The sequence below is a fragment of the Phascolarctos cinereus genome, unplaced genomic scaffold (genome assembly GCF_003287225.1).
Source record: "Phascolarctos cinereus isolate Bilbo 61053 unplaced genomic scaffold, phaCin_HiC Scaffold_9;HRSCAF=440, whole genome shotgun sequence".
NCBI lineage: Eukaryota > Metazoa > Chordata > Mammalia > Diprotodontia > Phascolarctidae > Phascolarctos > Phascolarctos cinereus.
In genome coordinates this window covers 259,909,669-259,978,175 of record NW_027556402.1, presented here as the reverse complement: position 1 = coordinate 259,978,175, position 68,507 = coordinate 259,909,669, and the positions used below count along the sequence as shown (strand labels likewise).

General features: G+C 54.1%; 3 protein-coding genes across 8 annotated transcripts; 2 read left to right on the top strand and 1 right to left on the bottom strand.

The window, feature by feature from the left end:
• Positions 1–2,040: 2,040 nt before the first annotated feature.
• FGF19 (fibroblast growth factor 19) lies at positions 2,041–8,093 on the top strand. The gene is made up of 3 exons (XM_020970733.1): positions 2,041–2,269; positions 2,782–2,885; positions 7,745–8,093. The coding sequence occupies exons 1-3, from the start codon at positions 2,041–2,043 to the stop codon at positions 8,066–8,068; spliced, it is 657 nt and encodes a 218-aa protein (XP_020826392.1). The 3' UTR covers positions 8,069–8,093.
• A 13,999-nt stretch (positions 8,094–22,092) lies between these two features.
• On the top strand, positions 22,093–44,997 carry LTO1 (LTO1 maturation factor of ABCE1). 6 transcript variants are annotated; one of them, XR_013484217.1, is made up of 6 exons: positions 22,101–22,250; positions 25,310–25,415; positions 25,935–26,005; positions 28,065–28,182; positions 33,241–33,386; positions 43,524–43,611. XR_013484217.1 is itself a non-coding variant. In XM_078149020.1 (5 exons), exons 1-5 carry the CDS (start codon positions 22,201–22,203, stop codon positions 44,425–44,427), a joined length of 744 nt encoding a protein of 247 aa, XP_078005146.1. In that variant the 5' UTR covers positions 22,093–22,200; the 3' UTR covers positions 44,428–44,997. The 6 variants fall into 6 exon arrangements, 4 of the variants coding, with proteins under 4 accessions (XP_078005146.1, XP_078005147.1, XP_078005148.1 ...); XR_013484216.1 differs by lacking the exon at positions 43,524–43,611 and adding an exon at positions 39,105–42,079; XM_078149020.1 differs by lacking the exons at positions 28,065–28,182; positions 33,241–33,386 and adding an exon at positions 44,146–44,997 and having other exon boundaries at positions 22,093–22,250; positions 43,524–43,758.
• Positions 44,962–57,102, bottom strand: CCND1 (cyclin D1). Its single transcript, XM_020970847.2, has 5 exons — positions 56,557–57,102; positions 55,073–55,288; positions 54,222–54,381; positions 49,055–49,203; positions 44,962–45,453 (listed from the first exon to the last, which is right to left on the bottom strand). Exons 1-5 carry the CDS (start codon positions 56,752–56,754, stop codon positions 45,298–45,300), a joined length of 879 nt encoding a protein of 292 aa, XP_020826506.1. The 5' UTR covers positions 56,755–57,102; the 3' UTR covers positions 44,962–45,297.
• Between the last annotated feature and the right edge of the window lie 11,405 nt (positions 57,103–68,507).

The window sequence follows — 68,507 nt, the reverse complement described above, 5'->3', positions numbered from 1 at the left end:
CTGGGGACAGAGCAGCCCCAATTTGAGTTCGACGCGCCATCTAGTGGCTACCATTGTTCCAGGAGGATTAGGCTGGAACTAGGGTTTGGAGGGAGGAAAAGGGGAGAGTAGTCTCTCCTCAGACATCCAAAGAGGCTACACTGTGAGCCAAAGAAAAGGCAAGACAGGAGAGAGGGAGAAAGATACCCAGGAAGCTTCTTAGGAGGAAAGCGGTCTGGGAGGGCAGCCTGCCAAGCATGGGAATGGGAAGGGACTCCCTAGCTTCCCTCAGTCAACTTTTTATCAGCCTCCTAGATGGGGGTGGGTCAGAGCTTAGCTTGTGCCTGGGGGGAGGAGGGGGGGGGCTGCCAGGCCGGGGAGGGAGACACTATAGTCGGAGAAGGTCCTATTACCAATAACGGCTATCCTTTGGCAAGTTTTGGACACAGAGTAAGTGCTTAATAAACGCTTTCCAAATATGGCTGCTCACAAGGTCTTCACAGGGCAGGTATCATTGATCCTATTTTGTAGAGGGATAGTTGGGGCTCAGAGATATTGTGTGACTTGTCCAAGGTGGCACCTACTACTAGTAAGTGCTGAGATTCCAAGACAGGACTGTCCAGTCTGGCACTGACTTTTTTTTTTTTTTAGGATAGGCAAAGGGGTTAAGTGACTTGCCCAGGGTCACACAGCTAGTAAGTGTTATGTGTCTGAGTCCAGATTTGAACTGAGGTCCTCCTGAATCCAGGGCTGGTGCTCTATCCACTGTGCCACCTAGCTGCCCCTTGGCATTGAGGTTTCCTATTCTTCCCTGACTCTCTCCCCTTTTCTGCCTCTCCTTGGTTTCAAGGAGTCCCCCTCAGCTTAACTGAGTCGTTGGGGGAAACTCTGCAAAAGCAGGTTGCCAGGAGAAGCCCAAGACTCTATGAAGCTGGAGGCTAGAAAGTCAGCAATGGGAGGCCCCTTGGAGACCTTCAGTGTACAGATGGGTGGATGGCCAGAGGGAAAGGCCCTTGCTCAAGATGCAAAGCCAGACCATTCCTCTCAGTCCTAGCTCCTTGGGATTGGCAGCAAGGTCAGCCCCATCTCCTCTAGCCGACTTGCGCCTGGCCAGCTTTCCTTTGTTGTGGTCCACCAGGGGGGTAGAGAAAAGGCGCTGCATGAGTTAGGAGGTGTGGGGGGAAGGAGGGACTGAGGAGAGGGCAGAGTCCCTTCTTTCTCTGGATTTCAGCTCCCCAACCGGTGGGGACTGAACTGGCAGCCTGCTTCCTCTCCATGTCTGTGCACCCACTCTTCCCACAAAGTTCTCTTCTCCCTGCACGCAGACTCTTTGTTACCCAGAACTGGGCCTCCAGGGGCCAGCTACCCAACCAGCCTTCCTTCTTTCTCTCCTTTTCTCCCTCTCTCCTTCTTTCTCTCCTTTGCCTTCTCCCTCCCTTCCCCCCTCCTTTCTCCTTCCTTTCCTCCTTCCCTCATTTCTTTTCTTCCTTCTCTCCTTCCCTTAGCCATTCCTTAGCTCCTTTATCTCCTTTCCTCCTTTTCTTTCTCTCCTTACCTCCCGTTCCCTCTCTTCCGCAGCTCTCCCTCCTTCCTTCCTAGCTTCCTCTCCGCCCCTCCCCAATCCTAGTGCCGTCTAGGGGCGGGGCCCAAAGGACTTGGAGGGGGGCAGAAGGGAGGAAGGACAGTACCCGCGCGTGGGCGGTGGGGTGGGGGGCGGGGCGGTTGTGTGTGTGAGAATTCGCCCGTGGGTTTGGGTGTGGACTGACCCCCAGAGATTTGACCCTGGTATAAAATACTCCAGCTATCTGCAGAAACCTCATCAGAGGGCAGATAAGGAGCCCTATAAAAGGCTTGGGCACCTGCAGCCACTGGGTCCTCTCCTTCCTCCCCATCCCAGCGCCTTGGCTCCCTAGTGCTTCGTCAGCCCGTCGGGAATCGCCTGGCCACTTGACTGCCAGTGCCCTTTTGGCTGCCTCTGCGCCTTCTTGCCCACCACTCCGTGTGCAAGAGCGGCCGCTTGGAGAGAAGCAGCTCTAGGACAGACCAACGGCCGGCTGCGCCATGGCCCTGCTGATGACCCCTCTGCTGACCCTGGCCGCGCTCTGTCTGGCCCCGACGGTGCGTGCCCGGCCGCTGTTGGACGCGGGCCCGCACGTCTACTACGGCTGGGGAGAGCCCATTCGCCTGCGGCACCTCTACACCGCCAACAGGCATGGGCTGGCCGGCTTCTTATTCCTTCGGATCCACCGCGACGGCCGCGTGGATGGCAGCCGGAGTCAGAGCGCACTGAGTAAGTTGGTGAAGGGTAGAAATGAACCCAACAGGGTGTATATGCGTGTATGTGCCTGCGTGTGGGCTTGTACATCTGTGTACACGCTGTAATGTTCTTGCCAGCTCTCCTCTGGAACTACACACCCTCCCTCCCTCCCCACCCCTCCAGACGAAAGGCCCCCGGGGTGCCTCTGTCGCCCGGCGCTGGTCCAGGCTCACCCCAGCAGACTGGCGGGCTTTCTGCCCCGGATCCTCTGGCTGGACAGGCAGCACCTAGCAGCGGACAGAAAAGGGCTGCTCCCAGTCCTGCTGCACGTTCCTCAGTCCCTCTGGGCGAGGGTAACCCTGCCTTCTAGCCATTTTCGCGGAGTCACTCCGCGCCACCACGCAAATACTTTGACCCTTGGGAGCCCAAAGTTGAGGTTGCTCGGAGGTGCAGCGCAGGGGCTTAGCCTCACTCTGCTTCTGAGCGATGTTCGGGCTCGCCGTCGAGGCACCTCTTCGCTCCTCACCTGTCTCCTTTTCACTCAGGTTTGCTGGAGATCAAGGCTGTAGCTCTTCGGACCGTGGCTATCAAGGGTGTCCACAGCTCTCGGTACCTGTGTATGGGAGACGCGGGGAAGCTCCAGGGATCGGTAAATCAATTTTCCAGCCCAATTACGGGGGATAGGGCTATTCGCTCACCTCTGCTAGTTTTCCGGGCTTAAAAAAAGTATCGATGTTTACCTCTGTGTGACCCTGGGCTCCAAATTACTAAACCACTCTGAGCCTCAGTTTCTCGGCTGCAAAATGGTGATACCTACCTGGAGACTCTGGGAGGCTCTAATGGGATTAAGGATGTCAAATTCTTGGCTAGCTTTGGAACTCAGCTGGAGGAGGAGTGTGGCTTCTTTGTGTTAAGAAGCCGGAGCCTGGCACTTCTGGAGATACTCGAGGGGCTGGGGAGCCCCGGGGTCCCAGACTGCAGCCTGGAGGGCTCCAGGGGGAGGGGACTGCTGGCTGCTAGTGTGGAAAAAGAGAAAGCTCTCAGACGCTACTTCCCAGGGTACTGAGAAGCTGAGGAGTCGAGACCTGAGAAAGCAGTAGCTCCTGTTCCTTTGACTGACCCGCGCCTAACCAGCCAAGGGCTGAGCTTCAGCTCCCTATCCAGGGCAGAAAAGCGAGGAAAGATCTAGAGCCCGGCGAGATTCGCTTTGTGCAGGCGCTTTGACATTTGGACCGGGAAGCGAGAAGTGACTGTGTGCGCAAGCTGCCAGAAAGGAACCTTTACAAATAATAATAAAAGAGGTGCTTTTATTTTCTGGGCAAGCCACAGAAATGCCCTGAAAAGGTTCTTCTGCTGCTTTAAATCTTCTTGAAAATTGGCTAAGTGCTTCCTCTAAGCATACCTGGGAAGTCCCACTGGAGAACCTTGGGGGTCAATGCTGGAGCCCAACTTTTCTGCATTTTTTAATAAAAGCAGAAGTAGAAGACCTGTCCCGACACCTCTGAGCCTATTCCTAGCTGGTTGGTTTTCAAGTCACTCTCCCTTTCCGAGCTTCCATTTCTTTGCCTATAAAATGGGGTGATGGATGCTAGCACCTACCTCTCAGCACTGTTTAGGGTGTCAATGAGCTTATTGGTAGAAGCCGCAAGACCGAGGAAGCCAGAGTGCTGGAGCTGTCCGTTGGCCCACCACCTTTATTAAGAGGCTTGCTCTGCCCCAGACATTGTTCTGAGAGCTGAGGGGACCCACAGAAATCCAACCCTGCCCTGCCCCGGAGGGGCTCACGTGCTAGTTGGAGAGTGACTACTGGGAAATGGGGGATAGCTGTGTGACCCCAGACTAGTCTCAGTCTCTCAGGGTTTCTGTTTCCTCTTGGGTAAAATGGGGGTGGGGGAGTGGAGAATAGCACCTTCTTTATTGAATTGCTGTGAGTCCCCAAGATCACTGTAAAGTGATTTTAAGACTTCAAAGAAGTGGCCTGAATGTTAGCTATTATTATGTAAAGCACTTCCCCATCTTTACTGCAAAAAGGGAGGGTTAATTATGTCACCATTGCTCTATATTCACCCAGTTCCCCTATTTTAAATCCTGCCTCTTGCAAATTGTCAGGATAGTTTTTCAAAGATTTAGTCATTTCTTATGTCCCGAGAAGCCTGGGCTTCCAGAGGTTGGCCCCCAGTCTCACCAAGCTGGTCTCTTCATCTTAGAATAATAAACACTCCAGGCCTGTCAGCCAGACATCCTACTGCTCCCCTATTACTGTTCAGCTCAGGCCTAGTGGGAGAGCTTGCCCCCACCGAAAAGGAGCTAGGCCCATGGAAAATCAGAGCTTGCTGCTTTCCTAATTAGCTGCCAACAAAGGCAAGGAGTTCAAAGGGACCCACCATAAACCCCTCTGTCTTTCTGGGGTCATCGATGGCTGTTGGCTGTGGGAGGTCTGAGAAGGGTGGTCCAAGGAGGACTGGTCAGGGGCCCCGGTACCCTCCGGCCCTGCTGTGAATGCCCACCCCCACCCCTTGTGCTTCCAAAGACCTGGGAATAGCCCAGATCCATTGCCTGCTAGGATGATGCAGGGAGAGCCCAGCTTTGATTAGCTTCTACCCAGGATGCTTCATGACCCCAGCTCAGGCCTTTTGATGTGGGTCCCCAGCTTGTTTTGTGGATGTGAGCCATTGATGTCAAAGCCCTTTGTGACCTTTATTAGTTAAATACTTGAAGGGGAGGGGAGGGCTAGTAGAGAGTGAAGAAAGGAGGAGGGGGCCCCAAGGAAAGATTTGGCACCTGGGGGGTGGGGGCCCTAAAGGCATTGTGGCTATTTTTCCTATTGGGGCACTTACTTAAAGTGGCAGATCCAAGGGCCCTGCTGGTCTTTCTGGTCATCTGTGCCCCAACCATGCATCAGGTGATCATCATGAAAAGCCTTTTCCCACTCTGCCTAATATGAAGGAGGAGGCCAAGGAGGGTAGACATCTGCCCTAATGGATCTGGAGGGGCATTCCAGAAGAGGGATTAGCCTTCCTCGGTTTGGCTTCCAGGGCAAGGCCAGGAGCCTGGAGAGGGAGAGCAGTGGGGCCCAGAGGGGGATTTCAGCTCCATGGAAGGCAGGGCTTCCTACCCAGCCAAGGCCACAGTGGGAGCCAGACTACCTGGTGGTCTTCAAGGCAAGGTTGGCTGACGCCTGCCCAGGAAATGAGATTCCTGACCAGATATGGGCTGGACTTGGCTCCTCTGTGAGACCCCTTCCATCTTCGAGGCTGACGTTCTAGAGTGGCCAACGGGGCTTAGCAAGAAACTCCCTTTCCTGGAGAATGTGATGGGCACGATGGGGCCAGCTGGCTGTTCTCTGTAGATAGCATTCTACATCCCAACATTTCCAATTGAAACCATTGATTTTAAAACCATTAAATGGTTGTTAAACTCAGTTATATTAGTTGAAGTGAATGGGGTTTATTTTGAGAATTAATTTCCCACTAATCTTCCAGACAGTTAGTTTTTTTTTGAAATGCTAGATGTGGGAAGATAAATAAGATTGAAAAGCCCCTTCCCAGTCCCCAATCACTTGGAATCCTGAGCCAGATAACCATTTGATGACTGCTGCTGACAGACGGAACCAGGGCCATCAGAGCCCTTCCTAACGTGCCTTCCTGCCTATGGCTCTGGAGAGAAGAGCCCAAAGGGGGCTCCCAGGGAACTGAGACACTGAGGTAATCGTTCAAGCCATTCAGAAAGAACCAGCTGCCCTGGGAGGGCTCAGTCAGCAGAGGCTTGTCAGGGATGGCAGGGAGGCATGGCAAGCGCAGAGGCCTCCCAAGTCCCCTCCACCCCAGCTTCGGAGATTGGCTGAGTTTGAGGCTTCACTTCCAAGTTTCTCTCTGGTTTTCCATTTTAGAAATGATTGACTATAGGATGGAATAACCGGCCGGTCCACTTAGCTAGCGTTTGCATTTGACCAAGAGCTGTCAAGCATCTCCGGGTAGCTTTATTACAGGTTAGAAGAGTTCACCAGGAGCCATCACCCATAGTGCATTGACCCCTGAGCTGGAGTCATCGAGAGCCCTGAGCTTCGGGGCCCTGGTGGCCCCTGAGCTCTGAACACCAGGTTGTTGAGCCCAGCACCTTAGTTATGAACATTGTCGGGGGGGGGGGCTCTTTCACGGAGATGGGAAATGTTTGGACTCGTGGGCAGAATCATGAGGACTGAGACTACCAGATCCTTGCAGATAACCCGACTAATTAACATCGGAAATGTAAATGAAGCACGGGCAGCAAACATCTATCTCTAGAAAGGAATCCCGGATGTGGTGGTCTATAGTGATATTGTTTAAAAACCTCACCAGCTTAGAAATAGAAGTCTTGAATTCAAATCCTGCCTTGCCCCCTCCCTTCCTAGCTGGGTAAATTCGGGCCAATCCCTTTCTCCCTCTGGTCTTGGGTTTCCCGTGTGTGTGTGTGTGTGTGTGTGTGTGTGTGTGTGTGTGTGTGTGTGTTATTGCAAGCGCACACACAAGCTCAGTATCCTCAGCACTTAGTAAGTGCTTGCTATATTCTTATTGACTAAAATGAGGGTCTGGACTCAATGGACAGTAAGGTTCCTTTCCCGTCTGCCTTTGAGGGATTCTCCACCACCTTCTTTCTCAGTCTCTGAGCTGGAAGGAGCCTCAGAGCCCACCTTGTCTCACTCCCCTGGACCTGGATGAGGACCCTCCACTCCCAGTGAGAGGGCTAACATGCAAACACTATCCTCAGCTTGGAGATCCTCAGGACCGAGGAAGGAAGCCATTTCCTGGGGCGGCCCAGGCCCCTTTAGGGAAGCAAGCTCTTCCTTGCCTAGATTAACTTGGCCTCTTGGTTGTTGTACCCACCATTCCTTGTCTTGAGTTCTGGCTTCCTGGACCAAGCATATAGATCATCAAAGCCAATTGGAAGGCCTCCCTGAGGCAGACATTCGTTCCACTATTATCTTCTCGAGACTCTATACCCTTAGTTTCAAGGAGGGGAAGATGGATAGAGCTAATAAATGCCAGACACCGTGCTAAGCGCTTTATGCATGTTGTCTCCATCGACTCTCACAACAATGCTGGGGGGTAGATGCTATTATGATCCTCTTTCTACAGTTGAAGAAACTGAGGCAGACAACAGTTAAGTGACTTGTCCAGAGCCACACAGCTAAGTAAGTGTCTGAGACAGGATTTGAACTCAGTCCTATACCTACAGGGAGACACCCTCCCACACCCTCCACCTAGTAAGGAGCAGAAGTAAGATTTGAACCCAGATCCTCTGGCATTGACAAATCTGTATGACTCTGGACAAATGTCTTCCCCCCCCCCAGTTTCCTCATTTGCTAAATTCGGATAATTAGACCTGAAGTGCCTACCTCGAGTGGGTTCATGGGAGTCTCCAGTCAGCTTTTGCCGATGGTGATGGTCCTCACTGTCCTAGGTTCCCTTGCCTGCTCTGAGGTCACCAGTATAACAGAGGAGGTTCTAATAGGTTTGTATCTCTGTCTAGGTGAGGTTCTCTGCTGAAGACTGTACCTTTGAGGAGCAGATTCGCCCTGATGGCTACAATGTGTACCAGTCCCAGAAATACGGCCTCCCTGTCTCCCTCTGCAGCGACAGGCAGAGGCAGCTGTTCCAAGGCAAGGACTTCCTGCCTCTGTCTCATTTCTTGCCCATGATCAGCTCCGTACCTCTGGAGGCTGAGGAGTCTGGGGGCCACAGAGATGCCTTTGACCCTGAGATGTTTTCCTCGCCCCTAGAAATGGACAGCATGGACCCCTTTGGCCTCGCCTCCAAACTCTCACCTATAAAGAGCCCCAGCTTCCAGAAATAAGTGAAGCCCCTGCCAGGATTTGGAAACCAAGCCCACCATCCCTTTCTCTTGTCCACATGGAGCAGATGGGCTGCAGGGGTGTCTTGAAGGATGAAGACATCCCCGGAGAGAGTGACATAGCTTTGTAAATACGTAAAGCATCTCGAGATGGTACATGTGTAAGATATTGAGCATCTGCCGAGCCCCATGCCCACAGGACCTCTTATTTGGGCAGGGTCACCTTCCATGGGGTGCAGGAAAGACTCTTTTCTGCTGTGAATCAGTGATTCTGGGAGCTGGAAGGGTGGACGTGACCAACCTCAGATACATTTTGGAATGGAGCCAAGGCTTAGAGTCACCCCTAGAACCAAGCCTTCAGGCTCCTTCAGCTGGGGGTGACCTAGGACGGGGCTGCTGCAGACTGGAAGAGTCCCCACCCCCACCTCCTCGGGTCCTCGTCCTCTGTTTCCTCCTCTTCCTCCTCCTCACACCAGGACCTGGGTGAATGACCTCTCTCTCCAGCCTACTGAGCATCAGATTGCCCCAGAGATAAGGCTGTTAGCCCCTCCCTGCCCCCTGCTAATTCCCTCTTTCAACCTGGCTTACCTCACTTGATAGGAAGAAATGAAATGACCTTGTCACCCCCAGCTTGATGACTGCCTGTCTTTTCAGTGTAAACACAGCTTGAAACAGAAAGAGATAGGAGGGAGCACAAGGGCAGCTTGTTGGCCCAAGTCGTCCGGGGGACTCTCAGACACATGTCTGGAGGGAGGTCCCAAGAAGCAGCAAACAGCAGGCCCCGAGGTGGAGCCCCCAGAGGTCTCTCCCCTCCCATGGCAGTATGCTTTGGGCTCCCTTCATGCAGGCTGGCTGCTCCCCCTCCTCTTCCTCCTTTTCTTCCTTTTCCTCCTCCTCCTCTTCTTCCTCTTGTTCCTCCTCTTCTTCTTCTGTCGGTGGTAGAGGGGGGACAGGAGCTGTGAACAATCCAAGGCCAGCTTGGGGATGCCTTCCGTGGGTACCCTGTCCCCTCCCCAGAGCAGACTGCCACTCCTTGTGATTGGGTCCTCCTGGGCAATCTCACGCCTCCTCTGCCCAGCACTTAGCTGCCCCATGTGCTATTTATAAGTAAGTTATTGTCCCAGGCTCAGCCCTTTGTTTTTCTTACTTTATTTATGCCCTGTCATATTTATGCGCCAATAGGAGCTTTGTTTTTTACATTAAAGTGGCATTGGTTTATATCAAAGCCTGTCTCATTTCTGAAGAGATTTATGTGGAAGGGAGGACAGAACTGGGTCCAAATGGAGCGCTCAGAGGCCCGGCCTCTTCCCAGAGGTCTCTTGGTAGAGGCTCCAGGCCCGATCAATTGACAGGCAGGTTTTAAGTACATGCTGTTTGCCAGGTGCCAGGCCCTTTGTGGGGGAGGGTGTGGGTGAAGGGAGAAGGTTCTCATTCAGGCACTAGTACAAGTGATCAGCTCTCAGGGTTGTGTCCCTGCATCAAGAGTTTACTGGAAATTCTTCTCTCAGGGGAGACTGTTGAACAAGGAAAAGGTGGGTGGGTGCTGGACAGGGAGAGAAAGAGGGCCGAAGCTCTTCCTGCTCCAGTTAGGGGCATGAGTCCAGACACCAAAGCACCTCTCCTCTCTGCACCCAGGTCATGAATCCTCCCTGAACACAAAAACTCCTGGGCTTCATCTGCGGAGGCAAAGGGAAGGAAGCCCTCAGAACTCCAGATGTCTGGGATGGGTCAGGCCAGGAGCTCTGAGGTCTCAACCAAATCTCACTGCCCTGAGACTCTCTCACTTTTCTCATCTGTAAAATGGAGCCATAGTCCATGCTGCCTGTCTCCTAGGGTTGTGCCAAGCCAGAGGATGTGTAGAAGCACTTTGACTGATGAAAAATGCTTCAATGTAGAAAAGCTTTGGACAAACAGGAGCACCTATATGGGGAGGGGGACAGAGAGGGGGTCAAGCACTCTTTGAACCTCAGCAAATAGGCTTCAGATTCCTCGGGGATTCACATCTGGCCACTGCCTTCTTCCCAACCAACATCCTGGCTGACTACCTCAGATACCAGGCTTCAGGCATATTCCACCATTGTGAAGTGAGGGCAGCAGCAGCAGACCCTTGGAAGAAATGGCTTAGTCCAGAGAATCATGGGAAGGGATCACAGGGCCAAAGAGTTAGTGCCAGCAGCAGCCTGAGAGGCCAGCTATTCTAATCCACTCATTTTATAGATAGGAAACTGAGGCCCAGAAAGGCTGGTGATCAGCCAAAAGCCGCTCAGGTTGGATCAGATAATCATAACTAACATTTATAGCATTATAAGGTTTACAAAGCACCATGTATATACACTTATCACCTGTCCGTCCTTACAACAACCCTGGGAGGTAGGTGCTTTTATTCTCCCCACTTTATAGAAGAGGCAACTGAGGCCGAGAGAGGTTGTCAGCTAGTCAGCTAGCATTTATTAAACATTTATTAGATGCCAGTCACTGTGCTGTGTCTGAGACAGAATAGGAACTCAGGTCTTCCTCACTCCTTGTGTGTCCACTGCTTTTCCCACTAGGTTACATCTGTGTCTCTCTCTCTCTCTCTCTCTCTCTCTCTCTCCTCTCTGCCTCCCTCTCCCCCTCTTCTCCCCTCTCCTCCCCCCTCCCTTCCCTTCCCCTCCCTCTCCCTTCTTCTTCTTCCCCTCCCCTCCCTTCCCCTCTCCTCTTGCTCTCTTTCCCTCCCCAACCCCTTCCAGCTCAGAGATGGCAGGGTTCTTTGGGTTACTTCAATGTCACTTTAAGCCTCTGCTGTGGGACCCATCTGTCTTCCCATATGAAGAACCAGCAGTCTGCATCTTACTGGATTGGAAGTTACCAAGACAACCAGTCCTAGCTCCCTCTGTTCCTTTACTATTATTTACATTAGACCAAGAACTGTCAAGTGTCTCCTAGAGGTTTCATCCCTGGGGCCAGCACCTGTAGTTCATTGACCTCTGAGCCTGAGGCAGAAAGAGCCCTGAGCTGTGGGGCCCTGGTATCCCCTTGAGCTCTGAACACCAGGTTGCAGATCCTGGCACCTTGATTATAACCATTGTCTGAAGGGGAATGGATGGATGGATGGATGGATGGATGGGGATGGATGGATGGATGGATGGATGGATGGGTGGATGGGTGGGTGGGTGGATGGATGGATGGATGGATGGATGGATGGATGGATGGGTGGGTGGTTGGGTGGATGGATGGATGGATGGATGGATGGATGGATGGATGGATACACTCTCTGAAACTTGAGGTGTTTGGGCTCTTGGGTGAGAACATGGGAACTGAGTTTTCCTCTGAGACCACAGAGAACGCCAGGCTAGAATTGATTTATTGGAAGTGTCATTGGAAGGTAGGCATCAAACATCTGCCTTCAAGATATCTCATCAAAATGTGTTCTGTAATAATATTTTTTTAAAAGGCTAAGAAGCTTGGATTCAGAAGATGTGAGTTCAAATCTTGGCTGGCTGCTTACTGGCTGCATAACTTTCCTTCTCTCCTCTGAAAGACGAGAGGATTGGATTTGATGGATTTTCCCAGCCCGCCCAACTGTGATGTTTTGTGGCTCTTTGTGCCAGGGTTTCTGGCCTCTGTTACAGTTTAGAAAGTCTGGCTTTCTCAGAGGTGGACAGAACCTTAGTGAGCATCTCATCCAAGCTGTCCCTGAAGGAGAATTCCCTCTTCAATGTAGCCAGTAAGTGGCCATTCAGCTTTGGCTAGAAGACCTCCAGCGAGCCAGGAGTCCCCCAGCTCCTGGGGTAACCCATGTCTCTTTTGGATGGCTCCGACCTGTAAATGATTGTTGACTGACTGGCTGATTCCAATCTAATGTAGACTCTTCAGAACTTCCTTTCACCATTCCTTGTCTTGTCTTCTGGGGCCAACTAAAGCTAGTCCAGTCTCCCTTCCAATAATAGAAGAAAACTGTTATCCCCTGTCCAGTCTTTCTCCTCAAAGCTAAATGTTCTTCAGGTTATGCATGTCTACTTCCTTCAATCTCTCCTCATACAATGAGAATAGATCTTTAAAAAGATCTGGGTTCAACTCCAGCCTATGACACTGACCCTGACCCTGAACAAGTCATTTAACTTCTGTCTGCCTCAATTTCTTCATTTATTAGATGGAGATAAGAGTACCTATAGTGCCTGCCTCATCTAGTTTGGGAGCACAGCTAGGTTATTAGTAAAAAACACAAAATGATAGAGAAATAAATCTATCTCCTGTGTTCCACAAGGGGAAGGCACATCCCATGATTTGGGGAGACATTAAGGACATCAGTCGGCCCCAAATCCCTAAGTTTGCCCTTAGCCTCTGCCCGACATCTCTCCCCATTAATGTAGCCAGTGCTGGTCTTGTAATAGCCTTATCTTCACTGGCCTTGATTCCCCCAGGACAGAGAAGGGCAGTTACCCCACAGTGAAGAGACTTGCCTGGCCTTCTGCACCATTTCATGATCATGGAGTGTCAGTGGCCTTTCTTCCTTCAATGTTCCTGGCCGGAAGAAATCGCTCCAAGACATGGCCATGTATTTGGGTTGTATTTATCACCCCTGCACCTTTGCAGGGTCCCACTTCAGGGCTGAGCTGTGGAGTGGGTGGTGGGTGTTTACAAATGACTCAGGAGAGCCTGGTCCTAGGGGACTGAGCCCTGAACAGCAGCATCAAAGTTCATTAACTGCTCGCCCTTGCTCATCCAACATTGCTGGGGGTGGGGGGGTGGGGGGGCTGCCTCAGGTGTCTCCCCCGCTCCAGTATATTTTAAAGTGATCTTCCTCAAGCCCCAGTCTGACCATGTGAGCCCTTTCCCTATCCAATCCCCTCCAGTGGCTCTCTATGGCCTCCGGGAGCACATACAGAATCCTCTGGCCTTCAAGGCCTGTGTCCTCCTACCTTTCCAGTCTTCCTATACCTCACTCCCCAATGTGGGCTCTTTGACCCAGTGAATCCACCCTCCTGGCTGTGCCGTGAACAGGACCCTCCACTCTGGGCCTTAGGCATTCTCTAGGGCTGTCCCCCAGGCCTGGCACCTCTACCTGCTCCACTCTGCCTATTGACCTCCCTGGAAGCCTTCCCCACCTCTTCTTTGTGCTGGAGCCTTCAAGCTCATTCCACCTCTGCATTATTTCTTACATTTGGAAGTACCCACTACACTTGAGACTGATTGGTTACTTCCTCCCAGAACTTCCATTTTAAGAATGATGTCCAGGTCAACCATGTTTTCATGGCTCTCCAGGCTGCAATTCTGACTCATCTCAACAGGACTTTGTCTACCATGCCCCTTCAGTGGGCACATTCATCTTCCCTTCTGCCTATTTCAACTCCTTTTTATATGTTCTCTTCCCCTATTAGAATGTAAGCATCTTGAGGGCAAGGACTTTCTTTTGGCTTGGCTTGGTGTTTCCAGTACTGTCACATAGCAAGTAAGCAAAGTGCTTAATAAATACCTGTCATCTATCTAACCTCCCTTTCTGTCTGTCTCCAGTTTCTCCTGTCTCTGTTCGAGCACAGCTGTTTGCCTGTGGAGTCCCCAGTAGATTGTGAGCCTCTTGGAGGCTGTCTTTTACCTTTCTTTGCATTCCCAGTACTTAGCACCATGCCTAGTACACAGTAGGTGCTCAATAAAGGCTTATCGCCTGTGACATATTGACACATTATTTCATTGATTGTCACAACAACCTGTGAAGAAGGTGCTATCATCTTTCCCATTTTTATGGATGAGGAAACTGAGGTTGAGAAAAATGATGTGATTTGCCCACGGTTGCCTATCTAGTAAATATGTGAGTCATAGTCTGACTGATATCTTCCTGACTCTAAGTCCAATACTCCATCTGCTGCGACACCTAACTGCCTAGAGACAAAATGAAATGGTCCCTCCCCACCTTCAAGTTGCTGGCACGCTACAGGAGAAATAGAATACGAGCATGGATAAGTAAGCACAGGGTCAGTTGGGGAGAGAAAGAGACAGAGAGAAAGAGTCAGAGAAAGAAAGGAAGGAGGGAGGAAGGAAGGAGAAAGAGGGAGGGAGGGAGGAAGGAAAGGAGAGAAGGAGAAAGAAAAAAGGAAGAGAGAGAGAGAGAGAGAGAGAGAGAGAGAGAGAGAGAGAGAGAGAGAGAGAGAGAGAGAGAGAGAGAGAGAGCACAACAGAACTAAGAAAGGGGGTTCATGGCAGGGAGGTATTTGGTTTAAGCTCTGAAGGCAATGAAGGATTCCAAGGGTTTGAGGTGAGGAGTACATTCCAGTCATGAGGGATAGCATATGCAAAGGTGAGAAATTAAATGCTAAGTTCACAAACAGCAAAAAGGACAGTTTGCCTGAACTTAGAGTTTGTGCAGAAGAATAATGTGAAATAAGCCTGGAAACCTAGGTGGGAGCAAAGCCGTGAGGGCCTATGTATGCCAAACTGAAGCATTTGCATTTTATCCTGGAGGGGCTAGTGAGCCCCTAAAGGTTACATGTCTGCTGGAAAAGCAGCTGCTGAGCTCATTTTGGAAAGTGTCATCAACCAGCTTGGCTACTGAAGGACGAATGCCTTGGCCATGGCCACTCAGGAGACCCACTCCTAAGGTTCCAGGCGCAGGGAAGACTGCAAGTGTGTGGAGCAAATATCGCAGTTAGACCCAAAATGGTGGTTCCAAACTCAGACTGGTAAGGATGTCTGCAAGCAACCAAAAGTCCAAACGTTCCCTGGCACCAATCCACCGCGTGGGCCATAAAGGACTGAGGGTGACAAGTTCTTGCAAAGCCATGAGATAAGGACTCTTTCTTTCCGCTGCTGCCTAAATTATGTTGAGGGTGAACGGCATGTCCTTAAGGCGGTACCAGGCGGAGATGGATGGGCTGCTGAGCCTCAGACTCTGCCAGGCCGAGGCTCCAGGAGTCTATGATGCAATTGTCAACAAATATTCAGCGAATTCCAATTATGTGCAAGGGCAGGAAGCTGCTTGGTTCAAGGTTCAGCAGAGAAAGGCCCTGGACAGGTGTCTTCGACATGGGCTTGTGGGATTGGGAGAATCGTGCAGGGGGAAGTGAAGACTGCAGGAGGGGAAGGGTGCTCAGAAAGGAACAGTGAGAGGGGACACCTCATCTAGCATAGGCCCTCAGTGTTTGTTGAGTGAATGAATGATGGAAGGAAGGGATGGAAGGAGAGAAGGAAGACAGGGAGGAAGGAGTGAAGGAGGAAAGGAGGGAAAGAGGGAGGGAAGAAGGAAGGAAGGAAATTATAAAGGTAAATTAGCATCAGGTTCTGGATGGTCCTCAAGGCCAAGCTAAGGAGTCTGGATTATGTCCTGCAGGATGCAGGTAGCCATTGCATGTTTCTGAGCAAGGGAAAGAAGAAATGAATGAAAAACACATTTACTGAGCATCTACTATGTGCAAAATACTGTGTTAAGTGCTACAGACACAACTAGAAAAGTCAGACAATCAGCTGTAGGTCAGGGGGAAAAGTCCCACGGTCCTTTGCACAGGCACAACAGGAGGTCAGGCCCCTTCTTGAATGCCATCTCCATGGCTAAAATCCTCTCACTTCTGATGTTCAGCCATCGGACATGGCCAAAGCCTTGGGTGACAAGGCTTCTCTCTGCCAAGTTTCAGTAGCTGTGGCAGCAGCCTCAGTCCTCAGGCTGCATCTCCTCAGGGTCTGCTTCAGCCTGGCTAGTCCCAAGGCTCTGGGGCCCAGGGTCCTGGGCTGTCTCCACCTGGATCTGAGGTAATTGGCTTGACCTGCCTGGCCCTTGCTGTCTTCTGTGCCTTCCTCAGGAAGACTGGCTGGCTTGCCTGCTCTATGTACGGTGGTCGGTTGGCACTTGGCGGTGATGGCTGGGCTGGATGCAGGGCAGGTGGGGGGGGGATGCTGCCGCTTCTAAAGCTCTTGTGCCCACCTGTGTGTTGGTAGCAATAAGTTAGCATTTGTTGCTATCGATGGTGGGAAAAGGGGGCCTTCTTCCCTTCAATGAACCAGGGTGAGGCCTCCAGAGAGGGCTGAAAGGAGGAGGTGGGGCAAGAGCATAGAAAAGGAAAGACTGATGAGGGGAAGTCAAGGAGGGCCAAAGATTTCAAGCCAGGGTGACTAGGAGATTGGTGGTATCATCAAAAGAAACACTGACACCCCCAAGAGTAGCAGGTATGAGGGGTGCCCCCTAGTGCTGGCTGTCAATGTCAGTCAATGCCCACTTATTCAAGCACTGATTAAGCTCCAGCTCTCTGAAGAGCCCAGCACCCTGGCCTGCCTTGAGGCTGGCGTGGGGAGGGGAGGAGTAACAGAGACACTTACAGTCACAAAGTTGAGATGAGTCCCCACCCCTGCTCTCATGGAACTCACAGCCTGACAGGGGAAGAGACCTCAACAGAGAAAACGAACCAGCAACTTCTCCCATGAGCGTGCTGTGTGAGGGCAGCTCCAGGCAGGCTGGCAGGCTTCCTGGAAGAGGTGGCTTTACACGCTAGGGAGACTGGTTTTAGAGGCCCAGGGACAGCCAGAGTTCAGGGAGAACAGAGCACATGGGGCAGATACAAGTTGTCCACGTGGCAGAAGAACTGATTGGCTGGAGAAGGGATGCTTGGGACCCAGACCAGACCATCCACACTGATGTGGAGGGTGGGGTGGACACTGAAAGCCATTTAAGAGGATAGAGGAGAAGCCATCGAAAGAAGGGGAGTCAATGAAGTCCTGTTTGTGCATTGTAGCTTTGGGGCAGGTTTTAAGAGAGATCATTTAGGAGAATCTGGGTTTGGGGGACCTACAGAAATGAACAAAATGAAAATGAAAAAACCCATAAGATCTCTCCCGTCTCTACAATTCCATGCTCTCAGTTCTAAGGCACTTCCCAGCTCTGACTTTCTGTGTTTTAAAATCTTAGTTCTGACATTCTAGGAGCTGAAGCTCTAGGAAGTACAGACATTTTCTGTGTTCAGGTTCTCCTGATAAGGATGAGATCTGACCCTCTAAAAGGAAAAGACTATGTCTTTGGGATCTGGACCCCAAAAAGGAAAAGCCCTGGACTTTCTCACTGGCTTTTGCCAAAGGCTATATAATCCTCTCAACTGGCCTTCATTATCACCTGTATGCCCAATCTCCCAATTCTCTGTTACCCTTAACCTAGCTTAGGCCTCCATTGTCTTACCTCCCAATGGCCCCTGGCCACTTCCCACCCATCTAGGCTCCATTCTCCCTTGGCCAGGTGGTACAGGTCCCTGGCATTCACCCCAGACTACTTGGCTACCCCTAGATCCCTCCCACAGTCTTTCTGTATATAAGCTCCATCTGACCTTCATTAAGGGGCTCCGATTCTTAAGATCTGGGCCACTTGCATTAGCGATTCCTTGAGAGTCTGGCCAATATGGTGGATCTTTAATAAACCTAGTCTTTGGCTGAAAGAAGGTTTGGGTCGAATTCATTCAGGCAGGACCTGCGTGTCATGATTTTGGGATCCCAGCACCCTTACACCTCTAAACCTCAGCACTCCCTGCTCTGATATTCTAAGTACAGATCAAGCATGTTCTATGTTCTGAGGACCTTGCCTCCCACATTCCATGTTCTGAGGTCTCTTCCAGTTCAGACAGTCTGTTTTCTTATCTCTTGAATGTTTCAAAAGATACTTAAAGTCTCTAGGATAAATAAAGGCAATGATTAAATTGGTCAGGATTTAATTAACCGGCCCCCTCCCCACTTTGGTGGGATTGGTGAGCTTGCTGAGATCACGGAGAAAGGGTCCTGCAGGGTCACGGGTCAGGACAAGGCGGAATGAGGGCTAGCCTTGATGTTGGCCGAGTCATGCCCCCACTGGACAAATGGGCATCCCTCTTTGTTTCCTCCTCCGTCAAACATCAAACGGGGAGATGGACACTGGAGTTTCCTCCATCTCACTTTCCAGGGAGGGAGCTCTCTGCCTGAGCTGCCATAGTGTCCCTGCTGATGGTCTTTTGGTCTTCAGAGCAGGGCAGAGGAACCCCCCCTCAGGCCCTGGGGAGGAAGGTGGTGGGAAGGGATATGGGATTTGGGCACCGTCAGGTTCTTTTATTGAGCCCTGATGCCTCCCTGTGGTTGTCAGGAAGGCATGAAAGAGCAGTTGAAAAAAAGTGAAGCGGGCCAAACAGGACAGACATTTCTGCGCTCCGGGTTCCCTCTAGTGGTGAGTGCGCTTTCAGTAATCCTTAGCCTTGAAAGGATTTGGTGCTTGAAAGCTTGGGACCCAAATGCCCAATGTAGCCAGCTTTGAGTCTCCCCCTTGTCCCTCGCCTCCCATGAAGAGCTGACCATGTCCTTGGCAAGGTAAACCCCTCAATGCTCCTGTCACCCCCACTCTCACTCGCCTTCCGTCTCTCCTGGTCTGTCTGCTTTCTCCCTTACTGCCTACGAACATGCTCATGTCTCCCCCAGCCTCAAAGATGAAAACCAAATCCTCCCTCCCACCTCTCACCCCGGGCCTCCTTCCTATTCCTGGAGGACAGCTCCCCGATTGGGCGCTTCTTCCTTCCCCATGAAACGTCCCTGGGAAATCTCCTTACACTGCGAGAGGGACTCTGCCTACCATCAGACCCCTCTGCCCCAGACTGGACTCTCAGCCTGGAGGCCACGGACTCCGAGGCCTCTATTGAAAGAGGGGAGCGCAGGGCCAGCTTTTCTCCCCAAGTCCCACAATGACGCTGTTTGGGATCTTTTCTGAGGCGCTCCATCAAGTTCCCACCCCCCAATCCCTCTCTCAATTTGCTTTTGTATGCCGACTTCCCCCAGTAGACTGTAAACTCCCTGGGGACAGGGACTGGCTTTGTTTTCATTTGTATCCCTAGGATTCAGTGCCTGCACACAGTAGGTGCTTAATAAATGTTTGCTGCCAGTACAGTGAGCAGAACCCCCAAGGACAAGGTACACAATAACAGCACCCTCGTCACAAAGATCAATTGGGGAAGATTGGCGGCTCAGATCTAGACACTGACCCCAGACAGCTCTGAAGGATTTATGAGGAGGCAGCATGGCTGATGGAGCCTGAGGGCACACGGAAGTATCATTTTCTTTATTTTTCTGGCTTTTTGGGTGCTGTGCTAACATGGAAATCTGCTTTGTATGATTTCATATGTATAAGTGAATGTCCTTATATTCTTTATATTGTATATAACATCATTTTCAATACATATATTTATTAATATAGAATAGTATAATTATATTATATATAAGGAATATATTCCTTATATAGGATATATAGATATCCTATTGCTTGGCTTCTCAGTGGGTGGAGGAGGGGTTGGAGGGAGGAAGAGAATTCGGAACTCCCAAGAAAATGAATACTAAAAATGAAGAAATAATAAATTATTTCACCCCTTTGTGCTGAAAACTCCTCCAGAAGGTCGTCTACCATGGAAGCCTCCACTTCCTTCCCACTCACTCTTCTCAATTCTCTACATTTTGGTTTCTGACCTCATCATTCGACGGAAACTCCCCTCTCCAGCACTACCAAAGATCTCTTGGTGCCAGATCCAATGTCCCTTTCCTCGCCCTGATTCTCCTCTGCAGCCTTGGGCCCTGGCCACCACTCTCTCCTCCCAATGCTCTGGTCTCACCTCCTTCCCGGTTCTACCTGTCTGGTGCTGTTCTGACCAATCTTCTTCCCTCTCACACCTGCTCCCATGGGTGTTGCATAGAGTCTCTTCTCTTCTCCCTCTGGACTGTGCCACTTGGCAATCTCATCAGTTCCCATGGATTCAATTATCATCTCTGTGATGATGATTCTCAGATCTCCTTATTCAGCTCTCACCACTGTGGACCCTCATGCTGCCATTTCAACTGCCCAGTGGACCTCCCAAACTGGGTGACTAGCAAACCTTCTAAACTGAACTTACTCCTTCTCTCCAAACCTTCCCCTCTTCCAGACTTTGCTGTTACTAGCCTCTAAGCCCTTCAGGGTCACACCCTACCACCCTCAGTTTCTCACTCTTCCCTGGCTCTCTCTGCATACGTCTCCTGCCACAAGTCTCTCCATGCCATCTCAAACCAGCCTTCCTAAGCATTTCTCTGACCATGTCAGCCTCCTACTTAATAAACTCCATGGGCTCCCTACCACCTCCAAATACAAAATCCTCAGTTTGGCATTCAAAGCCCTTCATCACTTAATTCTCTCCTATGTTTCCAATCTTCTTACATCTCTATCCCCCTTACTCTTCAACACTTGACTCCTAAGTGTTCCTCACACACTCCATCTCCTGAATCCAGTTTCTCTGGCCTTTCCCTTTCAAGTCTCAGCTAAAGTCCCACCTTCTGCAAATAGCCTTCCTGCCTCAGTCTTAATGCCAATGTCTTCCCTCTGTTAAGTAGCTCCAATTCCTCCTGTATGTATTTTGTTTTTACCTCATGGTTTACATGACCTATCTTTGGCATGGGGAGAAATATAGGCATTAAATACCCAGAGGGAAAGAGCATGGGAAACAGTTCTGTGAGCAGTAAATAATTGTTCCCCTTTTCGGTGACCACTGCAAGCATGGAGGGGAACAGTGGAAGACAAGTCTAGAAAAGAGGATTAGTAGAATCTCCGAGTTAGGAAGGACTGTGAGTTCTCCATCCCGTCCAACCCCATGCAGGAATCCCTAGTGTTTCCCTGTTGAGCGACGGCTTGTATCCCACGATGGAAAGCTCATGGCCTTCCTGAAAAGATAAAATAAGGTGCTTTGTCCTGGGTGAGGGTCAGGAGACTTTGGGTTCTAGGTTGGATCCTTACCTGGGCAAGTCTCTCCTCTCTGGGCCTCATCTTCCTCGCCTCTAAAAGCCCCAAACCAAATCAAAACAACAAACCAGTAGGGCTGGGCTATGTAAACCAAGGATTCTTAACTGGGGGAACTTTGTTTTTTAACAAGGAATTGTATTACAGAGTTTAAAGAGAAGTAGTTTCTCTTGTAATTCTATCTTCTTTATTTTACACATTTAAAAACATTCACCAGACTGACGGTCCAAGCGGTCCAGGACCCCCAAAAGGCTTAAGAGCTCGGGCCGTAAAGCCCAAGGTCTTTCCTGAGTTTAATTAATTGGGCGACAAGCCCGAGTAAAATCTCCACCAGGCCTAGAGGTCCCCCCAGTGGCTCATGCCAGAAATGGCAAGTGGGTCAAGTGTCAGAAATCCAGCCAGGCTTCACAACGGGCCAGAGATCGGGTCCAATTCCCTCACTTTACAGCCGGGAAGAAATGAAATTGAGCCGAAATGGAGGGGCGGGGATTGGGGGCCGGGGGCCTGGACCTTGAGACTAACCAGGCAGGGAGGAGTGTCGGGGTGACTCCCTAAAGGGGTGACCTCAGGCAAGTCCCTCACCCTCTCTGGACCTCAGTTTTCTCATCTGTGACATGGGGGTGGGGGGTTGGACTAGATGACCTGCAGGGTTCCCCCAGATCTAGGTCTGAGAGCCTGGGACTTCAGAGTCCTAGGAGTTTAGGGGCTCTCCACCTTTGCGGGGATCGTTCCCCGTTCTAGGGCCGTCCGTGGACAGAAGGCTTTGAATGTCATGAAACCAGACCTCTAGGGACGCAAAGAAGCCTAGGATGGGGACATGGGAAGCATCTATTAAGCCCCGATTATGTGCCGTGCACTGAGCTAAGCGGGGAAACCGAGGCAGAGGATGGGCGCCCCGGTCCTCAGATTTGGGAGCCGCAGACTCGGCTTTCCTGCGGGGGGGGTGTGTGTGTGTGTGTGTGTGTGTGTGTGTGTGTGTGTGTGTGTGTGTGTGTGTGTGTGTGTGTGTGTGTGTGTGTGTGTGTGTGTGTTTTACCACTCCATCCACGAGCACGGATTAAGCGCTATTTGTTTGCGCCGCCGGGATACAGCCAGGGACGGACCCAGAGCAGGGAAGTAGAACCTTGGCTCCTCCTCTCGCCCCCCCCGTCCACGCCCCCTAACGTCGTTTCCCCCCCCCATGCTCAGTGGTTGCGGCCAGTCAGGTCTCTCTCCGAGGACACGTGGAATGTTCCATTGAATGTAAACAGGGGAGAGGGAGGGCCCAGGGTCCACTGAGCATGCGCCAGGGGCTCCACCGCACGGGCCCTCCAGCTTGCCGTACTCTCCGTCCCAGCGGCCTGTGCGCGGCCGGCTCGGCCTGGAACTGGAGGAAGAGGAGGCGACGCCGGGCGGGCCCTAACCGAACTGGGCCATGAACCGATCCCCGGACCTGTTCGACGCCATCGTGATGGCAGAGGAGAGGTGGGTGCGCGGCTGGGCCCTGCGGTGGGAGGGGACGGGGCCCTGGCTCTGCCGCCCTGCCTCAGTTTCCCCTGCGCCGCCTCTCTGTTACCTTTTCTAGGGGAGGGTGGTCCCAGGGTCATTCAGACCCATAGTCCTGGGGCTGAGGGACCCCAAGGAGCCCCCGCCCTGTTTACGGACGCCGGGGCCTCTTCCTTGGGGTCTGGGATCCGGCCCCACTTCCTGGGACACCCCTCGACCGAGGAAGGGGCCTCAGGGCGCCGGGTGCGAATCCTGCCTTGGACTGGGGCTTCCTTCTGGGGGAGGCGGCCCAGGAGACCCCCAGAGAGGTGTGAAGAGGGGGCGGGTCCGAGCGAGGCGGGCTTTGTGGGCGTGCCCACCTGCGGGGGGGGGCTGGAGAGCCCCGCCCCGCCCTGTGTCCATCGCGGCCGCACTGCCCCGCCCTCCGTGTCCGTCCGCTCCGTCGCCCCGCGGGGGGTCTGCCGGAGGGGAGGCGGCTTCGTCTGTTACTATGAAAGCAGTCTTGGCTTCCCAGCCCCTCCCCTAGGGTCGGGGGACCGAGTCCAGACCCAGCCGCAGACGGTGCTAGCTGCGTGACCCTGGGCCAGTCGCTTCTCCTCCGCCTGAGAGACCTCTGTGCACACAGTAGGCCTGCAGGAATGCTTTCTGCTCCCCTTCCCCTGCTCCTCTACCTGCCTCTCTGGCTAATGGGTCCGTCCTCCCCGCCGGCCCCTCCTTCTCCCCGGTGTCTCCCCTGCTCCAGGGGTGCTGCCATTGTCGGGCGCCCAGGCCCAGCCCCCCCCCCCCCTCGTGTGCTCGCTCCCTCCTCATCATCTCCATTTGAGCTGCTGTCTCCGCCTAGCAGACCCCCTCGGGGCCATTGCTTCTGTCAGTGAAGCTTCTGCTGGAAACGTGGGGCGGCTGTCTTCATCCGTGGCTGACCACGGCGGTAGGAGGGTTCTTGTCTGCAGCGTCCGAGGCCAGAGACTCCACCTCGCCAGAATTGAGCCCAGCGGTTAGATTTTTTTAAATGTCCTTGAATGCCGAAATCCTGGGCTTTCTGACTCTCGGCAGAGGAGTGTGCTCGGTCAGATTTCCAGGCAGGCGGCATCTCTTGGACCCTACTCATTCTTTTCCCACATTTCCCCAGCCTCCGCTGGGCCCACTTCCAGTCAAGCCCTCTGCCTCCATGTTCCAGGCTTGATGTCATTGCCACTATCTTCGTGACTCAGGAGGTAAGAGCTGAGGTGATTCAGGCTCAGGAGTGGAACCACTAAAGCTCGTTTGGGGAGGGGTCCTCTGGAAGAAGGAGGGGACGGAGAGGGTGTATCAAGTCTAGGGAGCCTCCCCCCCACCCCCAGCCCCTGCAGACGTTGGGTCACGCAGCTAGCAAGTGTGAGTGAAGCCTCCGGGAAAGCTGGGCCAGCCTGGCAGAAGGAGATGTCAGTTCTGCCCCACATGCTATGAAACGGGCTGTGAGGAGGCTGACTCCTTTATTTCTCTTTCCAAGGAAAACCCGTGAATTTTCTCACCTGCAGCTGATTTGGCTGAAGCTTCCCTCTAGGAGTGAGCGTGTAGCAGGGCCGAGATGGGCCTGTTCTTTCTGAGGTCTGGCCATCTCTGAAGTGGGGGCAGGTGCTCACCTTTCACAGGCTCTAGATTTAGAGCTGACAGGGGCCCCCTCTGCAGCCAGGAATTAATGTTTCTAAAGAGTTTAACAACTGTGATTTTAGATCCGTTCCCTCCCGTCTTAAGCCCTCCTTCTTTCCTTTTTGACTCTCTGAAGAATCTGAGGACGGAGAGTCATTCTGTCCTTGTTTTTGTTTCGAGGTTTGCCACAGCCAAAGCAGGCTGCTGGGCTCTGGACGGCCAGGTGCCTGTCCACAGGTGTGGGAGGCAGAAGTCTGCACCTCGGGGCATCCTGGAGGGGCAGCTGCTGGCTTATTTGGTCTCTGGATCCCCAGAGGGTCTTGCTTCAACCCTTACTTAAGTATTGGCCACATTTTTTTAAGCCCTCTGCTAGAGCCTGGACAAGGTTTGAAAGGTTTGGCCTTCCCCCTCCCCATGTTCTCCACCCTTACTGCAGGAGGCTCTGTGTCATCTCCTTTATGCCGGCGACTTGTCACCAAATACAAATATCGATGCCTTTCTTTATGAATCTTCCAGAGCTGCTGGGCTTGGAGTCAGGGAGACCTGAGTTCAGACCCTTCCTTGACTGTGTGACTGGTCGCTCCAGTCACTTCTAGGTGCCTCAGCTTCCCCATCTGTAAAATAGGCATAGTAAGAATCCCTGGAGGATCCAGATAACAGAAAACACTTCATTCCCACTAACCCCAGGCTGGTCCCTGCTCTTTGTAAGGTCTGGCGATAGGACGCGCGCCACCTCCAGAGGCCTCGTCCCTGCCCTGCCGTCTTACTGCCCCCTTGGCTGGAGCCACGATTCAGTGAGGACCGCCATTGCCGCAGGAAAGGTGGGGCCAGTCACTGCGCCCCCTTGGGCGGCATCTCCCCGACTCTGCCTTTTTGTGTCTGTATCCCTAGGGATTAGCGTGAAATGCAGCCAAGCGTGAGCACTTAACCTGTGCCTCTCACCCACGCCCAGACACAGCCGTACTGTGAGTCACGCAGTGTAGTTCTTAACTATGCCCATTTTATAGATCTCATTACTGAGGGTTGAAGAGGTGAAAGCGCACCCCAGTGAATGGTGGACGGCGGCTTGGCTGGAACCGGGGGCCTTTGCAGGCTCCCTCTTTCTGCCATGGCTGTGGAGGATTCCACCCCCTGCCCACAGAACAGGGCTCAGACCCCACCCTCTCTCCTTCTCACTGACCAGATGTGCTCCTGCTGTTGTTCAGAGAGGGCGTCTCCACGGCCCCTTCCGTTGGGGTCCGGGACAGCGGTCACTGCTTCTTCTTCGGGCATGTTCTGGAATGTCCTTCTTTATTCTTCGTCATCTTGACTTTCGTCTTCACTTGCAAAGACCTGCTGTTCCCGTGTGTGCTTGTCCCGTGACCAGCCCTTCTTCAGGTTTACTTTGTTATGTGTTTTCTCTGTCCCAGGTATCACGGTGAAGCCTATCAGGAAGGTTACGCCGAAGGCAGCTCTCTGGGTCTGACTGAGGGGAGACGATATGGAGTGAGCCAGGGCGCTAACGTTGGGTCTGAGGTAAGTAAGACGCGGGGGGGAGGGGCATCTTGGCCAGCATTTTAGAGGGAAGGCCAGGGGGCAGGGTCTGATCCAGAGACGTCATTTCACTGGGAAAACATTATTGGTTTAGATCGGCCAGAGGAGCAGGGCCAGGGGCTAAGGAGGGAGGGTGTTTCAAGTCACATGGGTGATGGTGATGGAGGGTCTCCTGCTGCTGGAAGCTGGGCACCACGCCAGGGACTTATGCTCCCTCTGCCCTTATGTAGAAAAGGTGGAAATGTGGGCAGAGTCTAGCATTTTTCTTCCAACTTTCTCTTTTCCTGGTCAAGTCCCACTTACCGGTGACTGGCCCCCAGTAGCACAGTCCACGGCATGGGCGGCCTAAGGCTCTTGCTCCCCTGAAGTGGCATCAAGCTGTTGTCCCCTAGTCTGAGTCTTCAGAAGGGGAAGGGAAGCTTTTCTTTTAAGGAAGACGGTGGTGATTTAAGTCGAGCACTTTTCCTCATTTCTATTCTCAACTTTATCTTAAATCCACAGATTGGGTGCTACCAGGGTTTTGCATTTACATGGAAATGTCTGCTTTCTGAGTGCACAACTGAGAAAGACAGGTAGGGTGCACAGTAGCCCCGTGGGCTGGTTCCTGTGGAGTTAAGAGGAGAAAGTTGGCATTCTGGGGTAAACTGGGCATCATCACCATCACCCCCCGAAGGCATCAGTGCACTGAAGGAGGGAGGAAAAAGAAGGAGGAAAAGAGGGAGTCAGGTTCTGGTAACTAGGCTGATTTCTGGGTTTTCCCCTGGCTTCTCCCCATGCCCAACTTTCTGCTTTTTGACTTTGAGGGGCTTTCCTGCTTCCAGACTTGATTTCTGTTCTTACGTATTTTATTCTACAAAGTCCTCGAGGCCAAAACATTCGTTCTGTACTTTAGAAAACACTGAAGCAGAAGAGCCATGGGTTGAGCCAGAACAGAGTTGTGCTCAGGATGGTGCTTTGGGTTGGGAGGCAGCCGTGGCAGAGCACGTGGCCAGGGGAGCGGGGGAGCTCCTTCCCCCTTCATCGGTGTGGCAGACTCTATGTTGTACGCAGGATTTCGAGTGTCTGGATCCCTGGCCGACCCAGAGATGCTTTCGAGGGCAGGGAGGTAGGGCTGGTCAGAGGGTCTGCAGCCTGGCTGGAAGGTCTGACACTCGCCGTGGCTCTTGGGTGTGTAATTCAGAGGCAGCCAGGTGATGGTGCGTGTGCTTTGAGTCAGGATCAGGGTTGGGGTTCGGTGGCTCCCAAGCACATGCAGACCCTGTCAGACAGGTGCCACTGTCCCCACCATGTCACTGCTAGAGAGGGGGGCGGAGCAGTGGGGTTAGCATCCTGTTGTGATCTCCCTTGCCATCCTCTCCATCCCTGAGGAGAGAGAGCCAGGGGAGCACAGCCACAAGCTTTTCTTGTAGCTTGTATCCGCTTTGAGGACACTTCCAGCCACCATCCTAGAGCCTCCCTCTGGCTTGGCCACTGGGCCCTCTGTCCTCCTTCCGCGGGTCAGCCGACTGTGTCACTCAGCTCCTCCCAGCCCACTGAGTGGCAGTAACATGGGCCATCCTCTCTCTAAGAAGAGATGACATTTGAGGGCCCGGCCCTGTCACGGGAAGAGCCTAGACTTGACCTCCTGAGACCAGGGTCAGTTCCCAGGCCCGACACGTCAAATAGGGCTGAGCATTGTAGGGGAGAGAGAGAACTGGCTTTAGAGTCGGGATTAGCCCGGATAGCTCTGGAGCCTTCACCTCCCAGGTGCAGAGCAGCGGCCAGTCCTCATCAAGGGAGGGGGCTTCTTACACTGAGAAAAATCCCACGTCCACACGTGGTGACTGCCTGCCCCCAGGCTTGTTGGGGGAGGCTCTTAGTACAACCACAGAGTGTTGTTGAAAGAGACTGTGGCCCCGGGGGCCACTTCCCAGTGTCGTTTGGAGCCTTATGGCGGAGCCTGCACTGGGCATTCTCTGCAGCCTCCCCCATCGGCGGAGCCCCAGGCTTGGGGTTGGCGAGACCCATGCCCCCACTATGCAGCAGGCCACCAGCCTCTCGAGCCTCTGTTTCCTCATCTGTAACATGGGGAGAGCCATTACTGTGGGCGTCGTTTAGCTCAGTAGTTGGAGGCTCCAATGAGATGTCGCGCAGTTTCTGGAATGTCTCCAGTTCCTTCCTCCCCCAGATATAGATTTATTAACATTTCCCACAGCCATGGTCAGAGGACCTTTGCTCAGCCTGGCAACGTTTGGTGGGTCCTCTCTCAGAAGGAGGCCAGAGCTTGCCGGTTCCGAGAATTGCCTGTTCTTGACCCCAGAGTGCAGCCGCCAAGATGGCAGGTTCTGAGCCTGATGCTGCAAAATCCGAGGACTGCGGCATCTTGGGAGCACCGCCTCCCGCCCAGGCCCGATACATAGCGATAACGACTCCTTTCAGAGATCCTTCTGCCAGTCAGTTCTGTGGCCGCCTGTGCTCACAGAACAGACTGGCCGAGTGTCGCCTGGGGGATCAGTTCAAGGAAGGAAGAGGCCAGCACTCTGCCAGTGTGACCGTGACGGGGACAGACGTGTGGCCTGCTCATCAGTGTTAGCCGTTCTGGGGGGGGCTGACTCGGGAGGCCCTCACGTCCTGTGTTCTCCGACTTTGTAGTAAGAAGAGAAGGATGCTAGACTCACTCCTTGGGATGATGCAGAAATTCCCTTATGCTGACCCCACTTATGCCCAGCTTCACGAAGATCTGGACAGAATTAGAGGGAAGTTTAAACAGGTTGGTTCTGTGAGAGTCTGGGCTTGATGGGCAGGGTGGGATCAATAGCATGACTCGATGATGCCCAGTAGGCTCGGGAGAAATAAGGAGCTGGGACATGGGGGAGGGGTGGACTTCTGGCCTCCCTGCAGGGGGTTGGAGTGGGCCGCTGACCCGCAGGCCTCCAGGGGGAGAACCACACCCCAGTCGCCTCTGGTGCGTCTGCCAGAGGTTAAGTGAGGGGTTGTTTAACCCCGGTCACGGCTGCAGGTCAGGGCTAGAAGGAGACGCCCACGGCCTCTGCAGCCCCTTGCCTTTGTGTTTTGTGTTCCAGGTTTGCTCTTTGCTAAGCGTCCAGCCCAACTTTAGAGTCGGCCCCGGAGGCTCCGCGCTTTCATTTTGAGCAGGACAGCAAGACAGAGGCAGTGTCTGTGTGCTAAGTGTTTAAAAATGAGATGAAAGTCCAGACAATGACTGGGCTTGGAGGGTTAACAGTGTCGCAACAGTGACTTCCATCAGCCTTCTTCCTTTGTGTCCTCTCCGTGTGGCCCGTTCTTTGTCAGGGATGCTTTGGCACCGTGGTCCAAGTGGATGGGGGGACGGTGGCTGCAGACCCTCCTCTCCTTCCCCTGGCTTGGCCTCCAGAGAAACAGTCACAGGATCGAGAATGGAGATGGAAGTGAGCGGGTAGAATCCCCATTGCTGCCACAGGCGAGGTCCAGAATTCTGGTCGTTTATCTAAATCATGATGGGAACCAGATCCTTCTCTCCTTTGGTCAGTGTCACTCCCTTGAACCTGGGCAGGGCTGGCTGATTCCGACCCAGCGGAACAAATTCGTAGGGGCAGCTGATTGTGACTGGTGTCCTCTTGAGAGAAGACTTGGGAGGGAAACAAGGCATCCTTGAAAAGACTTTACAAACTGTCCCTGTCTTCTCTTAAGTTAGCCATTCATTTGAAGATGGCCAGAGATGAGAAAATATGTTCAACCAAGATTTAGTGTTGTGTGTGTGGTTCTTGGGGTCAGCCTGGTGTGGTGGAGGTCAGGGCACTTAATGGCTTTCCCAGGAAGTTGCTGGTGACTTTGGAGAAGTCATGCCCTTCTCAGGGCCTCAGTTTCCTCATCTGTAAAATAGGTAGGGGACACCAAGGCCTCTGTCAGTCCCAGCAGTCTTTGTTTCTCTGATTAGTGGGACTCGTGTTTCTTGAGTGATTGTGTGGCTTCTCTCTTGCAACCATGTTGTGTCCACCTGTTAAGGTCACTGGCCACCTGTTGAGTGGCATCATTAGTCTCTCTCCTCCTTTCATTTTGCTGAAACAGACACCATGCCTGAGAAGGATAAAGATGCTTCGTTTTCTGGTGCGTGGGGTTGATCTCTCTAAATCTCTTGGACATACCGAGTGGGCCTCATTTGTCCCCAGACCTCGTCTCTTCTTACCTTGACTCCTGAGTCGTCCTTGACCCCTCTCTAGGCTCTCCTCCACCTTGCTTCCCAGGGATTGCTGCAGTCAGTTACCTGTCGACTCAACACTGCAGTGAATCCCTGTAGCCTCCTCGCACACCATCATTCGAGGCCCTTCACGGTCTGGTGCCCACCTCCCTATTCCCTGGCCTTAGTCACCAGACTGTCCTGAATCACCCTTTCTCTATCCTGCCCTCTCTTCTGAAGGCCCAGCCCTTGCACCTTTCCTGAGCTAGATGAAAGTTTCTCACTGCACTTGGCATAGAAGACCTGGAGCCCTGTTCCATTCAGCATTGCTTACAGCCCTCCTCTGGGGGCCCACTGCTTGCCCCGCCTCATGCTGGAGGCATTTGTGTGCTTGTCCTCCCTCTCCCTGCCCCCTTAGATTGCCGGCCTCTTGAAGTCAGGGTCTGTGCCAAAGGTGGCTGCCCCCTGGATCCTCGGGCATCTCTCACATGAAACCAAAGCCTGGCGTGACATCTGCCCCAGTCACCACAGATGAGTGTCCCAAGTGTGTGTTACCAGCAGTTTTAACACAGTGGCGGGCACCTCTGAAATTTCCCCACTCATGTCTTGATCATTAATACCTCTTACTTTAAAAGAAATGCCTTTTTTCTAAGTAAAAGTTAAATTGATTTTTAAATTTTGTTTCTAATAGAAAATAGTCAAGGCTTTCTAACCAGTCAGACCCATAAACAGTAACTGCATCTGAGCAGTCCGGTGAGCTCTTCTGTAGTAGCAGAAGAAAACTGTGGCATGGCTGAATGGCTGGCCCAGGAGCCAGGCAGGGAGTGACCGGTTCGAGGCCTGCTGCTGGCTCTGGGGCCAGGTGCATTGACAGCAGAGTTCCCCAGTACCAGAGAAATCGCAGCTCCCAGGCCTTATAAATTCACAGACACTGAATATGAAAACACAGCTTTTAGATGAGCTCACGTGGGCAGAGGTTGCCGGGGGACATTTCCTCCCTCATCTGCCTAAAGCAGGAGACCTTCCTGATGGACAGTGCCATTGAAAGTGGGCTGGGCCACTTGAGAAGCGCTGGGTGTGTCTGTGTCTGTCGGGGGTTGGGGCAGTCCCATGTGCTTCTGATGGCTCTTCTGTTCTGGGTCTGATTTTCAAAACATCTTCCCACCAAGCAATGAAAAAAGACCATGGAAAGCAGAACATTTAAGTCCGGGGCCCTGCGCAGGAGAGATTTCTCTTGGGTCTGTGTGGCTCAGGTGAAGTCAGGATTCAGCCTGACGCTGAGGCTGTTACCCAGATGACCCAGGTTGGCTTTTCCCAGAGAAGGAGGTGCTAAAGCCCCACTTTTCCACCCCCATTTGCTCCCCACCTCACTGAAGGCTACTCTTCTGATGTCCTGGGGCCCCACCTTCCTGAAGCCAGGCTCTGGAACAAAGATAACCCTTAGGAAGGGAGGGAGTCCTGAGAAATAAGACGTGGGCAGATGAATTGGGATTTTTCTGTCACCACTTTGATACTGTCCAGGCAGTAACGTTGCTAAATTTTGGTTTAGTTCCAATATTTAGAAATGGCAGGAACCCTTCCATGCCTTACCTGACATGCTTGAAGTTCTGGATTTAAGTGACATCATAGCAGTAGGAAGTAGGACTTTGAGATGTCAGGCCTGGCCCATTAGAGAGAGAGAGTAGAGAGGACAAGAGCCCTGGCCTGACCAGGGAAGGCAAGGATTAGCCAGGTGCATAGCCCCAAAGACCACCCTGAAGTGTGTCAGGTCAGTTTTTAGTGAAGCTTCCAGATGAGGGCTGTTTGCTCTTTTCCTTTCCCAGGATAACTTGGGGTGTCTGGGATTCTCCACACCAATGTGAGATCTTAGGAAAGTGTTTCCTTTGAGAGTAAATTTTTATAATTTTGAGACCTAGAAAAAAATCACGAGCCAGTTCCCCTGCATTGAGGTCCCAGTGAAACTTAGCCCCTTGTGGCCTTTGGAAGAAGAGCCAGGACATTAGGGAAAATGTTTGGTGACAGCCATAAGCCATCTTCACAAGTTCATTCAACTTGACGGTCTGCCTCATCAAAAAAAAAATGTCACGGGCCCCTTTGGCAAAGGTGAATCATGAATCAGAATCATGTTTTTATTTCTTTTAGGCAATTGGAGTTAAGTGACTTGCCCAGGGTCACACAGCTATTAAGTGTCAAGTGTTTGGTCTGAGGCCGGATTTGAACTTAGGTCCTCCTGATTTCAGGGCCAGTGCTCTATCGATACACTGCGCCACCTAGCTGCCCCTAGAATCATGTTTTTAAGTGCATAAAGTAAAATACATAGTATTTCAAAGGAAACCAATTACATTGATTTCAAATGGGTAGAAATCACCACCGAAACAAGTGTTTGACCAAGGTAAGAGCCTATGGTCTACAGTAACCTGACCACAAAATCAGCTGCCTGGAGTCCTGTTTGCTCTCTCTCCCAGAGGGGATTTGAATCAGGTGCAGTCTCAGGCTCTGCCCGCTGTTCAGGTTCTGCCAAGGAGGAGGATTTATTAGCATCATTGATTTTCATGCCTGATGAGGAAAGGGGAATCGTGATCGTTAACAGCCAGCATTTATGTATCATAGCTTTAAAGTTTGCACAACACTTTATAAATGTCTTATCTGATCTTCACAATAACCTGGGAGTTGGGGGCTAACATAATCCCCATTGTAAAGATGAGGAAGCTAGATGGGTCTAAGGCAGGATTGGTACTTGGGTCTTCCTGACTCCAGGCCCCGCGCTCTACCCCCTGCACCACCCAGCTGCTATCATTGAACTGTTCAGTGGGTGGGAGTCAGGGTTGCAGGGGCTCAGCATCCAGAGATGAAGGAGTGCCCTGGGCCCCAGCGTTCTTACCGCCTTTAGGCGAGAAAAGCACTTGGTCTGAAGGAACAGGATGGAAAGGAAAGGGTGGAGTGTCAGAGGGATTGGGGAGTATTGTGGGGTGGGGGAGTTGGGTGCCGGGAGAGAAGCAACCGAAAGGGAGTCTGAGCTGGATAGTAGATGGATAAGAAATAAGCTCGGAGCAGAGGGCTAGTCACCAAGTGGAAAGTGGGCCCTGGGCCTCGGCCTGTGTGGTCGGTCACCTGGGGGTGATGCAGAAGCCAGAGGAGACGCAGCCCTGTCTAGGCAGAGGGACAGTACAGAGGCGTGTCCACATTTTATGTGAATGTTATACACGCATGCACATATGCACACACATATTATACATACATATATACACAGACGTGTGTGTGTGTATAGATAGACATACAGACACACGCAAAGTGTTCATTAACAATTCAGGGCTGTTTGTGGTGAGTGGCATAGGTTTTGGGGATCCCAGGGCAGGAGAAGATACTTGGGCCTATGGTGAGGCTCAGACTGGATGCCATTAGCAAAGGCAGGGGCGGGGAAGTGAGGGCCATTATGAGTCTGGGTTTCAGGGAAATGAATCCAGCTGTTAGCTTGGACAACCTCACCCAGAGGCTTCAGGTGAGAAGTATTCTGGGTCTGTTGGGCAGTGGGGCTGGCCAGGGGTGGATGGACGGGGGAAAGATGTTGAAGAATCAGATGGCCTTGGCCGCTGCTTGGCCATGCAGGACAGGGATCAAAGATGGTTCCTGAGCCCATGGCATCCTTTGCAGGAGCGGCCCACGAAATTGACGCCTCCACATATGAACATGTTGCTTTTCAATGAGGGCATCTTGGGCCTGTGAGATTTGTCCTTCTACATCCCAAGATGCTGTTTCTTTTGGTGAAGCCTGTTCACGTACACCAAATCACCATGGAGGTATGTTGGCAATTAATATGTCTGTGCTGGAATCTTCCAAAGCACCAGAGAAGGGGGAGAATGCTCTTTTAATGGGACATGATGAACCAAGCCCCCCAAAGACATTATGTTGAGTCAAACCATCAGGGGTTTTGAAACTTGAGCTCCGTACAGTCTGCTGTGTCAACGCCTTTTGTTCTGTGGCCTCAGAATTAAAAAAGGGCCTTACCAAATGGGGAATGCTACTCCCTGAGCACACAGCTGTCGAGGAATTTTTAAATCCTATCAACTTTCACCATTTTCTCTACACTGTCGCATGCCCACATATGTCCGCAAAAAGCTCAGCCATTTTTAGTGGGTTTGCAGCGTGATAATTCTGTTGGCACTTACTATCCCAAGAGTCCTAAGTGAACCCTTGGGAGGCCTGCTAGTGCTACGCATCTCATCTTCTGCCTGAAAGATGCAGCCTCAACATGAGGTTTTTCTATTGCCCTTCAAGCTGGTCGGGGGAGAAGGGAGACGTGCCGGTCAAGGTGGATGTAATCAACGGGTAGGAGGGAATGTCCCCGCCTTGTGGAGTTCAGAGGCCATGTCCTTGTTTCTCTCCATTGGCAACTAATTTCTTCCTAAAATGCCACGTTACTGGTTTTGTAGGACAGAAAACCTCTGGTACAAACACGTTAGACCAGGAGCTCCGTGGCCCTGGACTGGCTTCTCCTTTCCTTGTGTCCAAGTGCTTGGCACGTAGTAGGTGCTCAGAAAACGCTTGCTGTCTTGACTCCCAGTTGAAAACTGCCTAAAGTGGACAGAGCCACGCTTCATTTGTTGATGTGCGAGCGAGCTCCTGTTTTTAAAATTCCATGATTTGCCCTGTACCAATAGGACCCTGCGTGTCCCAAGGTGAGAGGCCCCGGCCGTAGATGCTGACAATCAGCACGTTGACTCGCCGTGAGTGTTTTGCCATTTCTAATTTTGCCTTCAGTTTTCGGCCTCAACCCAAGAGAATGGGGGCTGACCCTCCCCACTTCGTCCATGCCATGCACCGTAAACTAAGTACATTGGTCATGTGCCTCAGCTCAAGGGAGCCTCCCCGTGCCCCTGTGAGAGTGGAACTCCCGGAAGCCCAGCCTGTGTCCGCCCCTAGGCAAGTCACTGAACCTTGCCTCAGTTTCCTCATCTGTACAATGGGGCTGTGGCGAGGCGCAGGCGAAACGACACAGAGCGCTTGGCGAGCCTCGGTGTGATTGTCACGATCACGGCTGTCACAGATTTGCTCGTCCTTCTGCACTGCTGCCACTGTGATGCCTCCGTAGCACCGGTCAGTGACACTGTCACATGACGGCCGCGGTCCTGCCGAAGAAGGGTCTCCATCTGTCAGACTGCAGCACAGTGTAGCTCCGCAGCTCTGTGGCCACTGGCCTCCAGCCTCAGGCGCAGGATGAGTGGAAGCGTCTGTGTGAGGCCGAGTGAAATCCGTCTTCCTTTCTAAAATCCTTACTGGCCTCCCTATGGCCCTTCCCATGCCCCATTACCTCGAGTGCTCATATAAGTACAGTGGGGCTCGTGATCCCCATTCTACCTACGAGCAGACTGAGCCTCAGAGCTTGCAGGTGGCCAAGCCCGGACCTGGCACCAGGTGTGTGCTGACTCCGAGGCCAGCCCTGTAGCCATTGACTCAAACTAGTGACTTGGCAAAGCGATCCAATTTGGATTTATCTTGATATTTTCATAATGTCTAGCCCAAAGAAAGAAGATGAGTTTATTATCTATGAAGACAGGCAAAGTTTAGAATAAAAGAGAACCTGACTTACATAACAATAGCTAACAACTATGTGCTGCTTACCTGTGTACCTAGCCTTGTGCTAAGCATTTTACAATTATTATCTTATTTGATCCTCACCAAAACCCTATTATTGATCCCCATTTTACAGATAAGGAAACTGAGGCAAAGAGCAGTTAAGTGACTAGCCTGGGATCACACAACTAGGAAGTCTCTTAGACTGGATTTGAATTCAGGTCTCCCTGACTCCAGGCCTGGTGCTCTGTCCACTGCATCACCTAGCTATATACCGTAGAGAAGTCCAGGAAAAGCCTTATTGCTGCTGCAGAGAAAGGGACAAAATGTTGAGGATTAGAGCTCCCCAAACAGTCTTACTGATAAAGAAACGCCAGCATCTCAGCCCAAAATCCAGTAGCAATAACAATGCAAAAGAAGAAAGACTTTCTGCTGACTCCTAAGTTCTCAGCTGCTGTACGTGGACCCAGCGGGTGACCTGGGGGCTGTGAACTGCAGAGGCTTCGAGTTGGGAGACACGTCCATGGAGATCTAGGTGGACCCGGCTTCCGCACACATCCCCACTCTGCAGCCACCAGGAGTACTTACCTTCTCAGGAGAAGGTTCTCACTGGCCTGTCTCCCAGAGCTGCCCAGACTTTCCGTTGTTCTGGGGCTCTAGGGTTGTGTTTGTGCAGAGCACGGGCAGTCAGGGGGCAGAGCGGGTGAGAGCTGTTAATGGGCTGTGGTGGGTCTTTGAGCAAAGACTGGCGACCGTTGGCTGGAGATGTGGCGGGGTCCTTGTGTGAGCAGAGGTCCCATCCGGCACGGAGCCACCCGTAGCCCCATAATGGAGACTTCTGCTCTGCTGAAAACGCCCACTGACTGAAAACACAGGCGAGCCACTGCCCAAAATGACTTCAACGATTGAAGACAACTTTTGCCTCCATCTGAATGTTAGGAGTATCAATGGACAGAGGGCAGCTTATGTTGGGCTCAGCCAGAACGGACTGAAGTAAAACCTCTGGCGGACTAAGGCAGCCAAGACAAGGAGCTCTGTGTGATGGGAAGTGCCAGGAGAACTTGGCAGGCATTGGAACCATCAGCGTGTCCCTCAGTCGGAGGGAGGAAGGCCCCTCGGACAGCCGGGGTCAAAGAGAACGGCTGTGCCAGTGGCTGGGGACGCGCTTTCAGGAGGCTGTTGTCATCTTGAAGGTGGGGAGAATGGGGCTCATAAAGGTGCAGTGACTGGCCGAGGGCTGGGCACGTAGCTGGAGCTGCCCCACAGGCTTTGTGACCATAAGAGCACCTCTCATCTGCTCCACGGCAGGGGGGCCCGGGAGCCAGTGTTGGGCCCAGGAGGCCTGGCCATCAGCCTCTCAGGGCCTCTGTTTCCTTCCCTGTAAAACGTGAATTCACAAACGATTGCACCCGAGGTCTCCAAGTTCTTCCAGGGCCGATCATAAATCAGGCCATCAGACATCTACAGGGTGAGCGGCTGTCTTGCATTGGGGAAAGCGTGAGTGACGGAGACAGGATCATTTATCAGAATGAACAGGCCAAGTCATGGATCTCTGAGAAGAGCCAGAGGGTCTGAAGATCTGAAAGTGACAAAAACCACCAGGAACATTGAGACTTCCCTGAACCTGGGACCAGACTCATCACAAAGTCAGTCCCTCTGGCCCCGGAGATCAGCTGCTCTGGCATGAAATAAATGCATTTCTAGAAGACCACCTGGGCAGGGTCCCTCTTTCAGACCTCTACATGTCATTCCTCAGACCGCGGCCTGAGCGAGCCCAGATCAACGCAGGTTGTCTAGATGTGGGACATTGTGACAGGACGATGCCAAGGGTCCAGTGGCCTCAGCCCACTTTGCTTTGATGCACCAGAGCCCCTGCCCCCAGACAGGAGCCCCTGGCAGGGAATGCCAGTCTGCACGGAGTGCTCTAGGAGCTCTTGTGGACATGCTTCCCGAAGATTCCTAGAAGGGGCAGAGGGGGAGCCATGCAGGCAGACCCGTGCCAGGAGGGCAATAGGGCCCCAGAGATGGCCTGGGGGTGGGGGGTGGGGCAGTCCAACCTGGCCTCTGACTACGCAGGTGATGGCCGGGCCTGGGAGCTCCCCAAGTCAGGGAGGCAGTGGTGGAGCCCACCCCGGCTGACACCCTGCTGTTCGGGGGCCGGGGCTGGGCCTGCGGCCTTGTTTCCTGGGCCCGATCGGCCATGTCTCTCACCAGGCTTCTTTTGTGCAGCCCTGCTTTTCACTTTAAAAAACAAAACCCACCAACATTATCATTAATGTGTTATTTGTATTGATCATTATTGGCCACTGGACCATAGACTTTGTTTTTCCTTTTTTTTTGGGGGGGTGAGGCAGTTGGGGTTAAGTGACTTGCCCAGGGTCACACAGCTAGTAAAGTGTTATGTGTCTGAGGCTGGATTTGAACTCAGGTCCTCCTGAATCCAGGGCCAGTGCCCTATCTACTGCACCACCTAGCCACCCCTGACCATAGACTTTAAAAAGGGATGGTGGCTCCAGTCAGTTCCCTTCACTTCCCAAGTGTGATCCGGAGCAACATGGACCAGAGCAGCACTCATTTTTATAATAGTGTCGACAAAGCATGGCCGTCCAGCAGCCCTGAGAGATGGCCTGCAGTGGAAACTGAGGCTCAGGAAGTGTTACGTGATGGCATTAGCTGTTTCTGAGTGTGGATTCCTGTTCAGGTCCCCCTGCAGCCACGGGGTGAGGTGCAAAGGGAGGCAGGCCACAGGGCCAGGCCGGGATGGGGGAGATTGGGCCAGCCTCACAGTCCTTCCAGAATGGGGGAGACGGGGACTCCTCTCTCAGCAGCACCCCAGCCTGGCCGGGCTGGGCCTCCTGAATGGGGCCCTGGGCGTTGGTAGCCAGCCTCCGTGTGTCCTCAGTTCCTCCTCACGGCTCTTGTCAGGCACTGAGCCCGCCTCGCCACGATGTAGTGTTTGCCCAGCTCATGGTGAGTGGACTGTGGGAACAGATTAGAGTGTCATGGCTTTGTTCCCCTCCTGTATAAACTCTGGATCAAAGACATTCCTGGGATGACAAAACGCTGCCTTCTGTGTGACCCAGTCCTGACCAGCCTGCAGGGGCAGGAGCTTAAAGCACACTCACGGGTATCATTCTTCAGAGGGGAGACCTGTGCACATGCAAACACACACACACACACACACACATACACACACACACACGTACACGCACACCACACGCAGGCACACACGTGACATGCACAACACAGGCAGGCGCACAAGGCACGTCCTCTTGCACATGCACTCACACACACAGGCACACAGTGCACGCAGGCATGCACACGCCTCTCCAGAGTCTGGGGTCTGAGCAGCTGCCCCCGAGAAGAGAAAATGCATGTTTGTGGCAGTTTGTGCAGAGAAAGCTGAGGACAGAGGGCTAACTTGTGACTCGGGGCATGTTGAGGCTCCAATTCCTCCACGAGGCCCTAGCTTGTTGGAAGTCAACTCCCTCCTGCTTCTTAGGGACACGCGTGGCTTCCTTTCAGGGGCCACTAGGGCCTCCCCGTGTGTGTGTGCAGGTGAGCAGGGCAGGCGGTGGGGTCCAGGCCCACCTCCACCACCTATAGCCAGGCAGTCAGTATCTCAGGGGCTGGCCCGGGGGCTTCCCTCGCCTCTCCTCATCCCGACCTTTAGGGACCCTCTTTGTCCCCCACGTCTCTGGCCCGTCTCCCATTGCCCCTTCTTGCCCTCCCTATCACCGTCGGCCCAGCCTGCCAGCTGTCTCTTGTGGGCGACGGTCCATCTTTGCCCAGGTGGGGCTGTCCCCCACGGCCGCGGCACTCCCCTTCCTCACTTCCCTCCTCCCAGCATCTCTTGCTTCCTTCAAAGCCCTGTCCAGCCCAGCCCCCCCTTGTCCCTTTGGCCCTTCCTGACCCTTCAGTTCTGGGCACCTTGCTCTCTGCAGATGACTCCGTATCCACTTCCTCGTGTATGTCCTGTCCCCCAAGGAACATATGAGGCCGTAGGAGACATCTGTACGCCTGTCAGCTCCCGCTGATGCATTGGGCTGTGCTGTGGACCCACCTTATTCCTCCTTAATGCTTGAGCCGAGGCAGTAAAACCTCAATAAATGTTGACTGGATGATGAGAGAGCTTGGAAGTCGTGTCATCCAGGTGAGAAAACAGAGGCCAGAGGTGGGATTCGAACGCAGGTCCGCCAGCATTGGCAGCTTTCCATGGCACAGGCTGCCCCTCTGTCTCTGGGCACTGTTGCTCTGCCCCACAGTCTCAGAGCTGAGTTGGAGACAGGGCCCACCACATTGGCCAGCATCTCATCTGGGGCTGAGGTGTTTCATGCACACCTTTCGTGCCCTGGCATCAGGCCACGGAGAGGCTTCCCAGACCTGAGAGCAATCCCTTGACCCCCAGGGGCCGGGCCCGTCAGAGAGGGGCAACGCTGTCTGCTGAGGAACGAAACGTGCCCTGGGGAAAACCTCTTACTTTAGTTTTAGTGCCCAGGGTGTGAGGGGGTCACAGAGCTGCACAGGTGCTAACCCGCATGTAAACAGCGGGGAGCCTGTCGGGGCGCTGGCATCCCTCCACGGAGCTAGCTGCTGGCACCAGCCTGGGTGCAGAGGAGGCCCATAGGGCTCCCGGATCCCTGGCCACGCAGCCCAAGCACGTTGGGGGGGGGTGGCTGCCACCCCCTGTCTGGGTCCGTCTCAGTTGACAAAAACAAATATTTGTTAACATCTGCAAAGAGCCAGAGTTGGGCCCAACAGGTGGGCTGTCTGTCCCAGCTGTGAATCTCATCTTGTGGGAGGGGAGGGGGGACATTGGCCCACCACCTCCTTCTGCAGGTGAAGGGGGTGTGGTACAGTCTCACCCCAGGCCTCAGAGCCCTCCCAGAGAGAGGGAAAGGCTGGGGACATTCTCTGAGGGGACTGTCAGCCAGGGAAGAAGGAAAGCATTGCCCTAACGTGGGGTGGGGCCCAGGGGAGAAGGGAGTCATGTGGCTGGGGACTTTCTCCAGCTCCTGGAGGGGGACCCTCAGAGCTGTGACTGGCAGGACCTGGAGGAGGAGGGGTGGAGACGCCTGACAGAAGTGGTCAGCCGTGAAGGAGAACGGCCGGCCTTGGGAGTCAGGGCCAGCAGCCTGGCACAGCAGATAAGGCCGTGAATCTGGAGTCAGAACGAGGCTCTAAGGCAGTCCCAGGGCTGCTGCTTCACCCTCTTGGGCCTCAGTTTCCCCCTTTATAGACAGAGGCACCCACCTGCAAGTAGCGCCTTGTATGAGGAAGGACGCGCAAACCGCCTCCAACTACCAGTCACCTGCCAGGGCCCTCGGGCTCTCTGGACGTGGCTTGGAGAAGGTCCTTCTATTTGTGCAAAGGTGACAGTGTCCCCTGAACTTTCCTGTGTCAGAGTTCACTTCATCCTGACAACCCTCTTAGGAGGCAGACAGGCAGGGCAGGGGCAAGGGTCTCCCTTATTCTGATGAATGTGCCTACACCCACTGAGGTTGCTGAGGGTAGAGCTGGGCTCTCTGGCTCTAGGCTGATCTCCTGGCTCTGCTAGCCCAGTGGATAATGTGGATTTGCATTCAGGCACCAAAAGCATTTATTAAGCACCTACTATATACCAGGCACTGGAGATAGGAGGAAAGGCAAGAGTCCCTGCCCTCAAAGAGCTTCAAGTCCAGCGGGGGAGATGAGAGGCAGACAAGTACGTAGTGAGCTACACAGATAGAGAGGCGATACTCACGATGAGGGAAGGACCTCTAATTAAGGGACCCTTGGGGCACGGGAGACGGCCAGTGCAAATGTCGAGTCGGGAGATGGGGCATCCTGTGCGGAGAGCAGTGAGGTGCCAGGGTGGCTGGGCTGAAGAGCCCCGAGTTCAGATTTGTTGGGAAGCCAGGAGAGAATCCATGAGGCACGTGAGAGGACCCGGCCCGTCCCAGCTCACTGGCGCGCAGAGGCTGACTTTGAGCAGGGTTTGGAAGGGAACGGGCGAGCAACATTCCCCAGTAAGCCCCTCTTTACACACCCGTGACTGACCACATGGACTCTGCCTGGGCTCCAGAGGGGCTGTCCGGTCCTAAACCAAACCTTTGCCTTCCCCATGCCCAGAACTACTTTACATCTACCCACACCCACAGAGTTATCTCCCCCGACCAATTCTAAGTGGCTGGCTAGATGTCTCCAGTACCTAGCACACCCTAAGCGCTCAATAAATGTTTAAGCCGGGGGGCAGGTAGGTGGTGCAGTGGATAGAGCACCAGCCCTGAAGTCAGGAGGACCTGAGTTCAAATCTGGCCTCAGACCAAACACTGGACACTTACTAGCTGTGTGACCCTGGGCAAGTCACTTAACCCCAATGGCCTAAAAAGAATAATTAAAAAAAAATGCTTAAGCGGCTGCCCAAGGCCCACATTCCATCGAGATGTGGCATCCAAGTAGATTTTTGCATTCCCCATAGACTTCTTCAACCTCCCCCAAATTCTGCCACACCTGAAATTAACTCGCGTCCCCCCAGAAGGGGATGGAGGCGGAAGGCTCTAGTTGCCCATTTCTTGGCACGCTGATGTCACAAAGCCATTGTCCTGGGGGAGCCCCTCAAGGCCAGATCTTGCTTGCCTCCTTCCTCGCTGTCCATCGGGGATGGAAGCAGCACTCGGTGGTCCTCACGGTCCCTTCTCTCTGTGAGAGGCAACCAGGCGCAGACCCCCCTGCTTGTTAACCTGAAGCCCATTCAGCAATGACAGCGGCACAGTCACTGGGTTTTACAAAGTTTATTTCTAGAATTTAAATTTTTTTAAAGTTTTTTTCTTTTTTTTTTCCTTTTTTGCTGGAAACTTGTGTTACAGGTCTGTTGGTGAAAATGTGCATTTCAGACCAGGGATGCCAATAAGTACAATATAAAAACGTACACATCTGACTTGCCTGTTTCCTCTAAGATTGTTATAAATCTGTAAATAACGGGACACATAAAGCACCTCTGTGGACACACGAACCCGCGATCAGCCTTTGGCCTCTTAGTACGTACAATATTGAAAGAAACTTACCGGACACGCCACCACTGAGCTTAGCACAGAGCCCCCCAGACCCCGTGTTTTCCCCCCTCCCGCCACCCGCTCCCTCCCCACCCGCGACACAGAGATGCCACACAAACAGAGAAGTGTTTCTGAGGTAAAGCGTAAATGTTCCCCAGATATGGCCAGGATGGGTGGATGCGGTCCTGGCGCTCCACGGGCCACCGGGGATCTTCACTGCGTTTCTCCTCAAAATAAAAAATAAATGAATTCTAATTCCGTTTTGGTTTTAGCAGCATACAGACAAACAGCTAGATTATTCTTCAGCATACAACTCTGTTAGCTGGCTTCATGGTAAAACCTACAGGCTTCTCTTAAATTAGCATTATGCTATAATTAACAACAACAAAAACCTAGCATATAATAAACAGATTAAACACGCCAAATATGTAGCGTTTCAGAAAACACCCTATGCCAAGGGTGAGTCCCCTGGGCAGACAGTCCTAAGAATTAATGCACCTTCCATAGAGCAATGTGGCTAATAACATAGCTTACAACTACTATGATAATGAACCCCAGGGCGCAGGAAGAATCCACTGTTCTCCATGCACAGCGAAGAAGGAAAATCCTCTGGGACTCCCATCTCTGGGGCTGTTTCTCAACTCGGGCAACCCTGCTTGCCGGAGCCCCGTTCAGGAGAGAGCGCACGCCATGACTGCTTGGCTTGTTGGCGGGGTGGTGGGTTTGCAGGCCTTTCTGTTTGCAGGAGGAGGGGAGGCTAGGAGTCCGGGACCTGAAAACCCCTGGTTCTAACACGGTTAACTGAAAGCATGAGGTATTGTGAAAGAGGAACCTTTTTTGGGATAGAGCAGTAATCACATTAAGTAAAAAAAAAAAATTGATCACATAAAAAAAAATCTACAAAAAATTGTCAATAATATAATTTTCTATGAGAAAATTAAAAACTTTTGACATGGCAGTTAATGACATTGTGTAAAAAAAAAAACTGATCCACAATATATAGCAGCAAAACGACATGACAAAGATACAGAGAAGCGATACTAGCTGTCTTTTTTTTCCTTTTCCAAACCATGCTGGGAATTCATCCATAGCAGCTCAATAAAAACGGAGTATCCCCCACTCCACTCCTGTTACTTTTACAATCACCCCTTCAGCGATCGGCAGCTTCCCCACGCATCCATCCATCCATCTCTCCATCCCTCCGATTCCCTGCCACAAACTCCTCTTCTTCCTCCTACGCCACCTTCTTCTCCTTCTGCCCCTCCCTCCATCCACCCCCTCCCTTCATCTACTTGCTTCCTAAAGAATAACACAACATGCCTCACCCAGATGTGCAAATTTCCGGTCACTACACAAGGAAAGAAGAAAGATGCGGACGTCAGCCCCCCTCCCTGGGTTCTCCGCCTCTGGCTGTGTTTTTCAACAGCCAGACAGTGAGCGTGCTTGGGGCAAGAAGACCCTCTCCTCCCAAGAGCTGCGTCCACACGTCCTTGGGTTTGTTTCTGATAACTTTACTCCAAAGGACTGGTCTTTGACAAGCTGCGTCAAAATTGCTACGTCGCAGGTAAGCACAAGGTATTGTGGGGATTTTTTTGTGTTTTTTTTTTTAAACCAAGGGGGAGATTGCATTATTTTACAAATCATACTGGCCTTCTGAATTTTCTCTGCAATAAATATGCTTTATAGCCTTAACTATAAATTATATATTTTAGCCTTTAAAAACCTTCCGTTGTAAAACAGGTAGAGATTATCCTTAAAACTACATGGTCTAAGGCAAACCTTTAAGGCCCCTAATTTACAAACATCAGTTGGCACTAAAGATGTAAAGAGCCTTGGGAGGGGCAGGAGTGCATCCTGGCAATTTGTGAACCAATTTTCTCTCTCTCTCTCCCTCTCTCTCTCTCTCTCTCCTGAAACCCAACCATCTCAAACCACCATGGCTGGACACCAGAGTCCAGCCAAGGCGCTAACTCGGCTGTCTACCTCTGAGCGTATGTCCACTTCCAAACCATTCCATTTTAGAAAGTCCCCCCACCCCCCATGCATCACACCAACGTGGCTTCCTCTCTCTCGTGGACTGAAAGTGCTTTGGAATGGAATGGTTTCGGAGCACAACGTGGATTCCGCCAAACGGACAGAGGAGGCAGAGGCGGCAGAAGGACTCCGGAAGCCCCAGCCTTCCACACGCCGCTGGTCAGCGCGAGCTCAAAAAGTAGGAAGATTACAAAAATAGAATATATTATGCCACTACTTTGTCTTTTCTAGAGTACAAGTCCCGGATGAGCCGTGTGTGTGCGCACGTGTGCGTGTAAGAGAGAGAGAGCTCTGGATCCCGAGGCACAAACAAGATTAGCCTGAAATGAAACGCTCTGTTACGCTGACCCACTTGTGAGGGGAGGAGAGAAACTTCTAAGGAAGGAGCTCAGCCGCTCAGAGACAGGCCGTAAAGTGCCTACATGCATTAGCTAGCGGGGACAGAGGCGCTGGGGCCGCTGGCGGCAGGCAGGCGGGCAGGGGCCCAGGTGCCGCGCCGCCACCCGCGGAGCTCTACGTCTACAAAAGAAGAAAAACACTAACCCTTCTCTACGCAAAACGGCTGGTTTCACTTTTTCTGCTTCGTTCTGTGGTTTCTGCATTTTGGGGCTTTTTTTTCCTTTTTTCTTTTATTTTTGGTTTTTCACCATGTAAGGAATCGTGGCTAAGACCTCCCCTGGAGATCTCCTTCTCAAGTTAACGCCTATCTTTACAACATACAGTCATAAACACGTTAATATAAAAACTAGTTGATTATTAGAGTATAAAAGCATCTATTTGTGTGGCGCAAAGCCCCTTCCCCCAGGGCCATGCGCATCCTTTTCCTCAACAGTTTTTTGGGATGGTTCTGTAAGTCATGGATGGAGGATGGAGGGGGAGAGAGAGTGGAGAGAAAGAACAGGAACAGAGAAAACGGAGCGAAGGGCCCGTTCGGTCTAGAAGTGTCCCGGGGAAGGTTTCCTGTGGGGGGGGGGATGGGGGGATGGGTTCTGACATGGCGGCGGGCTCTGTCCGCAGATGCCCTGTTTGCCTCCAGACTCAGCAAACCCCCAGCAGACGCAGGCGGCCCTCAAATGTTCACGTCTCGCACGTCGGTGGGCGTGTAGGACAGGTCCCCCTCCTCCTCCATGTTCTTGGGCACTGAGGATGAGCTGTGCTGCTGGGCCTGGCGCAGACTGGACTCCAGGAGGGCTTCGATCTGCTCCTGGCAGGCTCGTAAGCAATCCTGTGGGGCGTGGGAGGGAGAGAAAAGGCCGGCCTTGATGACCCTGCCTGTCCGTCTGTCCGTCCTGCCAGGATACGGAGGGCCAGCCCCTTCCTAATCTGGGGGCTCCACTTAGGGGATGAGGGGATCCATCTCCTTCCTTCCCTGTCTCCTCTGCCCACTGTTTACACCTCCAGCTGAGAGTGGGCAGGCTGCCTCGGGCATTCTTCTAGGGGCTGGTGGCCCCATTCACCCACTGCCCCACTGCATGCCCAAAGATTTGTAAGTGGAGAGAGGGGTGAGGTTTTCCTCTAGGTCTTGTCTTAGAAACAGCGTCTCAAGGTCTCAGGGGCAGCCTGAAGAAGGCATTAATTCAGTTCCAAAGCATTGCTTAAGTGCTTACTGTGTGCTGGGCTCTGCTGGGGTCTCGAGGAGACATCTAGGAACTGTAAGAGAGCTCTGATCCTGCCAGGGCTGAGACAGCACCGAGGGCCTTGCCCGACATACAACAGGTGCTGAAGACATGCTTCCTGGTGGATGCACAGAGCCTCGCCACAGGGGTGGAATTCAAACCCAGGCCTGCCCACCTCTAACACTCCTTATTCCGCTAATCGACCTCTAGCATTTCAATGGGAAAGATGCGTTTGCAAAGAGCAGAGGGCCTGCACACAGAAGGTGCTTAATCAATGTGCTGGCTGATCTCACTGGCAGTAGAGACACAGGTACTGCTGTTGCTACTTGGCAGATGAACAGACTGAGGCTTGCTCAGCCCTGGTGGTCACTCAGCTGGAAGCCCCCGGGCATGCCCCAGCCCAGACACATGTCGTGCCTGAGGCTGAGGGCTGGCGCCCCCCCCCAGTCCTGACTCACCAGCACCCTCCAGGCGGGCACAGCGGCAGACAGTGCCCAGGAGCCCCTCTGGCACAGGGGAGAGGGCGACCCCCACCCCGGGAAACAGAGGCTCCACCTGCCCCAGGACCCGGCCCCCCAGTACGGCGTAATCTGGGGAGTCAGCCCCACCATCACAAATCAATCACACACAGGCATTCGTTAGGCACTAGGTGCTGGGAATGCAAAAAAGAAGTCACAGGGACCTTCTGGGCCTCAGTTTCCTCATCTGTAAAATAAAGCCCATCCTCTGACCCTCCCCCACTGAGCCCTGGTGGTGCCACCAGTAGGTCCTCGGATCTGCACCGGCCCCACCCTAAGCACAGGAAGCACTCCCTGAATGCCTGGAACTGGCCTTGGCCCACTGGAGGCTGCCTGGAGGAGGTGGCTCGGGAGGTCTCCCGAGCACTGATGGTGTGGTGGGCCTGGAGCCCACAGGACCCAAGTTTGAATCCTGTCTGAGCCACTGACTAGCTGTGTGGCCCTGGGCAAGTCACTTCACCACTCTCTGCCTCAGTTTCCTCATCTGTAAAGTAGGGATCGCAACAGCAGCTCCCTCCCAGGGTTATGAGGCCCGAACGAGGGAATGTGGGGGTAAGTAAGCCCTAGGGAAATGCTGGGTTATTAATAGTGACGCCAAATGGCTGCCTGTCATTCCTGACTTGTCCAGTGCCAGGGCTCTCCTGACATCATCTCTGGACCTGGAAGAACCAGTAAGGCCTGGGTTCAAATCCTGTCTCTGACACGTGCCAGCTGGGGAACTTGGAGAAACGATTTCTCTTCTCTTGGCCTCAGTTTGTTGTTCTGTAAAATGGGGAGTCAGTTCAAGGAGCACCGTCTACGGCCCTTGTTTCAGACAGCCAGCAGCTCAGAGGCCTTTCTCAGGAGATGCTGTTGGGGAGGGGGCTGGGGTTCCTCGGGCTGCCTGGGAGGAAAGGGGTTTCTAGGGCTCAGTTCAGGAGGGTGAGAAGCACTCTAGGAGGAGGGGCCAGTCTGGCCATGTTCTTTAGGGCTGCTGTTGCCCCCTCACAGGGTGGTGGCCAGATAGCAGCCATTAGCTTTATCATTATCATTATTATTATTCTTGGTGGATTCCCTCGGGCAACCTGGGACCTAAATGAGTTCAGATCATTTGTGGCAGGGAAGCAGATTCCTAAGGAGAAGGGATCTCCCAACTGTACAGAGAAAGAAACTGAGGCTCAGGCCTGGGGAAGGGGGGGTGTGGCGCTGACTCCCAGTCCCAAGTCACCTAATGCACCAGGTGGTCCAGGGTGGCCCCCCTTCTGATTCTGCCATCCCCAGGTAGAAGCTGAACTGCCAAACCCTAACCTTGCCCAGGTAGTGCTAGGCGCAAGGCAAATGAAGCCAGCCAGGCTCCGGGGGTCACAAAGGATCCCTGATGCTGCTTGGACCCCTCCAAAAGGCAGTCAGAATGCCCCAGGTTCACTCAGCTTCCCAGGAGGGCAAAGTGAAGGTGGGTTTTTGGTTTTTTTCCCTTTGGAAGGACTGCTTTTCACTCTCAGTACTTCCCGTGTGAGAAAACAGGGCCATGACCTCTGGCGGCAGATGGGCCACGTACAGAACCGGGACCAGGGATGAAGCCTTGAGGATGCCAAGATCCGGTGCCCCTTGAGGGGAGGAGGCGGGAGGGCCAGAAGCCTGCCTCCTGGCCCTGCCCCTCACCTGCCTCCCTGGGGGATGTGGACGAGCGCCTTCTTTCCTCCCATGTGAAATGAGGGGCGTGGGCTCCACGGCCTGACTCCGCCATGGATCACCTCCCTAGCGGGACCCTGCCTGCCTCAGTTTGCTTCTCTGTAGAAGGGGATGAGCAGAGCACAGACCAACCCGGGCTGATGTGGCATGTGAGCCTCAAATCTCCAGAAAACCAGAGTTATCATCACGGGCAGACATTTAAAATGCTACATCCTCATGAGAGTGTTGCCTTCAAAAACCCACAAAAACAGCCTGGAAGGGAAACTGTGGCCATGCTCGGGCTGGCCTCACCTCACTGTCTGAGACCTCCCAAGGCCCCTGTCCTGGTGCCCCTTTATCGGCCATCCCTCCGTGCCCCCCACAAAGCATGACTCACTGGCTGCCAGCCCCGAGGAGCGTCTCCCGCAAGGCCCCCAGAGACCCTCGGCCTCATCAGGAAGCCCTGGGGGTTGAGGCCATCCAGCCGGGCCAGAGGCAGCCAAGAGAGGCCGGGCAGTCTGGTCTCACGCTCAGGACATTCTGACACAGCTTCTTGTGCCCTGGACAAAAGCCACCAGGGCACCCCTGGCCTGAGAAGCCTTAACTCCAGCTCTGCCAGTATGCCCTACCTGGATGACCCTTTCTCTGGGCCACAGTTTCCTCCTGCTTAAACAGAGGGACTTTCCTTCTCTAAATTGGACACCTTAGGATCGAACCATGCATGACGTGTGACCTCTGTGGGATGCAGAGCCTTCATCGTACTCCCCCGCTGAGGCCTTGGTCAAGATATCCCAAGACGCCAGGGCTGCCACGAGGGTCAAAGGAGGGCCTAAGCAAAGTGACTGGCACACAGCTGGTGCCCCTTTCCTGGGCCTCCGTTTTCTCCTATTTGACTGGAAGGCCTGTATCGAGATACAATCTTGTCTCTGTGACTTTGGCCAAATCCTTTCACCTCGGTTTCCTCCTTTGAGAAATGAGAATCTGGCCCCCCAACCCGAGCCTGCCTGCCTGGTGGTGATGGTAGTGATGGCGCGTGACTTACCGGGTCACACTTAATAACTTGAGACAGGAACCTGGTGAGGCGCTGGTAGGTGAGGAAGGGGTTGGTACTCCCCAAGTGCAGGCCCTGGACGGCGGCCACGACGCTCCCCGCGGCGATCATGGAAGGGGGGTTGGAAATGAACTTCACGTCTGGCATAAAAAAGGCAGGAGACAAATTTAGTTCAAAGAACTGTAGCCTCAGGGGGACCTCAGGTCACCCCCAAACCAGACCCCACCCCAACTCAGACAAGGGGTCCTCCTGCCCTGATGGCAGCTGTGAAAAGCACGTGGTCAGGGAGGATACAAGGAGAGTCTGGCAGCCCACAGTCTCCCATGGAGACTGACTGCCCTGGGGTGGGGTCAGTGGCCAAGGCTCCCCCCACAGGCACCTCCCGGAGGGAGGAGCTCCAAGGTGGGCCATGAGTTCTGGGCCTTTATATCCCCCTAGCCTTGAGAATCGAAGGTCATTGAAGGCAAAGACAAGCACAGGGACATATTTGGAAACACAGAAATGCCCCCCCAACCCCCCTGAAAAAAACCTCCCGGGGGGGGGAATGGAAAAACCCCGACAACAGCTCCTCTTAGCCAGCCGGACCTGTCAACAGCTAGATAATGCGTATTCAAGTGAAGGCGCCATCTTCAAAATTCTTTGTCTCCACCTCGCCTCTTGTCATTGGCTGCCACCCACCCTGGCAACAGAATCAGTGGGATGCGGTGGAGCCTAAGTGACGGGGGTCCCAGAGAGGGCAGATGGGACCCTGTGCCTTCCTGCTGCCTGCATTGATGTAGGTCTGGCCTCATTGGATCCCCAGAGGGGCCCACCACTGCCATCCAAACGGCTGTCCTCCTCAGGACCAGACGGGCATGCTTGGAATGGGGGGGAACCCCTCGCCTGCCACCCCCAGGAGGGGGAGCACCCCTGTGTCCCTGGCAGAAGGGACCCCCGAATTCGAGGCAAAGCTACAGAAAGAGAACCCAGTTCTAGAGCTAAGTTCACCCTACCATCAGCACCCAAAGTCAATGAGCACAGTTCAGAGGAAAGGGGGGAGGCCCCCCAAAGAAACTAAACTAACCCAACTCTGGAGTGCTCAAAATTAAAATTTAAAACAGGCCCGAGCATTTTTCATCATTTCAGGTTAGCAGGAACCGGCAGAAATGAATAAGGAAGAGCCCTCCCCCATGCTCAGGAGTGGGGCCCAAGGGAGGGGAGGATTTCCAGGGCTGAGCTGAGGCACCACCAGGGCCATGAGCTCAGCCTTCCTGAGATCTCCCAATGCAGAGACCTTGGGGGGCCTGGGCTCCCCCCTCCTTTTTACAGATGAAGAAACTGAGGCTCCCGGGCCTAAATGACCTAGTGAGGAAGACAGACAGGTCCCGTAGCCCCATTCCACCCCTGTGGACCTAGTTTGCTCCTCCACTGCCCGCCCCTGGCCACGTGACCACCGCACAAGAGAAGGATCATTATCATTCTAGTTTCCCACAGGGGCATACAGCTAGGAGCACTCCCTGATTTGGGCGTCTCCCCTCCCTTCCTGCCTCTGCTGGGCCCCAGGGGCAGGAAAGTCAGAGCCTGCACACTTACAAAGAGAAGCCAGCCCCAACTTTAGTGCCCAGGCCCAGTGCCGGTCACCGAAGCTGTTAGCTTGGGAGATGCTCCATGGATGATAAATGGCACACACCGCTTCACCTCTCTTCCTCATCTATCAGAAGAGATGTCCCTAAAGGCCCCTCCCACCCCTGGGTCTCCTTGCCTGAGCCTCTGTTTCCCTATCAGTCAAACGAGGGGGATGGGCTCTCCCCACCCGGAAGGGCAGGAGTCTGGCCACCTTCACATCCTCCTCACTGGGCAGCAGCCAAGGGAACAGAACCCAGGGCTGGTGTCTCCCCCGTGCCTGGCCCAGCCCAGCTCTCCCTCGTCCTCTGCCTGGAGGCCCCGAATTTCCGCATACTAATCAGGGGGCCCCTCAGGCCTGTAATTGGATGCCCCCGAGCGTAGAGTGTGGCATCATTGTCAGACCCCATCGCCTCATCTTGCTCCGCTCAGCGCCCACAAACAAGGCTAACTCGGCGAGATGAATGAGATCTGACACGGGGACAAAGGGCTGGGGGCCCCCGCCAATTGAAGCCCACATCCCCGGTAGCCTCTCTGAGACTTCATCCAAAAAGAATAAACAACTTCAGCGCTGTTAAAGAGAGAGCGAGGGGGGAAAGGGAAGGGGGCCGAGAAGAATGCCAACCACCCTGAAGGGAAGACAAAGCGGCCTGGAGGCGCGGGAGGACTTTAACAGGGCCAGTCACCCCTTTCCTTTCTAAATGGGACCGATTGCATCCAGTCTGAGAGCTGCGGGCTATGAATGAAAACCTTTTCATTGAGGCCAATCAGAGCTGCTCCCATAAATCACACGGGGACCGGGCAGCAGGTTTCAACTGGTCCCGTACCTTGAGCCCCATGCTGGAGGAGCCAGAAGGGAGGCCCTGTCAAGGCAGGCTTCAAAGGCGCCTTTGCCCTCTGCGGTTAGATACCAGAGGTGCACCGCCGACTGTCCTATGCCCACGGCCACTGGCCCAATATCTGTTTCTTTCATTGTTCTCTTGTAAAGGACGGAGCTTTCCTGAGCGCTGTTCTGAGCTGGGGCCAGACAGGCCCGTTTCTTTTGAGTTATCCCTGCCTGGCCTGCCCCTGCCAAGGTCCATTCATTAAACTCAATTATGTGATAACTTCAAACAACTCTGGTAATTTTTCCCCTAACCTACCGCAGCACAAAGAAAACCTTTCGTATCTAGAAAAAAAATGTACCCTGATGTCACACAAGTGCCTGTAGGAGGTGCCCAGTTAAGAGACCAGGAGAACTCAAAATTCTGTAGCACCCCTCCCCCCTTCAATACTATCCTTCCTGCCTGGGGTGGGGGGGAGTGGTGCTTTTAATCCTTCCTCAACCCCTCCTCATTAGAGGGCTTTCCTTAAAGTAATAATGACTCAATCTTCTCTCCTTCCTTCCAGCCCTGAGAGTTTGAGACCCCGAGCTCCCAAGCAGCCGGCCTGGCCCCCCAGCCCTAATCCCTGCCCCAGCACACAGGGTTCCTCACGCAACTGGATGGAAGGAAGCTTCCCCCCCTCCCCCCTGAGCATGGAGGAGGAAGGTGCTCACCCCCAGGCCTGGGCAGCCGGCCCTGCTCCACCGTGGGTGACCCAGGAGGCCCGAAGCAGGCCAAAGTACTGCGGTCTCTGCGCTGTACGACCTTTGAACTCGGCCTCCTCCCCCCTTCAACATGCCTGTTTCCAAAGGGGAGGCTGGATAACCAAGCCCCACCTACCCAGCCAGGTATGGGCCCCGCCAGCCAGGCCCCGGCAGAGCCACGGAGGGCTCTGGGAAAGCCTGATGAGCACTTCCTGAAGGAGAGGGAGGAGGTGGTGGAGGAGGAGGAGGAGGAGGAGGAGGGACCAGCAGCCACTGTAGTCTTTATCCTCAGTGAACTTTTCGGATTCTATGAAAACGTTCCCAGCGCCATAAAAGGCGGACTGCGAGTTTCCAAAGGTCCCTGCTCTCCCTCTCCTGCCTGCTCAGCAGAGCCAGGGCTGGCCTATGGTGGCTGAAGCAGCTGAGCCCCCGGGGGCCCCAGGGTGGGGGGAGCTCCCTGACGGCTCTGGGTGGGGGAGGGTGCCGCCAAACCACACCACAGGACGCTTGGGTCAGACCCAAATGGGGCAGGACGGGGGACGAGGAATCGGCTGGCATTCACTTGGGCCCTTGGAGCGCTCCCAGGAAATCCGGCCTGGATCTCAGGGGAGCATCCCAATGCCCCCCAGCCAGCCGACCCAGGACCTCTCCATGGCTCAGCTAAATTAACGGTTGGCCTGAAATGCCAAGATCCCAGAACAGAGAGAGAGAGAGAGAGAGAGAGAGAGAGAGAGGCCGATAAAAGGGCAGTGGCAACCAGCCACTGTGGTGTGGTCAAAGCCTGGCCTTGGACCTGAGCTCAAATCCTGCCGGATGCTGGCTTTCTGACCACAGGCAAGCTCTCTCTGGATCATCTCTCAAGTGGAGAGAATGATGCCCACGGCACCCACCCTCACAGGGTTGCTCAGTCTCCAGAGACATCATGCCTGGCACGGGCTTTGCGAATTTCAAAGTAATCTAACAAATGCCGGTGACGAAGATTTATCGTTTACTGTTTATTACCGGGATGATGGTTGTTGTTATTAATACTATTATTAGTCAGCCCTTTACAGAGACTCGACAGCAGCCGACCGGCCTGTGATCACCTTATGTCGGGGCCTGAAAGGCAAAGGCAGGACCCAGAGATAGCTTCTGTGCTGCCAGCAGCCCCCCAGGACCCCTGGTCTAGTGACCCAGCCTGGCAGGGGCTGGAAAAGTGCCCTTGAGCCAGCTCTTTGGACCGAGACTCTGGGGGCAGCTGCTGATTCTCAGAAGCCCAATGCCCAAGGGCCAGCCACCGCTAACAAGCAGAATCGCAAAGGGGGAAGAGAAGGGGAGGCCCGGGTCGTCTCTGCTGGCAATACAGGGCTGCCCAACCCAAGCCCGATTCACAGCCCCTCCCTCCCACTGAGGCCCACGCCATGCCCTTGGCCCGGGCCTCAGCGTCTGCTAGTGCTCCGCTGGCCGCCCCCGCACATGGCCCATCGGCCGGGGGCACGTGGTGTGAGCGGGAGAGCTGAGGCTGGGGCTCCCCTCCCTTCCAGCCCCTCCTGGCTGTAGGCCCAGCTCAGGGAGAGGCCAGGGGAGGGGTGGGGGCCTGGCTTGGCAGCCTCATTAGGGATGCAGGGAAGAGGGTGGAGGCAGGAGGGGGGAGGAGCTTGGCCCCAAGATAGCCACCCTCCTTCCCCTTTGCAAGCTGACACAATAAAAGGGGGGGCTTGCAGCCCCCCCAAGAAAATAGTAATCACACAGGAAAAAACCCTTCCTGTTCACTGTCTTCATGTCACTGGAAATGGGGGTAGAGTCCTTGCCCCTAGAGAAATCAAGCAGTCCAGCCCCTTCCAGTGAATAGTGGGCACTCCCCGGGCAGAGTAGGCTTCTGTCGGCCCTTCCACGAGGCAGAGGCCCCAAGCACAGGGACCTGAGGTCACGTACCCCTCGGGCACACTCGCCTAAGTGAGCCTCGGGGGCCGATGCCAAGCAGAGTGGGTGCCTCCCTCCGCAACATACCTGTGGCGCAGAGGGCCACAAAGGTCTGCGCGTGTTTGCGGATGATCTGCTTGTTCTCCTCCAGCACGGGCATCTTGGACAGAAAGTGTTCGATGAAGTCGTGGGGGGTCATGGCCGCCAGGTGCCATTTCAGCTTGTTGACCAGGAGGAGCTCCATGTGCTAGAAGGAGAGAGGGAGGGCAGTGCGGGGAAGGGGGGAAGAGATGCCCCCGTGGGATGGATGCCAGCATGGAAGGGGCAAAGGGGCCGCTCCCCACTATGAAAAGGAAGGCAGCTTCCTAGGGAAGGATGACCAGTGGTCACCACGGGAGGGGGGCTGTTTCCAGGAGCTCAGACAAAAGGACCTCCCACCATCTGGAAGGAGAGGCGCCAGGCTTGGGAGCCCTGTGGCCGCGACCACGCGGGGATGCCGCTAGAGGGCAGCCGCTGCCCACTCTGGGGCCACGTTAACTTGGTATAAACGTGGTGGCTGGAGGAGGGGAGGGGAAAGGAGGGGAGGGGAAGGGAAGGGGGGGTGAGGCAGGGGCGCATCTTGGGGGAGGGCAGACACAGGGCTGGAAGTAGGCAAAAGGGCTCTCTCTCTCTCTCTCTCTCTCTGCCCTAGCCAGGGTGCTCTCCTTGGGGAATGCTCGCGGCCCCAGTCCTAACCCCCCAATCCAGCAAAGAGGACCCCCCCCCCAGGGCTTTTTGCAGTTCTGGGGCCGGCTGGTCACTGCAATTTGCAAACTGTGCCCTAGGCAGGCGGCAGGCTGGGCCGGGCTGGGGGCATGCAGGGCTGCTGCCAAGGCCCAGGGGCGCCCCGCCCCCCTCCTTCCCCCCCCCGGGAACCTGGGGCGCAGCAGGCATCTTACCAGCAGCTCCTCGGGCCGCACCGAGTGGTCGGTGTAGATACACAGCTTCTCGGCCGTCAGTGGGATGGTCTCCTTCATCTTGGACGCCACGAACATGCAGGTGGCCCCCAGCAGCTGCAGCCGGCTCTTCTTCAGCGGCTCCAGGGACAGGAACCGGTCCAGATAGTTCATGGCCAGGGGGAAGACTTCCTCTTCGCATTTCTGCTCCTCACACACCTGGGGGTGGAAGGGGGGATGGAGGCAGGACGCCAGAGACCCCCCCCAACCCTCCCCACCCCCCAGGAGCGGAGGGCCCGGGATCCCTGAGACACCCTCCCCACCCAGCGGGGCTGGAGGGGCTCCTGAGGAGGGGGCCATGGAAAATGCAAAAAGGCCAATCAAGTCAAAGTGCCCCCCCAAAAAACCCCAAAACAAAAGCGAGGCCCGAGAAACTGAAAGGAAAAGTGGCCGACCGGAGGGCAAGGGAGCGGGAGGGGGGAGTGGGGGGGCACGGGTGGGGCGGGATGGGGGGGGCTCCTCCGGGGTTCCTTCCCCTGTCCCTGGGGGGGACCTTGGGCCCAGGCCGCCCGAGGAAAGGGGACGGCCAGCCTGGCGGCCCCAGGACCAGCGGCCGTGGCCCGAGACACAAAGGTGGCGGCGTCCCCACGCAGGCGGCGCGGCGGCCGCATTTCCCCAGACGTCATCTTTTCAAAAAATATTTAAAAATATTTAAAAAATCGCCCGGTGCGTACAAAACCACTGACAATGAGCCCCAGGCGAAGCGTGAGCGGACCCCGGCCTCAGGGACCGCGTAGGGTGTGCGGGGGACGCGCAGGGAGCCCCGAAACGGGACGCCCCCCCCCGTGCCCGCAGCGCGCGCGGCCGCCCGCCTCTCTGCCAGCCGGGGCAGCGGCCGCGCCTTCGGAAATTAATTAAAAATACTCATAGGCCTGGGGGGGGCCGGCCGAGTGTCCGATAATGGGGACCAGGGACCCCGGGGTCCACCGCGCCCATTCCGAGCCCCCCCGGGGGCCCCGGAGCGCTCAGGTCCCGGGGCCCCGCGACCTGGCCCAGTGCGGCTGGCCGCGGCCGGGAGGCCAGGACCCCCTCTCCCACCTACCCACCCGAGGGCACAGCCCCTGGAGCTGCTCGCCCGGGCCGCCCCCGCGCCCCCTCCACGCGCGCCCCCTCCTCATTATTAATAAACACTTCTGCTTTGCTATAAATGCGCAAGATGGCGCGGGATACTGGCAAGGGCAGCCCCTGCATACGTGTCCTTGGATATTAATTTAAAATAAAATCCCCCCTTACCCCCTCCCTCCCTCCCCTCCCCCCGGCTCCGGGCTCGCCGGCCGGCCGCCCGGGCACCGCAGCGGCGCTGCCCTCGGGGGCTGCCGGGCCGCGGGCGTCCCTCCACTGTGGTGCCGTGCCGGCCGGGCGGTCGGGTCCCTTCCTTCCCACGGCCCCGGTGGGGCGGGGGGCGCGCGCGGCAGAGTCCCACCAACCTCGAGCATCCAGGTGGCCACGATCTTGCGCATGTAGGGAAGGATGTCCTTCTGCACGCACTTGAAGTACGAGACGGAGGGCGAGCACGTCTCCTCGGCTTTGAGCATGGTCTGCAGTGCCCGGTCGTTGAGGAGGTTGGCATCGAGGTACGCCCGGCGAATGGTCTCCACCTCGCAGCACAGCAGCTGGTGCTCCATGGCCGGCGGCGGCGGGCGGGCGGGCAGGCTGCTCCTGGGGCTCGGGCGGACAGACGGAGCGCTGGACGGACGGGCTGCTGGCTGGACGGCGGCAGCCCGCTGCTGCTGGGGCCGCTGCGTGCCTCGCGGTGCGGAGCACTGGGGGCTCCGGGCCGGGCCGGCGGGGCGGGGGACGCGTCTCTAGTGGCCCGCCTCGCGGTGCGGAGCGCGGGGCTCGGACGCTGCGGGTGCCGCCGGGCTGCTCGGCCGCCGCCGCCGCCGCCGCCGCCGCCGCCGCCGCCGCTGCTACTGCTGCTCCAGCCTCTGGAGGCTCCAGGACTTTGCAGCTCGCCCGACTCCCCTCCCGTAAGTCCCAGTGACGTGACTGTTGTCGAGCAGAGATCAAAGCCCGGCAGAGAATGAGAAAGGGAGAGAGGGAAGCGGGGGGAGGGCCGGGGGCGGGGGGGAGGCGAGGCGAGGGGGGCCGAGGGGCCGAGCCTTAAAGCCATCCAGCCCCTCGCCTGGGCCAGCCCAGCTCCCACAGAAGCCGGGCTCGAATAGAAATGCTAATCACTCCGGGACCAGCTTTCTTAGGGGGAAGTACAGAGAGGGGTGCGGGGGAGACCGGGGGGGGGTCCCCCGCGCTTTGTAAAGGGCAGCTCTTGGTCTTGAGGCGTGGGACAGACCCTAGTGGAGACCAGGCCACCCGCAGCCAGACGGCCAGGCAGACACGTGAACTCTTAGGGAGCAGGGCCCCTCCCCCAGCTCCCCGATGGCCAGAGGGGCTAAAGGGGATCTGGAGGGGGGCGGGGTGAAGGCCTTTTTTCCCCTTCGATTTAAAAAATCATTTTGATTCAATGTTCTAGACACTTGCAAAGCTTCTCAGAACGCCCGCATGTATGCATGCATGCATGGGCACAAAAGGCCAGCATCTATCTCCCTTGCAAGCTATCCTCCCTGGAAAAGGCAGCATTTCAGCCCACACTTCCTGGGATAGGACCCCTTGCTCTTCTCGGGGGAAAAAGAAAGGTCCCGAAGAGGCCCACAGAAAATGCCACCAACAGTCCAGGATAACAAAATGGTGGTCAACATTTCCTCTGGCCTGTCCTAGTACTAAGAGGAAGACTTTAGCCGGGAGGGAGGGAGGGAGCTCCAGGCAAACCACCTTTCCCCCGGCCTCCTTCCATCTCTCGTCCCCTCCCCACTCAGGGGAATTCAGCAGCGAGCCTCCGAATCCACAGGCAGGCAGCAAAATGCCGTGCAGCCTCTTACTTGGGAAAGGAAGGAAAGGAAACAAACGAGATTGAGAGAAAAGGAAGAAGGGGAAAGGAGAGGAAAGATAAATGAAAGAGAGAAAAAAAGGAGAGAACGAGAAGAGAAAATAAGAAAAGAGAAAAGGCAATGAAAGGAAAGAAAAAGGAAGAACCAGAGAAAAGAGGCTCTGTCAAGTGCGGGGAGGGGAGGGGTTCGGGTGGGGGGGCGCTTCATCAAATTTTACCCGGGGCACAAGCTTGGGAAGACTTTGGTAGGTTTCAAACTCGGTCAACAAGAAATTAGCGAAACGTGCTCAGCTCCTTCCCGGCTTACTCCACCTTCCTGACACACAGAAGGTGCTTAGGGAGTGCGAGTTCCCTTCCTTCCTCTGCTAGACTAGCAGCGCTCGTGCTCTCTCCAGCCGAAGGCGGTCACAATACCTTACAGGCCTAAAGAGACCCTCCGTTGTGGGCCCCCTTTCCCACCTTCTTTCGAGCGCAGGTTAATTTCACTGAGCCGGGCGGGGTGGGGTGGGGCCGGGCTGAGCCAGGGGAGGGGTCGGGGAGTCGGAGGGCTTGGAGCGGCCAGACGCCGCCAGCGCCTCGAGGGCTCTTGGGGGGCCCTTGGGGTGGAGGGACGCGATGCGCAGCCTCGAGCACGGGTGGGCTGCCCACCAGGCTCAGAAGGCTAGGGAAGAGGCTGTGTGGGAGGAGGCCACGGTCTGGCCGCGTGGAGCCGGCCACCCCGCGCCGCCCACGCCGGGCCCGGGGCCCGACGTCAGCGCCGCAGCTCTTTCATTCATAAAATCGTGGCCGTGGTATGGCTCCGCGAACGTGCGGGGCCCTGGGCGGTCTGCGACAGCGTCCCGGGCTCCGCCGCGCCCGTGGGCGCCCCCGGAGGTTAGCCCCCGGCCACCCAACGGGCTCCGAGCTCGATTTCTGGAGGGAGCTTCCCCCCCTAGCTGGGTGGAAACCCCAGAGGAAGCTGGAATTAGCATTAGCCAATGGGAGACGAGCTGTGTTACCAGGCGGATCAGGCAGATCTCAACGAGGAACTAACAGGCTGCATGGCCGGGCCCAGGGACCAGCGCTAAAGTGCACGGTGCGCTGAAAAACGTGCAGGCCCGGGCCCGAAAGGCAGAGCCGACCTGGGCCGTCTAGGAACCAGGCGCTGTGGTGCCGTGCGGCCCTTCTTGGGGTGCAACAAGGAGAAGCCGGGATTGTGGGGCGGGGGAACAAGCCGAGTGCACCCGGCCTGCTCCCTGAACCCTCCCCCCCCCCGGAGGCCGATCCTGAAGGCACCCGGGGCTGGACGCAGGACTCCGAGGAACGTGGGGGGTGGGGGCAAGGCTTGGAGGGAAGACCCCGGAATACAGAGAATGAGAATAATTTTATTATTTTCTCCATTGCATTTTGCGCTTGCCTTTTCGAACTCGACTCGATGGGGATGAGCTCCCTTAAATGTCCTGCATTAAAAATGATGGGGGGTGGGGGGACGGACGAGAGGGTGTCCCGGAAGACAAAGAACTGAAGACCCAGCCCGGAGGGGAAACCTCGTTTACTTAATAGAAAAAGGCAATAGAGGCATAATTAAAACAATCTCGCCATCCGCCCCGCCCCGTTTCTGACAACGATTAATTCATTTTGATTCTCGGGTGTCCGACATCGCCCCCGTAGAAGAGGTCAAGGAAACAATGAGATGACCAGCAGGTAGCGAAATGGGGACCACCTCGTGGGTGGCTGGGGGGGTAATGTCCCCCAGGCCCGGCACTTTCCCTCCACTCCAGGCCTCCAGTTAGATAGGAAGCTTTCCAAGAACAAGCCACTTCCCACGTGGGTAGGTGGGGGTGGGCTCACCTGCAGGCGCATACCTGACGTCGACTTTAAAGGGTTTGCCTTCCCTTCCCCAACCAATCTCTGGTCCATTGTTGAGTTTCCAAGAGGAATGCCTCGGGGAGCGGGTGTCGCCCCCACCCGCGGACTCGCGGTTTGTGGGGCCCATCCGGCAAGTCCCCAGCTCCCCAGGGTTGGGTGTGCGGGCTCCAGTTCGGTAGGAGCACGTGGTGGCGCCCGCCTCTTCGTGCGGGAGAGCCTGGGGACCTCTAAAGTCGACCCATCCCATTCCTCTTCCCCTTCCTGGTGGGCACGAGGAGCTGCTAGAAGGGACGGGGAGGGCAGGCGCTTCCTGAAGCCCCCCTCTCTCGGATGAAGGGGGGAGGCAGTCGGGGGGGGGACACGCAGCGTCCGAGAAGTCGGAAAGCCCCCCTCATCCCTCACGGGTCCTGTGGACCGACCGAGATTATGAACTGTAGCCTCCGTCCTCGGGCAAGGGCCCATGGGTGCCCAAGGTATCGGGGCAGTCTCGTCCCCGCCCGACTTTGGGAGGGGTCCCAGGGAGGGAAGGAAGGGGAAATGGGGGGGGAACAGCCTCTCACCCCGGGGTGCCCTGGCCAGTCTGGCGCGGTTCTCGGGGGCTCCCCTGGGGCAGACCCCGCGCCTCCCCCCACCCCTACCCCGGACTGGGCTTGTGTCACTCAGCCCTCCCCGGCCCGACGGCGGCCTGGGCGAAAGCTGCTCCTGCCGCTTCCCCAGCCTCGGCGGGGCCTGCCGGGTCCTGCTCTTGATCTTTGGGGTATTGTTCTGCAGCCAGAAGCCTTCGCATCCTTTACCTAGGAATCTGGGAGGGAACGGGGGTGGGGGGAGGCCGCGGGGGCCCGGGCGGGGAGTCGGGGAGGGGGCGTCGCTCCAAGTCATGCAAATCTTGGCTTAAGGAAGTGCCGGGGGAAGGGAGCGACCCTATTCGGTAGTCGCGACCCCGCCCCCCCATCGCGCGTGGGCAGAGCTGGGCTGGGGGCCTGGCTGATCCCCCGCGCCGCAGTGGGCTGTGGAGTGCCTACGTGGGAGCGGGCCGGGCCCGGCCAGACCCGGCTCGGTCCGGCCCGGCCCCGGGAGCGGCGAGCGGCGAGCGGCGAGCGCGCGCTGCTATCGCTTTAATTGAGGCTCGGGCTCCGCTCATTAAGAGGCAGCGCCGCGCATTCCGCGCATTCCAGCCGGTGCCTCCGCTCCCCAGGCCACGTGGTCCTCTTATCACCGCCGCCTACCGTAATGCCTGCAAGAGGCGCGCCTAGGCCGGGACGCGATGGGACGCGACGGCACCGGCCCGGACGCCTCCCTCCCTGGGAGGGAGAAAAAAGGAGCGGCCGTCTGGGCTCCGCTCGGTACGGCGCACCCCACCTCGGAGGGCTTCTCCAAAGCCCCCGAGTGTGGGGGGTAGAGTTTGCACTGAAGGCTACAGTAATGATACCAGTGTTAACAACCGACGGGTCATTCTGGAGTGTTTTTTGATTGTAAAGTGCCTTCCCCATCCTAGCGCCGCAAGAGCCTCAGTGGGCTCGGGGAAGTCGACGTGAAGCGAATTCCCCGGGGCGGCACAGCTGGTTAAGGGTCCCAGGCCAGGTCTCTTGGGCCTCGGGCCCAGCACCCCAAAGATGATTCTGCTCGACATTCACTGAACACATTGGGGTGTGCAAAGCGCCTTCCCCTAAGACTTCGTAGAGAGACCGCAGCAGGTAAGCCCTCCAAAGTGTGATGCCCATTTTACGCAGCCTAGACACTGGGCACCTGACACCTGGGAAGGACCTTTCAGCCGGGAGCGTCTCAGGAATGGCACCTCCTCCGGGCCATTTTCCCAGGCAGGTTTTTAACTCTTCGCAGGGAGTGCTTACCCAAAGTGAACATAAATAAAGTAAGAGCCTGGCTCTCCCCAGAGTTTGAAATCTGGAGTCTCCCTAGGGCTTAGGGGGCTGAAGGTTGACTTTGCCTTAATTCAACCAATCGTTTGTTACAGACCTACCGACTGCTAGGGGAGGAAATGGCAGTATCTGAATTTCTGGACCTTCGAGAACCCTACCTTTAAAAAAAAACCCAAAAAACAAAAACCACACGAATGATCTTTGCTATTGTGAATTGAACAAACACAAACATTTCTAGGTACAAAAAAGAAGGAAGACACCCCCCCACACACACACACTTCATTGTACCGAGGTCTAGAACAGTCCTCGTTTTGACCCTCTTCTGGAAGTTTCAGGATTTGGGAGAGGGGATGGATGGGTGGGGAGGGGAGATCAGATGATGAATTTATGCCATGTTTCCACCAATTTGGTAAGAGAATTCCTCTCTGTGTTTGCCTGTGGAAAACACTCTCAGGGCCTGAGGTCTAATTAACAGTGGAAGACATTCAGGTAATTTTCCCATTTAATTCCCAGCCTATAATGCCTTTTCCCTGGAGTAAGCCCTCATGAACCCCAGAAGTCTTTGGAAGAGAATTTGTATTCTTGCTCCAGACTTTCATGGTATCCTTTTATAATTAATATTTGCTCCAACATTTTTATTCCTGTCGCAGAGAACAGGAATGCCCAGTGCCAGCCCCTAAGCCTAAAGCTGGTTTGCCTGGGCTACCACCAGTAGACACCTACTGTGTGCCGGCTTGGGCTGAGTGAAAGGCAGAAGTCAGATCCTACTCTCTAGCAGCTGACTCTCTAGCTACATCCTTATGAGATATTTAGGCTAGACAGCACTGGGTCTACTTAGGCTAGACAGGACTGGGGCGAGGCGTGGGGATATGGATGCCTCCTGCAGAAAATGGGATTTGAGCCTGGAAGTTAGCAGGGATTCTGAGAGCCTGAGGTGGGGCCCTGAGCCTTCTCTCCAGGGGGATCAGTTGTTTCCCCACTGGGCCAAGCTGAAGGGGGCTTCCTGCCAGATGTGGAGTGGGGGCCCCAAGTGCTTGCCCTGACTCGGGCTCTTCTCCATCTTCCAGTCGTGGTCCCAGTTGCCTCCTGGAAAGGCGGGGGTTAATCACTGATAATGTGTAGGGCCCCTCCATCTCTAGAACACTCACCTCCTTGCCATTCCTCAAACAGACAGTCCATCACCTGCCTCCAGCGTGGTCAGTCCTCCCTGGCCCAAAGCTCTCCCTCCTCACCTCCCCTTCTTGGCTTCTCCGGCTGCCTTCAAGTCCCAAGGACAAGTCTGCGTCCTCTAGGCAGCCCTTCCCCATCCGTCTCCCTCTGTTCATTATTTCTATTTATACTTCATAGAATTCACTGGTCTAGTTTTTTGCACATTGTCTCCCCCCCTTGGATGGTGAGCTCCTTGAGGGCAGGCAGGTGCTGGCTTTTACCTCTGTGTGTTGCTTACTCCTAAGCACTGAGAGTGGGTGTTTCGAAAGGCCAGGGCCTCCCACTGCACTCTGTTGTCCCGATGTGTATCTCACCACTGGACCCAGATGGCTTCAGAAGAGAGAGAGGCTGGTGACTGCACAGTCCTGCCTCACTTGCATGTCATGGCATCACCTCCCTGATGTCACAGTTCTCTTCAAGAATGAAGGACAAACAACGACAATTGCCAGTGCTTAATACAGTTCCTGACATGTAGAAGGCACTTAATAAATGCTGGTTGACTGACTGATTGACCCTGTGAGCTGGGTTGGACTTTAGCAGTTCTGTCCTGAGCTTCTGCTCCCGTTCTAGGCAGAGGGAGGGTTCTTTGACCCTTCTGCAAATGTGAATAGGCTGTTGAAAGGTCCCTGCCCCCCTTCCCCCTGGTGCCCCTTACTGTCCCATCTCTGGGTCATTATTGGGTCAGCCCTGTCTCTGCCCGTTTTTGTGCCTGGACTGTCCTTCATCCTCCTGTTGGCCTGCCCAACTCAAATGCTTCCTGATCCCTCTGGGAGGTCTTCCTTGGTCAGCAACAACCTTTCCCCCAGACCTCTGAAGCAGTCAGTACCTAGTGTTCTTCGTCATAATTATCTCTGTTTTTGTCTTTTGCCTCTGTCAGACTGAAAGCACCATGGGGGTAGAGATTGCATGGTCTCTAAACTTTGAATCTCATCCTGCGTTCAGCATAGGGTACGGCACGCAGTAGGAGCATAATAACTACTTGGTAGATGTTCGAAATTAGCCAAAAGTCCCCTTCTTATCACATCCAGCCCTTAACATAGTGCCTGGCACACTGCGGGCACTTAATAAATGTTTATTGACTTGACCCGAGGGCATGATTGATGGAAATGTTCCTTCTTGTGTGCCTCAGTTTCCTCTTGTCACATCAGGGACGTGATCTCAAATGTCTCTTGCGGCTGTAAGTCCTAGGAAACATTCTCTGACCCTAATGGAGCTTCCTGGTGCCTTACCTGTTCCCCACTTCAACCCCCTCTCAGAGAATGGAAGATCCTTGCTGTTTTCTTCGTGTGCCTAGTGCCAGACACACAGTAGGTGCATCGTAGCAGTCAGATTGGATTCCACCGGCTTAGATCAGCTTTGTCCCTGTTGGGAGCAGACTGTGTGGAAGGAGACAACATCCAAAGAAGAGGAGAGAGGAAGCAGTTTGTCACCAATCAGGAAGACAGACCCTAATTCAATTCAACCGAAAAAAAAAAAAAACTATTGTCAGCTATCATCGAAACATTGGAGATTCAAGGACAATAATAAAAACAGTCCCTTGCCTCTGGATTGATAGGGAGATGTCAGTAAACATAAAAAATGTAAACCAATCCATAAGCTCGTGTTGCAAAAGCAGAATGGAAGTGTGCCTGTCCTCAAAGGGGCTTACATTCTTTGGGGTGAAGAAGAGGGAGAGGAAGCTGCCGTTGGGGGAGGGGGCCCAGGATGGGCCAGGAAGTTTACGGGAAGCAGCACCCAAGTTGTGCTTTGAAGGACAGCGGGGGAGAGGGGAGCATCACAAACTTGGGGGAGGGCAAGAAGTGGAATGGGGTTGGAAGATGGAATGTGGTAGCAGGAGGTCACTTTGCTCCACTGGAAAGGATGGTGCATCAAGGGGAGATCCCTGAGCTGAGACTGGAAAGGTAGGTGGGAGAGTGTGTCAGCCTTCTGCTAGAACCAATAGGGGGCCATCGATGATTTTGGACCGAGGCTGGTTCAGGGATGGGGACGGGGGACTACTGGCTGCTTATGTTCAGCAGGGGTGGACAGGGTGCCTTGATAGTAATGGGGGGCAGCTAGGTGGTGCAGTGACTAGAGCTCTGGCCTTGGAGTCAGGAGGAGCTGAGTTCAAATCCAGCCTCAGACACATAACACTTACTAGCTGTGTGACCTCAGGCAAGTCACTTAACCTCGATCACCTCACCAAAAAGCAAAATGATAATAATATAATAATAATAATAATAATAATAATAATAATAATAATAGTAATAGGTAGTAGCTCACCTTTCTATGGCTCTTTCAGGGTTGCATTACCAGTCTTGTCTCAGTAGTTCCTTCCAGTGATTCTAGGAAAGATGTATGTGCTCTTTGTATATTGCATTCCTTGCTGTGTGACTCTGGGCAGATCACTTAACCAAGCTTTGCCTCAGTTTTCCCAACTGTAAAATGGAGATACTAATAGCTCGTAGTTCCTGGGGTTGTTGTGAGGATCAAATGAAATGATATTTGTAAAATGCCTAGCATGGTACCTAGAACCTAGCAGGTACTGTGTAAGTGCTAACTTATTATAGTGTTATGTATATTATCCATTCTAGTACTATTACAGTTATATTGGAAAGTGGAGAGACTGGAGATAGAAATCTAGATAGATAGAAGATAGAAAGGCTGATGTCATAGTCTGGTTTGTTGTATATTTGAGGAAGACTGGAGTTCCTGCCCTGAAGAAGCTGACGATCTACATGGGAAGCTAAGCCCTAACTTATGGATCACTAAGGATCTTAAAAGGTCAATGCAACAGAATCTGGGTGACCGGGTATAGTCATAGGTGATGGGGATGATGTTGAAGGCACTGAGGAGGGACAATGGTCAGGGAAGGTTCCATGGAGGTGGAGGAAGTGCCAATGTACCTGACCTTGAGGGATTGTTAGGATTTGGGTCTGTGGAGAGGACGAAGCTGGTTTGGGCGTCATGTGCTCAAGGGGGTGGGAACAAAAATAGTCCAGTCTAGACTTTTTCTTGTAATGGGCTTATCAGGGGAGTATTAAATGCTTGTTAATTGACTGGCCTTCAGCCCATTGGGGTTCCTTTTCCTCTGCCACCAAAATGCTGAGAAAGCAGCAGGTGCCATTAACAGTGGGCAGAAGCCCACAGAAATGCTCATGCCTCCCTGTGGCCCCAGTCAGACAATAGAGGATGTGAGAGTGGACCCTCCCTATGTGAGAGATGGGGGCTGGGGGCAGCTAGGTGGCACAATGGATAGAGCACCAGCCCTGAATTCAGGAGTACCTGAGTTCAAATCCAGCCTCAGACATATAACACTTACTAGCTGTGTGATCCTGGGCAAGTCACTTAACCCAAGTGCCTAGCCAAAAAAAAAAAAAGAGAGAGAGAGAGAGACAGATGGGGGCTGTGTGTGTTTACCCCAGTGGCCAAGGGGAGGTTGTGGACAGCATTCCTGAACTCCAGCCTTCTGGGTGGAGTAATAAGGCTGGGATTTTCTACGCACCATGATCCAAGAACTTGGTCTTCCAGCCAGGGGAGGGAGGTTTCCAGAGAGAAAGGTTGCTCCAGAGCATGGTCCCTGCCCATGCTGGTGCCTCTGTCTTCTCAGTATATGTCTTGTATCTGCCAGTGCACAAACATATTCTCTTACCCATTAGAATATAAGGGACCATTTTCATTTTTTCTTTGTGTCAGCCGTGTTGAGAGCAGTGTCTGGCACCTAGCAAGTGCGTAATAAACACTTACTGGTTGATTGATTTATTAATCATCTTCCCACCTGTGGGGGCAAAGTGTTGAGCTTGGATGAAGGAGGGACCTGAGTTCAAATTCCACTTTTTTTACCCTTGTGACCATGAGATAGTTATTAAAGATCTGTAAGCCTGGGTTTTCTAGGTTGCTGTGGGGAGCAGGTGGTTATTGGGTCATAGACTTAGAACCTCGATGGACTTCCAAAACCACCCGGTCCAACCTGTTCATTTTACAGATGGGCAAACTGAGGCTTATGGAAGTAGTGAATGTCAGGGGTAGGATTCAAACCATGGACTCTTCCCACTTCCCTATTCATCCTCTCTGTAATGGGGAAATAAAGGTTGCCTCTAAGGACTTCTGGCCCTCTTGAGATTCACAATGTCTAACAACCTGAATTTCTAAGTCTTTCCTTGTGATGACATTGTGGAAGCCAATAGTGTAAGTAGTATTGCCCTTATTTTACAGATAAGGAAACTGAGGCTCGGAGATTAGCAAAGGACTGCCTAGGGTTAGGAAGAGCTGGAGCCAGACCTTGAAGGGGTGGGGCTCCAGACTTCACCCAGCTCCAGGTCTCTCCCCTCCCCAGGTCCAGCCACCCACCCACCCACCACCCCTCAAGGGATGGGAGAAGCTGTTTTGGAAAGTAGAGATAAAAGATAGGGGCAAAGAAGTCAAAGTAACACCCCCTGCTTCAGTGAGGAGGAAAGAGAGGCTGCTGAGTCTGAGGAGGAGGGAGGGGATCAGAGACCTTGGCTCCCTGGCTCCTCCCCTCACTGCCCCCCACGCCGGGAAAGGCTTGTCAATGCTGAACCACCTCCAGGTCCCCACCTTTTAACTACTCTGCATCTGAGGCAACCACGTCTTTCCCCATCTGATAGTCCTGTATTCTCTCTTGCCCCTTTTGGAAATCCAGAGTGTGCTCAAAGTCTGAAGACCTGGGCTCCATTCCCCCTAGTTCAGATGCCTGTGGTCTATGAGCCTCAGTTTCCTCATTTGCTCAATGTCTGTGGAGTACCTTTGACATCCTGACAAGGCGGGTATAAGGTGTCATGTTTAGAGCACGAGACGTGGTCAGGAAGACCTAAGTCCAAATCCAGCCTCTCTCTCTCTGTGTGACCCTGGGTAAGTCACTTAACCTCTGTCTGCCTCAGTTTCCTCATCTATGAAGTGGGCATCATAACAGCACCCAGCTCTCAGGGTTGTTGTGAGGGTAAAATGAGATAATATCGTAAAGTATGTGGCATATAATATTATGTAAATATTATAAATATTTATATAAATATTAACTATTATTATTATCTCAACTCAATCACTTCCTAGGTGTGTGACAGCCCAAGTCATGAAATCATAGGTTCAAACCTGAAAGTTGACCTTGGCAGCCATTGAGTACGAGCCTTTCATTTCACGGAGAGGGATACTGAGGCCCAGAGGCATTGAGTGTCATGCTCATGGCCTCACAAGAAGGAAATGTATGAGCTGGTATTTGAACTTATCAATCAATCAGTCAATCAATCAATGTTTATTAGGTGGTTGCTGTGTTCCGGGCACTGCGCTGAGCATGGCTCTGACTCTGCCCCCCTCTGTAAAATGGGGATGATAGCGTCTACCTCACGGAGTATTTGTGAGACCCAAATGAGATAGTCCATTTAAAGTGCTTCTATATCAATATTAGATCTTATTCTCATTGCTAAAATGAGCATGACTAACACTGTCTTCCTACCTTTTTTCCCTTCACCCGGTGCCTTAAGCCATCGAGGGCCCCCATGAGGCCCCCCAAGCATTCCTCTGTCTATTAGGGGCCCAGGGCTAAAAGAGGATGCTGACCTCTGGG

Coding starts and splice junctions, on each gene's coding strand:
- LTO1 (XM_078149020.1), top strand. CDS start 22,201: ATGAACCGATCCCCGGACCTGTTCGACGCCATCGTGATGGCAGAGGAG. Junction 25,416..25,934: donor GCGCTAACGTTGGGTCTGAG/GTAAGTAAGACG, acceptor TTAAATCCACAG/ATTGGGTGCTACCAGGGTTT. Junction 26,006..43,523: donor TGCACAACTGAGAAAGACAG/GTAGGGTGCACA, acceptor TGCCTCACCCAG/ATGTGCAAATTTCCGGTCAC.
- CCND1 (XM_020970847.2), bottom strand. CDS start 56,754: ATGGAGCACCAGCTGCTGTGCTGCGAGGTGGAGACCATTCGCCGGGCG. Junction 55,289..56,556: donor TGGCCACCTGGATGCTCGAG/GTTGGTGGGACT, acceptor TTCCACCCCCAG/GTGTGTGAGGAGCAGAAATG. Junction 49,204..54,221: donor TGTGGCCCTCTGCGCCACAG/GTATGTTGCGGA, acceptor TTTTTATGCCAG/ACGTGAAGTTCATTTCCAAC.
- FGF19 (XM_020970733.1), top strand. CDS start 2,041: ATGGCCCTGCTGATGACCCCTCTGCTGACCCTGGCCGCGCTCTGTCTG. Junction 2,270..2,781: donor CCGGAGTCAGAGCGCACTGA/GTAAGTTGGTGA, acceptor CTTTTCACTCAG/GTTTGCTGGAGATCAAGGCT. Junction 2,886..7,744: donor CGGGGAAGCTCCAGGGATCG/GTAAATCAATTT, acceptor ATCTCTGTCTAG/GTGAGGTTCTCTGCTGAAGA.